At 32.2% G+C, this 60,948-nt stretch overlaps 1 protein-coding gene and 1 pseudogene across 1 annotated transcript; one reads left to right on the forward strand and one right to left on the reverse strand.

Moving 5' to 3' along the window:
• Positions 1-37,906: 37,906 nt before the first annotated feature.
• On the reverse strand, positions 37,907-39,886 carry LOC102622548 (uncharacterized; annotated as a pseudogene).
• A 6,048-nt stretch (positions 39,887-45,934) lies between these two features.
• Positions 45,935-51,678, forward strand: LOC102618750 (actin-related protein 2/3 complex subunit 4). The gene is made up of 8 exons (XM_006489770.4): positions 45,935-46,102; positions 46,201-46,266; positions 46,355-46,407; positions 47,529-47,556; positions 48,172-48,246; positions 48,795-48,899; positions 49,649-49,738; positions 51,442-51,678. The coding sequence occupies exons 1-8, from the start codon at positions 46,100-46,102 to the stop codon at positions 51,529-51,531; spliced, it is 510 nt and encodes a 169-aa protein (XP_006489833.1). The 5' UTR covers positions 45,935-46,099; the 3' UTR covers positions 51,532-51,678.
• The last annotated feature ends 9,270 nt before the right edge of the window (positions 51,679-60,948 follow it).

Below are 60,948 nucleotides of genomic sequence, written 5' to 3' on the forward strand. Positions count from 1 at the left end.
TCCAACAGAAAACATTATATAAACATCACAAACACAATAAAAAATAAGTGTCACAACAAACTATATGAAATGAGTAATGTTTGTGCGAAAAAAATAGGGGCAGAAAAACTAAGACGGGGCTATGAAGTAACTGAGAATGTGGCGCTGACCAGCAAGTAACTCTATCTGCTGATATGAAATTTACTGCCGAAAGGTCGCAAAATCAGATTGAAGCTGCTGCTGTTGCTGGGACAAAACATCCAGTTTGTCAAACAGTTGCTGAAAGCGATCCACAGGAACAGTCGATGCTGCAGGAGGGACGGCGGGCTCTGCTGGCTCGTCATCCTAAGAGGCAGCTGCTGCTGCTGATGCAGCTGCTGGTGCTGCTAATGCTGCTGCGGCTTTGCGAGGGACACGCGGTCTAGCCCCAAGGCGGAAATCAGGTAACTCATCCTCGGAATAGACGTCATTTAACATATGATCATCCTCAGGTGCAAGCAGTGTATCTTCATTCTTAGAGGATGTTGTCTTTTCTCACTTCCCACGCTTCTTAAAAAATCTGATCGCAGAAATAATCTCTCGACCGAGCTTTCGGGTCTCGAGATAAACGGGCTCAGTGATAGGGACTCGAAAGTATTTCAAGATACTAGTAATGATGCTGCCATAAGGAAGGGATCGGTTGGAGACTCTAGGAGTGGACAACATATGACAAAGGATAGTGTAGGATAAGCTCACATGCCGTCTACAGATGAAGGAATCTAATAAACCAACATCAAGTCTAGTTACCTCATCGGTGTGACCCTGTCCAGGAGTGACCATGTGTTGGAGAATGATATGAAGTATTCGAACCTGGAAAGGGAGGAGTTGAGACTTAAAGGACAAAGAACAGACGTCATCGGAAAGTTCTCGACGCCTACAAATGTTCCGTACGCCATCCACATGATGGAAATCACTAAAATCAAGCTCTTTCCTAGAGGTGTAAATGTCTAAGCCTCTATAAGAAATTCCCAGAATACTACATAATTCTGACTCATTAAAAGCAATGCGAATTCCTCCTACATAAGTATACAGTTCAACACGATGATTAGAGGAGAGTTCCATATTTGAATAAAAGACACGGACTAGATTTTCATAGATGAGCTCTTCTATACTTAAGGCTTCCTTCCAATGTCTAAGCAATTGAGAAATAGTACGACCACAAATGGTAATATCTGAAAACTTTAAAATGTTAAGAGAAAATGAGGGGGTTACCGGTTTGCCCATGAATTTGTCACGAAATCGCTGAGCAGAGGTGTCATTGGAAAAATGGAGGCTCTCGAAGTCTTGAGAGGGAGGCCTAGAGGGACTGGAACGACGCGGAGAAGTGTGCTTGGTTCGAGCACGCCTCTGTAGTCATTCTGCTATTGATGAGTTTGAAAAAAAAATTGAATTGGTAGAAATAAATTTTGAGTGATGAGAGAGTAATGACAAGTTGAAATATGATGGATAATGGAAGAAATTTACTTCAAATTTGGCGAGAGAAGTGCAACTGGTTCTAGGGTTTGAAATTTGGGATTTTTTAATTTTTGAAGAGAAAACCGGTTTTAATCGGTTAAAAAAGTGCTAAAGATGATAAGGATGATTTTTAATGCTTCAATTTGGTGAAAAATGACAAGAGAAATGATGGATTTGAGAGAGAAATGAAGTTGCAGTCGCGGTTTGGGAGAGAGAGAGAAAGAGAGCATGAACGAAATGGAAAGAAAGACGAATGACTGTTCACTTATCGTGAGATAACGGCGAGCCGTTATAGATATATCGATGAGCTGACAGAGTCCAAAGAGCTCCCCAAAATTTATCATCAGGATGGCGAGCCGTTTAGAGACATAGCGGCGATCCGACAGCGTCCAGAGAGCTACTCAAGAGTTTTTCATCAGGACGGCGAGCCGTTAATGTGGTATTGGCGAACCGATAGACTCCAGAATGCTTCCCATTGTTTCTGCCCTAAAACGGTTAGCCGTTTATTTGAAATAACGGCAATCCGTTTTCTACAACGTATGATTTCGCACATGTATGTTAATATTTGACCAACAATTAATACATTTCAAGATCATTTTATTGATCCAAAATGATTTAAATGCCAATTCAATGCATAATTCATGAACATGTATATATTTCAACAATTTATTCATACATTTAAAAAAAATACACACTTCACATGTATATTGATCATTCCATCAAATCAATAGACTCAATAACATGAATCAAGATATTAAAGCGAAAATTTCATCATCCCAAGTTCATGCTGAATTTTTGAAAATTATTCTTCGCAAAGTGGTTTTGTAAAAATATCGGCAAGTTATTTTTCCGTAGAAAAAAACTCTAATGCAATATCTCTCTTTTGAACATGATATCTCAAGAAATGATGTCGTATTTCTATATGTTTGGTTCGAGAGTGTTGAATGAGATTCTTTGAAAGATTTATAGCACTAGTATTATCATACTTAATAAGAATTTGTTTTAGGTTAATACCATAGTCTCTAAGTGTTTGTTTTATCCAAAGAGCTTATGCATAACAGCTTCCTGCAGCTATATATCCAGCCTCGATAGTTGAGAGTGCAACAGAATTTTGTTTCTTACTAAACCATGAAACAAGTGAGTGACCTAGGATATGGCAAGTTCTATTAGTGCTTTTCCTATAAATTTTATAACCAGCAAAGTCCGTATTCGAATAGCATGTTAAATCTATATGAGTTCCTCTAGGATACCAAAGGCCAATATCTATGGTTCCTTAACGGAAAATTCTTTTAACAGCAAGCAAATGGGATTCCTTGGGACATGATTGAAATCTTGCACACAAATATACACTAAACATGATATCGGGTCTACTTGCAGTCAAATAAAGTAAAGACCGATGATACCTCGATACATTTTGATATCCACTTCTTTGCCTTTTTCATCTTTGTCAAGCTTGGTTGTTGTGCTCATTGGTGTATTTTTAGTCTTTGAGTCATGAATGCAGAATCGTTTGAGTAGATCTCTTACATACTTGGCTTGATTTATGAATATTCCTTCCTTATTTTGTTTTATTTGCAGTCCAAGGAAGTACTTCAACTCTCCCATCATACTCATTTCAAATTCATTACTCATACATGATGAAAATTCTTTACACAACAATTCATTAGTAGAACAAAAAATAATATCATCAACATAAATTTGAACAACAAGTATGTCTTTGTTTTTATGTTTAACAAAGAGAATAGTATCCGCTTTACCCATGGAAAAATCATTTTCTAACAAGAAATTCTTAAGCCTATCATACCATGCTCTAGGTGCTTGTGTTAATACATATGAAGCTTTAAACAACTTATAAACATGAATTGGAAATTTTTCATTTTCAAAACTAGGTGGTTGTTTTACATACACTTCTTCCATAATATAACTATTTAAGAAAGCACTTTTCACATCCATTTGAAATAAAATGAAATCTTTATGACAAGCAAATGCCAACAACATTCTAATTAATTCTAGTCTAGCTACGGGTGTAAAAGTTTCATCAAAATCAATTCCTTCTTCTTGGTTGTAACCTTGAGCCACTAATCGAGCTTTATTTCTTACAACCACACCGGATTCATCCATTTTATTTCTAAATACCTATTTAGTACCTATGACGGATTGATGTTCCGGTTTAGGAACTAATTCCCACACATTGTTTCTTTCAAATTGATTTAACTCCTCTTGCATTGCCATAATCCAAGATTCATCATTTTTCGCATCCGCAAAGGATTTGGGTTCAATTTGAGAAATAAATGCATTATGCTCACAAGTATTCTTAAGTGATGATCTAATTGTAACACCTCGTGAGGGATCTTCTAAAATCACATCCTTAGGGTGAGAAGAAATATACCTCCACTCTTTGGGGAGTGATTGAGAATCACCTTCATTTTGCTCTACATTCATTTCTTCATGTTGATCATCTTGATTCCCATGAGACGCATCCTTTTGGTTATCTTTTGATGATTCTTTTTGTAAGTCTTCATCTACATCATTATCAATAACAATTTTCCCCGTAGAGGAGGGGTTAGATTCATCAAAAGTAACATGCATCGATTCTTCTACAACTAGAGTTCTTTTGTTATAAACTCTATAAGTTTTGCTTGAGTTTGAATATCCAAGAAAAATACCAAATCGGATTTTGGATCAAATTTGCCAAGATTATTTTTTGTGTTCAAAATAAAACATTTGCATCCAAAAAATTTGAAATAACCAATATTGGGTTTTCTATCTTTCCAAAGCTCATATGGAGTTTTATTAAGATTAGGTCTAATCAATACACGATTTAAAATATAACAAGCAGTGTTGACGGCCTCAGCCTAAAAATACTTAGGCAATAAATTTTTATTCAACATAGTCCTAGCCATTTTTTGAATTGACCTATTCTTTCTCTCAAGAACTCCATTTTATTGTGAAGTTCTAAGTGATGAAAATTGATGCACAATGCCTAGATTATTGCAAAAGGTTTCAAATGCATAGTTTTCAAATTCTCCTCCATGATCACTTCTAATGCATGCAATACCATACTCTTTTTCATTTTGAATTTTCTTACAAAGTACTTTAAAAGCATCAAGAGCATCATCCTTATTAGATAAGAATAATACCCATGTGTATCTTGAAAAATCATCAACAATTACAAAAGCATAATATTTTCCATTCAAGCTAGCATACCTTGAAGGTCCAAATAAATCTATATGAAGTAATTGAAGCGGTTTTGAAGTAGAAATATGATTTTTATTTTTTTGAAAACCAATTTTTGGAAGACCTTTAACTAAATTATTTTTGGAAATCTTTGAAATTAAATCCATGCTTGCATGTCCTAACCTTCTATGCCATAACCAACTATCATCATACAATGCCGAAAAGCATTTATCAAGAGTATATGCACATTCTATGTCAATGATATAAACATTACCACATCTATTCTCAACAAATAAGATCTTGCCATCACATGAATTCTCAATAACACAACTAAATTTATCAAAGATAACTTTATAACCTTTGTCATATAATTGACTAATACTAATTAAGTTGTGTTTCAAGTTCTCAACCAAACATACATTATCAATTAGAGTTGAGGAAACTTTACCAATATTTCCAATTTCAAGAATGTTTCCTTTTGAGTTGTCTCCAAAAGATACGTCTCCACCATTTTCAATTTTGGTGAAGCTTGAGAACCATGCATAGTTTCTGGTCATGTGCCTTGAACAACCACTGTCCAAGTACTATTTATTTTTCTTCTTCTTTAAGCCCTACAAAGAAAATCTCAAGTTTTAGGTACCCAAAGCTTTTTGGGTCCTTGAGAGTTAGCAACGATTCCTTTTGGAACCCAAATGCATTTGACACCATAATATGCATTCTTTTTCATGGGACATCTATATTTTATGTGACTATTTTGATTACAATAATGACAAACAATCTTATGATCACTTATGGAGGTAGCTTGAACAAATTAATTCTTATAATACTTTTGCTTCAAGTTAGGCTTATACCCAAGTCCTCATTTATCAAAAACACATTTTTGTGAGTTAAGCATATTATCCAACATCTTTTGCCCATTTGTAAATTTCAAAACAATCTCATTCAACTCAATGCACTTTTTCTTAAGCATTTTGTTTTTATTTTTCAAATCATCTATGTGTGATTCTAAATTCTCATGTGAGATGCTAGGTTTCTCATTTGATAATGCAATTTCATCATGCAATGTTTTGTTCTCTACTTCTAGGCATGCAAATCTTGCATTTAGAGATTTATTTTCATTTTTAAGCTTTGCCATTTTCTTTTTAAGACATACATTCTTTTTACCAATCTTCATCAACTCATTATGTAGTTCTTTAAAAGTATAATACAATTCATCATAGGTGGGATCACTTACCTCATTGAGATCATCATCCCCTCCTATTGCCATAAGGGCTAGATTTAATACTTCTTGCGACCCTTCTTCATCACTTGAATCTTCATCGCTATCATCCCAAGTTGCAACCATGGCTTTCTTCTTGAGTTTGTTGATAAGTGGGCACTCCGATTTTATATGGCTAGGTTTTTTGCATTCATAGTACGTGATTACTTCTTTCTTCTTCCTTTAGTTCTTAAAATTTCTGAAATTTCTTCGCTCCCCGGTTTTCTTGAAGAATTTTCTGAACCTCCTTGCTAGCATGGCCAACTCTTCATCATCCGGTTCACTCTCCCCATCACTGTCATATTTTAAAGCTTTGAGAGCAATGTTTTTCTTCTTCTCCCCATGCCCTTTTTCTGCTGCCAAGTCTTCTTCATATGAAATGAGAGAACCAATTAAATCATCAAGAGGTAAAGTATTTAAATCTTTGGCCTCTTCAATAGCAGTTCTTTTAGGTCTCCATTCTTTTAGAAGTGACCTAATGATTTTCTTAACTTTCTCGCTATTTGAGAAGGTCTTTCCCAAAGCTCCTAGGGTGTTCACTATATCCGTAAATCTAGTATACATAGAATACACATTTTCATTTTGTTCCATTTGGAACAATTTATATTGACGAGTGTATCTACTAATTTTAGACTCTTTAACTTGATTTGTCCCTTCATAGACAACTTCAAGTTTATTCTATATTTCTTGTGCACTTTCACAACTAGATACTCCATGAAATTCTTTCTTATCAAGAGCACAAAACAAAGCATTCATTGCCTTGGAATTTAGGGAGATTTTTCTCTTTTCTAACTCACTCCATTGACTCGATGGTTTAGGAATATCATCTCCTACTTCATCTTGAAACATAGGCATGAATAGACCATCACAAACAACTTCCCAAATTTCATAATCTAAGCCTCGCAAATAGATTCTCATTCTAGTTTTCCAATAAGCATAGTCATTACCGTCAAAGAACGGTGGTCTAGTTGTGGATTGCCCTTCTTTAAAGGTTGAGTCATTTAGGGTTCTCATAAATCTTTACTCTAGACGATTAAGTCCTAACAAGAGAACAAGGCTCTGATACCAAATGAAATTCTAGTTATGCAACCCAAGAGGGGGGGTGAATTGAGATTCTAAAAATTATTTTAATTTTAAAAGAAAATATTATGCAAATCTAAAACGAATTTAAAGCAGTAACAATTAAATCAATCACAATATAAAAAGATAAGGGAATAGAGATTCAAACACCAAGATTTTTATGTGGTTCGACCAACCTCGCCTACGTCCATGCCTCCAAGCTTTCCAGGCTTGAGGATTTCACTAAGCAAGTCTCCAAGGCTTCAAATGCTTACACTTGACTTCCAAGGTGTCAATGAACCTCTACAACAAGAGATTATCCCCAATCTCTTAACCCAAGTGTATCCCAACACTTACAATCACTCAAAGTAAAAGATTACAAATTATTTTTCTCTCACACAATACTTAAGATTACAAATCAATGCCCAATGTGTGAATATATGAAGCAAGAATGTGTTTAAAACTCTATGAAGATTGTGTTCTCGAATATAAGCTTAATGGTCGTATTGTGATAAAAATGTTTGAATTTGAATGAACTTATTTATAGTTGGAGCTGAAAATTAGCCGTTATTGATTTTCTGTACGCTGTCGGATCACTGTTAACTAGATATCGGATCGCCGTTTGACTAGTCAATATGACCGTTGTGCTATTTTCAAATTGTCAGATCGCCATTATCTAGATGTCGGATCACCGTTTAGGTTCAGAGGCTAATCTTCAGTTCTGTTCAATATCGGTGAGCCGTTTATCAATATTGGTGGATCGCCATTTAGGTCCAGAGACTAATCTTCAGTTCTGTTTGATATCGGCGAGTCGTTTATCAAACTTGTCGGATCGCCCTTTTCCACAGAAACTGCTGCAGTGAACTATTTTGCAAGATAACAATTTGTCTTCAAATCTTTATAAAAACACTTTATAAAACTTGTCAAAATAGATCCATTTACAAGATTTGAAACAATATTTTGTTATTATCAAAATTCTCAAATGCTTTTTAATTTAAAACCATTAACATGAAAATAACCAAAAAACATTTTCATAGAATAAAAGTGAGAATGATGATTTAAAAAGTATATGAAAATTATTTTGAGCTTTTAAAAGATTAATCAATCTTAATCAAGTTTGATATCATCAAAATCAATAATAAAGAAATATTTATGTTAACAGAATCTTGTATTGGTTAAGTGTCAATTACAATGAAATCAACAGGAAAATAAAACTTGTCTACCTGGATAAGCACGTCCTCCACAATACCGCGAGGTATTTTCGTGGACTGATCTGCAAGTTGTAACATCACTGGAGTTGGATGTAATTCTCCTAGTCTAAATTTGACAAATACTGAATAAGGCAATATATTTACACTAGCTCCTAAATCCAACAAAGCATTCTCAATTGTGTGGTTCCCTATACTACATGAGATAGTGGGAGAGCTTGGGTCTTTGCATTTTATAGGAATTTTGTGTTGGAGTATAGAACTAACATTTTATATTAAAAATGCCTTCTTTTGAACATGATTATTTCTCTTTTTAGTACAAAGGTCTTTAAGAAACTTAGCATAAGATGGAACTTGTTTTATAGCATCAAGTAAAGGGATGTTAACACTTACCTATTTGAAGATTTCAAGAATCTCATCTGTGGATTTTTCCTTCCTTTCTTTAGCTAACATATGAGGAAATATAGTTTTGGGAACATATTCTCGTGGGTTAGTTTCTTCTTTCTCCTCCGGTGGTGAGTCCTCAACACTCACAGGTACAATTTAATTTTCTTTTGTCGCCGGCATCTCCACTTTGTTGTCGACTTCTTTTCTTTTTCGCAAGGTCATGACTGCTTTGACCTCTCCATGCTGTTGTGGTGAATTGATACTTGCTTCATGTACTCCTTTAGGATTAGGCACTGGTTGACTTAGAAACTTGCCTTTCTCAACAGTCATTACCAAGGTCTGAACTGAAGAAGCAAGTTATCCTACCATCTTCTCGAGGCTTGAACCTGATTGGACTTGTGAGTTGAAACCTGCTCTCAACTCATTTCGTAGTCCATCAATGGTGCGGTTTTGTTGCTCAACGTAGAGTGAGTAACATTCTTGAAATTCTGGAATGCATCCTCCCATGATCTGGGTTGAGAGTAGTTCTGGTTTTGATTATATGGTCTAAATGGTGCCTGAGAGGCTTGAGGAATTGGTTGTATTGGTGGAGCTGGAGCTACTGGTCCATTCTGTTGGAATCCTTGAGACCATGAAAAATTGGGGTGGTCTCTCCATCCAAGGTTATATGTGTTGGAGTATGGGTTGTAATTTGATGGTTTTCTCATTACACCTATGTCATTGGCTTGATCTGAGTATAAGTCATGGTCATGTGGTTTTGTTGATTTAGCAGTCGATAACGATGCTATTTGTCGAGAGAGACCTTCAATTATCGCTTTGACTTCTTTAATTTTTAAACTTGACTTGCCAATGTGAACCTCATTTACTCCCTTAATTCTTTTAGTGTTCCTGAGCGATCGACTCCATTGTTGGGAATTATCGCTTGTCGCTGGAAGAATTCCCAAATCTCTGATGCACTTTTTGACATTAGTTCTCCTCCACTTGTTGCCATTAGCCATTCTTGCACATTCAGCAATAATCCCTCCAAAAAATATTTGCATTGGTGCCATTTCTCGTACCCATGATATGGACACTTCAAGAGTAGCCCATTGAATTGCTCTCATATTTCGAAAAACTGCTCATCTTCTCTCTGGGTAAACTCTGAAATTTTCCTGCAAATAGCATTGGTTTTATGCACTGGGAAATATTTATTCAAAAATTTAATTACCATTTGTTCCCATGATGTGATGCTATTGGCAGGTAATGTATTGAGCCATGAACGAGCTCTGTCCTTTAAAGAAAATGGGAATAATCTAAGTTTAACATCATCATCTGAAAAATTCTCATATCTAAATGTTTGACAAACAGCATGAAGATCATTCAAATGATTATATGAGTCCTCATTTTCTAGGCCATAGAATGTTGAGAGACAATTTAGCACACTAGGTTTTAGTTCAAAACTCTTAGCAGCTACATTTGGGTATCTTATGCTTGATGTGCTCAAATTAGCTAAGGGACTAAAGTAGTCCTTAAATGGCCTCTGATGTGGTGGTGCTTATTGTTGCAAATCCATTTTATTTTTAATGTGTTTGTGTGTGCGCAGTGTTTTTTCTAATTCAAGATCTATAGGTTCAAGATTAGGTAATAATGACCTTTGACCATGCATGCAAAGAACATAAATAAATAGGAACAAAACAAATAAAAATAAAGAAGAAGAAGGAGAAATTACGGTACTAACCTTATTACGCTGTTACAATCTTTCTATAAAAAAAACACTTAAAAACATAAAAAAATATGTGAAATAAATTAACTAAAAATAAATTAATAAGCTAAACAAAAAAAATTGCAAAGAAAATTAAATTATAGAATTTTAAAGAAAAGAAATTCTTACCTCTAAATGTAGATTCACTTTTTTTTTCTTTTTTTTATAAAAAAATTACAAGAAAACAATTAAAAGAAATTATTCACAAAATTTAATTCTACGAATTAAAATAACTTACGTCCCCAGCAACAGCGCCAAAAACTTGTTGTGTAAATTTTATTGAACTCGCAAGTGCACGAATCTATTATAGAATAGATCAATGGTGATGAGTGTCGATCCCACGAGGAGGTGGATTTTAATTATATGTAGAATTAATTTTGTATGAGGGTGGTTGAATTTGTGGTAAAAGTGACTTTAGATTATCCTAAAATTAGATTTTAAATGGGGAGAATAAATTGAATAGAAATATATTGAAATGACGTACTTGGGTATCTGGATCCGTATCAACAAACACCATGGGCTAAATATTCCTTATTAATATCAATTAAATCATGAGGGGGGAATCCACACCTCATGAACCACACTCTAATCAATATGGTACTAAGGGCTTATCGTGTCAAATAATAATAACCTTGTATTAGGGAGCCGGTGAAACCAGGGCGGTATCTAGACAAGCTTATTATTATTTGTCGACGAGAAGTCAAAACATCTACAAAAGCTAGAGGGGAAGAGAAAATAAATTTACCAAATAAAGCCCATGACACATGTTGAGACTTCACCTTCAACCCAAGCTTGAAAGAATATTAGCTACTCATAATTGAATTAGGGGCAAAATAGAAATTTATTAAAATACGTAGCAAATACAAGATGGAGAAGGAATTACAGAAAATGGAGTCCAAAAATGGATTCAGAGATATCAAATTAGGGGGGGAGACCCCCTTTTTATAGATACATTGAGTAAATCATGGCCATCAGATTAAAAACAGTTTGGACGCTTTGGATTGCGCCACGTCATCAGTCAACAATATCCGGTTTGACCATGCAGTTTGAACAGTGAGACGGTTTGACCTAGCTTGAACAGTAACGCGGTTTGGTTGAAAATAATCTTGTGTATATGTATATACCATACGCGTAATTTTTGGTCCACTAACATACTGCCACGTCACTAATCAACAGTGCATAAGAATTTTAATCCAACAGGATCACAACACCTCATCAGTCAATGCCACATCATTGGTCAATGCCACGTCATCAATCTGTCTATGTGAACAGTGTCGTGAACAGTAACGTAGACAGTACCGTACATGTGAACAGTGCCATTTTTCCTTTTATGCTCTTCCTAAGGTTTTCGACCATCCTGAGTTCAAAAGTGATGTCCGTTTTGCCGTTTGATCTCTCGTTCATTGTGAAATGACCATAATGCCCCTAAAATATATAAAATACTTAATTAAAATAAAACACACATAATTAAATCACAAGAAACTTAAATAGATAAAAGTAAGGGTGTTAGTAAGACTTGAAGTGTAAAATGATAATTTTCTCCTTTATAAATATACATTTTCTAACACTCAACATCACACTACCCTCCCTTTCAGCCATATTTCAATGATTTTGGTCAAACATATGGTTCCCATAATGGAATCAAATCTTTATAGTCTCCATGATTATCGCCAACATATACGAATGATTATGGTCTCCCTAATTATTGGCTTTGACTTATTAATTTCTAGCTTTTATATTGATCATTATTACGTAAATAGCTCCTGCAATATAGCTTGTCTACAGTCAAACTTTCCTTTTTTAATTTATTTCACTCGTGTATATATAATGATGAAAAACCATTAAATAAAGTTGAAGCTTTTCATTATTCCTTTATAGTCAAACATATGGTCCCCATGATGGAATCAAATCATTATAGTCTCCATGATTATGGCCATCACATTCCAATGATTATGGTCTCCATAATTATTGGCTTTGACTTTTTAATTTTCAACTTGTATATTGATCATTATTACGTAAATAGGTCTTAGAATATAGCTTGTCTATAGTCAAACCGTAAATAGGTCTTTGAATATAGCTTGTCTATAGTCAAACTTTCATTTTTTAATTTACTTCACTCATGTATATATAATGGTGAAAAATCATTGAATAAAGTTGAAGTTTTTTCATTATTCCTTTATCTTTTACACTTTCTACAACATCAACAAGGTCATCAATTTGTCGTGATAGCTTTATAGCTCTTCCCATTTTCCTCCTTTCTGTAACTGCTCTTTTACCATTTTTTCCCCTTTAATAGCTTTAGTGGAAACAAACTCATCGGAATTACCAGTACATTCTTCGACTTAAATATGATTGGTAGTAGATGTTTTAGTACTCTCATACGATCCCCAAGTATGGTTTACCCATGGTTGTGGTATTTAAGAACATTTTATTTAATTTTTTCCCTAGCTCTGGATCAATACCTTCCACTCCTATTCTACTTGATTTAGGAAATTCCTTCGCATGTCGATATTATATTCAAGTGAATTCAAGATCCTAATGAAGGAAAATATTCTAAACTATCAAATAATATGCACACCTTTAGTGTAGTACTCCACCTTTTGTTTTAGTTTCCTTCAGATTTTCCACTCATTTTTTAGGTTATACCACTTATTTTTCAATTTAACTTTAGTACGTGATCTTCCAACATTACTGTGTTCAGGAAGGATGAATCGCTCCCAAAAAGAAATACATTGATTCTCTCCTAATTGGGTGGACCGTACGTGCGATTATTTACTTTTACTAAAGTTTATAGTCAATTTAGTTCATCCAACTTTAGAAAAATGAGTCCCTAGATGATTTCCAACTTCCACCTTCTTTATACACATCTTAATAAATGTATCTTGAGACTTAGTATCCCAAATGGCTTTTGTATGGTCATAATTTCTCCTTTTCATCTCTATGTAAAAATGCAATAAACAATATCAACACATCGAAATTACTATAAACATAAAGTGTTCATTCTATTTATAACTAAAATTTGGTGTTAATAGGACATACTGAATTTGGCTTGAGATAGACCAAAACAAAACAAGCATTTCATTTAAATCTGATTTTGAATCTTAGATGTGAAAGTCAATTCAGCTTATTAAATCTGACAGATTATGAGATCTCACATAGTACAATATACTACTATATACAATGAATCTGACTAATTTTGCTTATGAAAACTGAAAACTAGAATACCCCTAATCCTAAATACAACTTATATAAAAAATAAGATAGTACTACATATACTTAAAAAGTAAATAACATTATTTTTATCACTTTCTATGATTTTTTAATTTATTGATTACAAAGTTTTTTTCAAGATTTCAAGTTACTATATAAGTTGTTGTCCATAGGCAAATCTTCCAAAGAGAAGATGACAGTAACAAAAAATCCTGATCAAGAAAAGAAAAATCTGAGGTTTGTAAAAGTCATGTTGGAGAAATTGTTAGCGACATTTGTGATTAACTTTTTAGATTATGTTAATTATATAATTAACAAATGGAAAGTAAGAAGACAAAGCGTGGTGGTGATATTTGTAGGTTACAATGATGGAAGAAGACTTTAATAAAAATAAATATTCTCCTAGCAAGGAAAATAAATATTCAAATAATGGTAGTAAGATAACCCCTTTTACATTAATGACTATTTAGTTGTTTCACTTTGTTGTCACATTGTTATTTCACTCATTGTCAAATATAAAAATTGTATACGATATTATAGATTCTGACCACATAACTCTAAAGAATATACTTATACATCATGTAAAATTAGATTTGATTCTCAACTCTTTCACAAAATTCCTTGTATCACATCCTAAATTAGTGCATAAATCTCAATTAGCTCCATTTATTTATCATAAGTAAAGATGCTATTTGAAAAGATGTATTGTTCTAGGAGAGTTTAATAATATTCTGAGGATTGCTCTTCACTTTACTTTCTACACCAACTTTAGTCAAAATTTCGTATTCAAGCTAAATTAATTGTATTTGCCCTTGAACACTTTTTGAATATATACCACTCTTTATTTATTCTAAAAGCATACTAGAAAGAAAAAAGCAAGGTTTGTCCAAATAATCCCAAAATTAGAAACATAATCCAGCTATTACTAAATACATACAGCCTATTGAAGCAAAAACCAAAAGGCATGATCCAAAAGACAACCACACATAGAAGGTGCAGTAGCAGTGATCAGGTGAACTGAATAGAACCCAAAAACTAAGTAGTCAACCACTAAATTGCAAAATCTTCAAAACTACAGACTTGAACCCGTTAAGCTAAATAAGATTGTAAATTAAATCCAAAACAAGGCAAGATTGGATTTAAAATCATATTCGCTAACCAATTTCTACTTATCAAACTTTTGATAATAAATTACAGGTAGGCCATTAAAACCATAAAAACTATACAACCTAAAGCAATGATAGTGAGAAATATTAGAAAACTAACCTAAATTAATGCACAAGTGACTTGAATTACGTGCATGATGTCCATAAGAAAGATCATTAGCATACTTTATTCAAGCTTCACAAATAAAAGATTTATCAAAAGTGTAATGGTGCTTCATCCTTATACAAGCTTGGTGATATTAAAGAAGATTTCACAAACAGTTTGGATATTATATAAGTTATTAAAAACATGAAAAATAAGAAAATATGCATTGGAAAAATTTGTTGGACTTTTAATTCAATACTATTGAATCCTTAATTAAACTTTGGGCTAATATGTGAATAATTATGTGTTGCGGACTGTCATAAAAGATTAAACCCAATTCAAAGTGATCTATTAAGGTTTACGATAATATAGGCTTTAATATATCTATTAGGGTGTTGGTGTTTAGTGTGTGGAGACTTAAGGGTAATTTCTATTTATATGATGGGTTGAAATATGAGTAAATAAGTGGTTATGGTCTCCCAGTCACACACGTTGTTCTATTCTTTTTGACATCCCATCATCAGAGAGAGCATAGAGAAACATAAAAAATTCTTTAGGAAAATGTGTAGATCTGGAAGGCCAACCACAGGACTCTAGAGAGTAATTGCACATTATGGGTTCAGATATGCTTCCACATATTCGTTTATTCATTCTTGGTGATATAACATGAATGTTTCTGGATTATAGATTATTGTTCTAACAAGTGGTATCAGAGGCTCTTCATGTTGAATTATTAAGAATCAAATTTCTTTTCAATTAATGATTAAATTTTTTAGTGTTCTTGAATCTAATAATTATAATATTATTGAGTTTGAGAACAATAATGGCTGTTCTTTTTTAATTAATTAAAAAAATAAAACAAAAAAAATTAGTTTTATATGATTTAAGGGCCGGTCGCAATTACTGCCACCATCAACAAAACCACTAGGCTGGCAATGGTGAGAAAGGACAACCAACCTGATGGCCATCGACCTCCACTAGCAACTAAGGAAGCTGGAGCCAGATTAGTAAAAGTGGTGGCCATGAAAAAAAAAAAGAAAAATTATGGTTTTTAAAGATTTTATGAGGTAAGTTCAATATCTGATTTAGGTCAACTAGAACCGGTGTCAACATTTTAACCGGTCAATAGTTTACTAGTCAAACTGTTGATTGTTGACTTTAATTTTGGCTTTGCCCTGAATTGTTTTAGGTAATTTTGGTACAATTTTGAATTCAGATATTGGTATAGTAATATATATATTTTGAAATGAATTAATTGAAGCAACATGTCACCAAAGTTATCTCTCTTGTGGAAATTAATTGGTTTTGAAATATGAACAGATATGTGTATGTAATTTATGTGAATATCGATCAGCCTAAAGAAAAGTCAATATTTGTTAGAATTGCATGTGCAACTGTGGTGATGATTATTCAGTATTACTTGCAAATAGATCAACCCAAAGGAAGATTTATTATTTGACATGTTATTATTATCAGTCTTTAATTACTACACAAGATATCATTTACAAGTTAATATTTTTTTAGAGATAAAATATTAATGAAGTGCCTGATATCTTGAGATGGGGTTTACTTTATTTGAATTTATTTTTTGTTTTAAGACTTATATGAGCTTGTATTGATTATTTTTTTTTCTCTGTTCAATTATGACTTCTGTTAATAGTACGACCAATATCAATTTTATTCTTATTCTAAATAGCTCTAACTTCAAGTTATGGCAAGAGAACCTCTTAATTGCAGTCATAGATCTTAACCTTGTGTTAAAGTTTGATTCTCACCCACCTATTACTGATGAGAGTACCTTGATGATAAAAGGGAAATAGAAAGGTAGGAAAGTTTAAATTGCATGTGTATCATGATCATGAAAAAAACCATTCTGGAAGCATCAATGGCTTAATGTCTAAAAAGACAATTATGACTAAGAAGTTCCTTGCAAACATTTAAACAAGATTTGCTAAGAACGAAAAGTTAGAAACATGTACTCTTTTGGCAAATCTAATTTTAATAAGGTATAAAGGAAAGCGCGAAGGCAAAAAAGGGAAGAAGGATAAGAAAGCTGCATATATAGCACCTCAAAAGAAACAACAACAAAAATTAGATGATCTGAAAGGTACTAGTTGTTTCTTTTCCGAAGATAAAGGGCATGGTTTCATTTGGTTTGCGGTTAACTTAATTTCAGTACCAAGACACACATGGTGGATAGATTCTAATGTAACAACTCACATTAGTGTATTTATTTAGGGTTGCCTAAATTACTAAAAGCCCAATGATGGTGAAGATACATCTATGTGGGCAATGGCGAAAAGGTTGAAGTTAAAGTAATTGAAAATTTTGTATTATTATTAATGACCGAATTTTATTTGGATTGGATTTTATTTTAATCTTGATAAAACATTTATTGTTTCATCTTTTAGACGAAATTTGATTTCTATTTCTGCTTTGGTTAAATTTGGTTATTTTTGTTCATTTGAAAATGAAAAGTTTAGTTTGTTTCATGATTCAAAATCAGTTGCTTCTGGTTCTTTGTCAAGTGATGATAATCTTTATATGTTTGATACAATTACTTCATTTAATGAATCCCTATAATTCAACACACAAGGTTTAAGAAGAAGATTAACCAATGAGAATTAGATTGCATTATGGCACAAGAGATTGAGTCATATATTCAAATGGAAAATAGAGAAACTTGTGTCAAACGAAATTCTCGACCTCTTAGATTTTACATATTTTAATATTTATGCTAACTGTATAAAGGGAAAATAAACTAGTAAAAGGAGATTTGAGACCAACAAGACTTTAGACGGATATTTGTAGGGAATAGTCAACAATATTTTATGACATTCATAAACAATTTTTCTAGATATGATTACATGTATCTCCTCTATGAAAAGTCATAGTTCTTGGAGATGTTCAAAAATTTTAAGGCTGAAGTTGAGAACCAACTTAGCAAAAGAATTAAAAGCATCAAATTTGATTGTAATGGTGAATACTATGGCAAATACGACAATTAAAGTGAACAACGTCTAGGACCATTTATTAAGCTCCTAGAGGAATGTAGTATCATCCCAGAACACACTATGTCGGCTTCTCCCACTATGAATGGTGTTACTAGAAGATAAAATAAGATGCTTAAAGACATAATGAGTAGTATGATATGTCATTCTACCTTACTATAGTCAATGTAAGAAGAAGCACTTAAGATTACAACATATATTCTTAATCGGGTTCTAATTAAAACAACTGTCAAAATCGCTTACGAGCTTTGGATAGGCAAGAAGTCTTGTCTAAAGCACTTACATATTTGAGGGTGTCCAGCAGAGGCAAGGCCTTATTGGCCTAATAAGAAGAAATTGGATTTAAGAACGGTGAGTTGCTATTTTATTGGATAACCTAAACGATCCAGGGGGTCTAGGTTTTATGATCTCATGACTAAGTTGATTTTTGAGTAAGAAAATGTTCAGTTATTTGAGGATGTCGAGCTTGCAGGGAAGATACAATGACTTTGTCCTTGAAGATGAATATGTTGATATTTCCATAAATGTTATTAACATTGATCTAGGTCTCATTCTTGACTTTGTTCAAGACATAATAGATCAAGACAATGTTGAAAAACCCCTATACAATAATTTTTTTAGAAGAGCAAACTATACCATCTTAAGAACCTATGCCACTTAGATTCACTAGAGAAAGGAAAAGTATAGTGCCAAATGACTACATTGCATTTCTCCAAGAATGTAAGGTAGACAATGAAGAAATAGAAAATGATCCAATCAATTTCCATCAATCTATGGAAAGTTCTAACTCTTAGAAGTAAATTGTTGCCATGAATTAGGAGATGAAATCCATGAAGGACAATGATGTATGAGATCTTGTCTCATTGCTAGATGATGCAAAACCTATTAGTTGCAAGTAAATATTTAAGACAAACAGGGGTTTAAAAGGCAATGCGGAAAGGTGCAAAACATGTCTTGTCACAAAGGACTTTACACAAAAGAAGGCATCGACTATGAAGAGACTTTATTTGTGGTTTCTTCAAAAGGCTCTTTCAGGATCATAATTGCATTAATAGTGCATTTCAATATTAACTTACATCATATGGATGTGAACACAATGTTTCTCAATAGTGACATTAATGAGATTATCTATATGGTATAATAAGAAAACCTTATGTCAGGAGATTAAAAAATATGGTCTAAAAATTTAAGAAATTCATTTATGGGCTCAAACAAACATCTCGACAATGGTATTTTAAGTTTCTCTAGGTGATCATCTCATTCAGTTTCAAGATACATTTGGTTGATGATTACATATACCATAAGTTCTATGGGAGCAAGTATATTTTTCTCATTTTATATGTCGATAACATTTTGCTTGCCAGCAATGATATAGGCTTATTGCATGATACTAAGAGATTCCTATCTAAGAATTTTGAGATGAAAGATCTTAGTGATGCCTCTTTTTTATTAGGCATGCAGATACATTGGAATCGTTCTTGGGGTATTCTTAAATTATCACAAAAGAGATTTATCAAAACAATTTTGAAGAGATATGGCATGCAAAATTGCAAATAAGGTTGGCAAAATCCGGATCCAAATTTACATTTAGGCATTCGGATCCGAATGCGGGTAATATCCACAACAAATAGGGGCGGATATTCCGAATATCCGAATCTGTAAAACTTAAAATTTAATAATTTAATAGATAATTTAAAACTCTAACAATTTACCTAATAATTTTAAATAAAATTCAATCATAATTCAATAGCATATAATAACATATAAATCCACAAATAAAAATACTACAATATAATTAAAAAATAACAAATAACATAAATTCAAGCACACCGCCATTAAAATCCACAAATAAAAACACTACAAATCTATGGAAATTGCAAGCTTCGAGTCGAACACATTATGCCAATATATTGTCAATCATTAGGATCTTCTACTCCATCATTCATAATTTTTTCTGCAAACCGTTTAAGCAGCTCACGATCTAACAATGAAAACATAAAATAAAAAAATTCATTAAGTGCTTTGTTAGTGCAAAAATATAAAAATATTTAATTATATGAATAAATGAAATTAGTGTTTTTACCTTTGATTTTAGTCCAATACCAAATTTGAGTACAAATTAATGCTTCCACAGTGTTTTGATGAAATCTATTATGATGAGTACTCAAAAGCCTACGTCCGCAATTGAAAGCAGACTTAGAACCAGCAGTAGACAGAATAATGACCAAGAAATCTTTAGCAACCTAAGCAAGTATCGGATATTTGTCCTTATTATTCTTCCATCAGGATAAAATATCGAAATTGCTAGTAGTAGTCAAAACTCCCTCATCTAGGTAGGTCTCCAATTCAGACTTAGCTTGTTTATAGTTAATTTCTTTGAAACAAATGAGTCTCATTCACCGGCCATACTTGAATCCTTAAAAATAGGAGCTTGTGACATACCTTGAGAAGAACTTTCCATCTCAAAATCTCCTCCATCTTCATTTTCTTTGATTCATATTCTTTCACCACTTCACTAAGAAGGTTAAATACCCTTTCGGCTTGATAAGTAGCTTCATTTCCATAAATCTTAGGAAAAAAGAAGTGAATTATCATCTTTTTAAACCTAGGATTTAATATATTTCTTATGGCTAATACTCCATGAATAACATCCTAATATTTTCAAATATGGCAATCATATTTTCGGCCATTTACCTAATCCCCACATTAGGTGACGTCTTCCATGAATTTATTGACAATCTCATCTCACAAATTTTAGGAAAAAATAAATTAGAGGTGGGATATCGAGATCTAGAAAAAATTTCTGTCAACATACAAAAAAATCCAAATGGCACACAAAACCTTTGTCAAATCCCACTCCGACTCATTAGGCAAATCGTTATATTGTTTATCAAGCCTACTTAACCGAACAAATGCATCTTTATACAACAAAGCAGTAGTGAGCATTAAGTAAGTTGAATTCCATCAAATTTTACAATCAAGAACCAAATGTTTGGTCTCTTTAATACATATTTAGCGCACTGCAACCTCAAAATTTTCAACCCTTTCGGATGTAGCAGTCTAATAACTAACACTCTCTCTTATATTTTCAACACTTTTATCCATCGCATACATCTTTTCCCTCACAATCAAACTTAAGATATGAGCACAACAACTCATGTGAAAAAGTCTCCCCCCTAAAATCAATGAACTTGGCAAAAATTTATCCAACAATATATTAATCATCACATTATTAGCAGCATAATTATCCATAGTCACAGTTGACACTCTCCTATCAATATTCCAATCAATCAAACAATCATACAGAACATTATATATTACTTTACCACTTTGGGAGCTTGCACATATATAGACCTAATAATACAAAAAGCCAATAATAATGTAACAAAGATACTTACAATGTATTAATATTGAAATAAACATAATATAAATATTAAAAGTGTTACCTTATAATACGACACCCTAACACCCATAGGTTGTCAATATAATGTGTCATAATAACCATATAACCCTTTTTTGGTTATTGACTGTCCACATGTCTGTAGTTGATTGACACTAAAAAGTGTACATTTAATAAGGATAAAATTATTAGTTTTCACTTATTGTGTCGATTAATGCGTTCATTATTTCTAAATAATTTTAATACTCCCCAAATATATTTTATGTTAAATTAATTCACAATTTGTTAATTTTTATCTTGTAAATATTTTTCAGGAATAAAAATGGAATTGAAGTTGAAAGCAGGAACAAAGAAGGACAGCTGGAGTAATTTGGAATTCATCAATCGAGGAGATATTATTAAAAATAAAAAAAATGAAAAAATAAACTTTCTCAACATTCATTTAATTTATTAAATAATAATTTAATAATAAATTAAATAAGAATTTAAAAAATGAAGAGGAGGCAATTGTTGCCTATAAAAGCCGATGAATGGAGAGGCCATGGAAAAGCTTAAGCCGAGAGAGAGAGAGTTGTAGCCAAAAGGGAACTGAAGAATTTCTATTTTTCTTTCTTTTCTTTTCTTGTTTCCGTCTGTATCAATTTTCTTTGTAACATATTTCAAAAATTTATCAATTAAAAAGAGTGTTGTGTTTTCTCTTAATATGAGTAGCTAATTTTACTAAGCTGAGGTGAAGGGAGAAGCTCAATGTTTCAAACTATTAAATTTATTATTTTCTCAAATGAGTTTTAAAGTTTGTTTTATTCTTTTCTAGTTATTTTTTATGTCATGTTAATTTATAAATTTCTTTAGGATCTGTATGGTATTTTGACACAATGTCGACACATTAATATAGTGTAGCACATTAGGTACTTTATTCCATATTTATCCAAACACATAAAATTAAATGATATAATAATTAACTAGTAAAAGTGAGACAAAATATAAATGAGAGAGTATTAAAATTATAGTTTGAATACAGAGAGTGGATCCCTTAACCTTAGCCTATTTTTAAATTAATTTCAAATAGTTTCTTTTCCCCCACAATTAATTTTCTTTTTTTAAAAAAATTGACTACTGGATTTAAAATTCCCTGTGGTTCGACCCCGGACTTACGGGGTTATATTATAACTAAACACTTTTATACTTAGGAGTAATACACTTTTGAATCGTGTCAAGCTTTTGGCGCCGTTATCAGGGAGTTTTCTAAATTTGGTGTTAGTTTGTCTTTGCTTTATTTTTATTTTATTTTATTTTATTTTATTTTTGTCGTCACTATCTTTTCGTGATGCTATTTTATTCTCTTTTTGCAAAACTTCAGTTAGCACCCCTCCTCTTTTCAAACTTTAATATTATCCATAAAATTTATGAGAAACTTTATTTTAGCCCAGAAACCTTTGCAAATCAGTCCCCAAATCGAATTTATTTCTTTAAATTTCTGCAATTTACTTTACACATTTATTTTAAATGGTCGGTTCTATCGGCTGACTGTTATTTAAATTTTATTAATTTATATATTTTTGTTTATATGGTCGGTTCTACCGCCTAGCATTTTAATTTCAGTTTATTATTTTTTTGCATTAATTTATTTAATTTTATGTTTTATTACATGGCAGGTTTTAAAATACCGCCTAAACTGTTTCATTTAATTTCTTTGTTTATGGCTGGTTTCACCGCCTTATTTATTTATTTTTTTTATTTTTAAGTTTGTTTATTTTTATTTTGCATTTTTGCTTATTTTATTTCCAGTTTATTTTGATTTTCTGTAATTTTCATTTAGCGTTTTATGCATGATTGGTTTAGCACACATCGTTAGCATTGCATACGTCTTTGGTCTCGTACAAATAGTGGCAGACTAATTAGAAGATCACCTTCACCACTCTTAGATATGGCTAACATAGAAGCTGAAAATTTTTCGGAGCACGAAAATAACCAAGCCTTGCAAAATCTTCATGAACAACCTAGGAGCCTTAGAGACTTCTTCCCACTTTTCATGGTTTTGAGTCTGAAAATCAATATTTGCATTTAAGGTAATTTGAGGAAGTCTGTAACACATGTACTGATCAAAATTGTAGCATGAATATAATCAGGCTTAAGTTTTTTCCTTTCTCACTAAAGGATAAAGCTAAAACTTGGCTACAAAATCTTAGGTCAGAATCCATCAGAACTTGGGATGAAATGCAAGCATAATTTTTGAAAAAATTCTTCCCATCCCACATAACTAATTCTTTCAAAAGACAAATCACCACATTCACTCAAAAACCAGGAGAAACACTCTACCAATGTTGGGATAGGTTTAAAGAATTACTTAACATTTGCCCACACCTGAAGAATTGAAGAGACGGTACAACCTGAAGAACCAAACGAAGAGGAAGCACTAGAGCTCGAATTAAAGCCCTTACCAGAAGAATTGAAGTATGCTTATCTTGGAAAGCAGCAGACATATCCGGTGGTGATTTCTTCCTAGCTCACGCATGATGAAGAAGGTAAGTTGTTATCTATATTAAAAAGGCATAAAACTGCATTTGGTTGGACCTTAAAAGACATAAAAGGCATTAATCCTTTAATTTGCACACATCGAATACACTTAGAGGAAAATGCCAAAACAACACGTCAACCACAAAGAAGACTAAACTCTTATATGAAAGAAGTGATAAAGAATGAGGTCCTTAAACTACTAGATGTAGGAATTATCTACCCTATCTCTTATAGTAAATGTGTAAGTCCAACACAAGTAGTACTAAAGAAATCTGGAATAACTGTTGTAAAAAATGAAAAAGGTGAACAAATCCCAACACGAATTCCATCTAGTTGGCGCATGTGTATTGATTACAGAAAATTAAATGATGCCACTAGAAAATATCATTTTCCCCTTTCATTTCTAGACCAAATTCTCGAAAGAATAGCTGGACATCCCTACTACTGCTTTCTTGATGGCTACTCTGGTTGTTATCAAATCCCTATAGCCTTAGAAGACCAGGAAAATACCATATTCACATGCTCATTTCAAAGGTGCATGCTAAGTATTTTTAGTGACATGGTTGAAAATTGTCTAGAGGTTTTTATGGATGATTTAAATATATTTGGTAATTCTTTTGATACATGTCTTGATAATCTAGTAAAAGTTTTGGAAAGGTGCAAAGAAAAAGGACTAGTTTTAAATTGGGAAAAATGCCATTTCATGACCACTTCTGGAATTGTTTTGGGCCATGTTGTGTCTTCAAAAGGAATTGAAGTTGATAAAGTCAAAGTTGAAGTCATTTCAAAATTACTTTCACCAAAGACAATTAGAGAAGTCTATTCCTTTTTAGGACATGCAAGATTTTATAGGAGGTTTATAAAAGACTTTAGTGTCATTTCTAGACCACTTTGTAACCTCCTAATAAAAGATACACCTTTTAAATGGACTAAAGATTGTCAACAAGCTTTTGAAAAAATGACTACTCTTTTGACATCAGCTCCAATAATGCAACCCCTTGATTGGTCTTTACCTTTTAAGCTAATGTGTGATGTTAGTGATTATGCCGTTGGCGCTGTTCTGTGTCAAAGAAAGGAATGTAAGCCCTTTGTCATCTATTATACAAGTACAACTTTGAATAGTGCTCAAATGACTTACACTACAATAGAGAAAGAACTACTTGCTGTAATATTTGCATTGGATAAATTTCGTTTGTATTTAATTGGTTCATCCACTATTGTTTATTCTAATCATGCTGCTGTGAGATATTTAATGTCAAAACAGGATGCCAAACCAAGGTTTATACGATGGATTTTGCTACTTCAAGAATTTAACTTGACAATCAAGGACAAAAAGAGTGCTGAAAATGTTGATGCAGATCATCTTTCAAGACTTATGAATGAGTCTTCAATTGAAACAACACCTATCAATGATTCTTTCCCTGATGAATTTTTATTTTCTATAAACAAAATGCATTGGTATGCTAATATTGTTAATTATCTTGCAACAGGTGAAATGCCATGTGACTGGAGTTCCCAGGACAAGAAGAAATTCTTAACAGAAGTGAGAAGGTTTTACTGGGATGATCCATACCTGTTCAAATACTACTCTGATCAAATTTTTCAAAGATGCATACCAGATGACGAGGTAAGTAGGGTAATTCAATTTTGTCATTCTGAAGTATGCGGTAGCCATTCTTTTTTCAAAAAAGACAACTGCAAAATTATTGCATTGTGAATTTTATTGGCCTATATTATTTAAAGATTCACATGCATTCTGCAGAGTGTGTAAGAATTATCAAATGGCAGGGTCTATTTTAAATCGAAACATGATGCCTTTAAACCCCATCATTGTCATTGAAATATTTGATTGTTAGGGAATTAATTTTATGGGTCCTTTTCCATCATCATTTGGATTTGTATAAATTTTTGTTGTTGTTGATTATGTTTCAAAAAGGATCGAGGCAATTCCTTATCGGCACAATGATCACAAAATTTTGATCCGCTTTTTAAAAGAAAATCTTTTGAGCAAATTTGCAATACCTCGAGCCATTATTAGTGATGGAGGTAAGAATTTTTGTAATAAGCCATTTGAGTCCTTAATGAAGAAATATGAAATTACACATAAAGTTGCTACCCCTTATCACCCTCAAACAAGTGGTGAAGTTGAATTAGCAAATAAGGAGATAAAATAAATTTTAGAAAAGACTGTTAATCCAAACCGTAAAGATTGATCTCTTCGACTAACTAATGCACTTTGGGCATATCGTACTGCTTTTAAAACATCTTTAGGAATGTCACCCTGTTGGCTTGTTTAAGGAAAATCTTACCACTTACCAGTTGAATTTGAACATAAATCATTTTGGGCTATTAAAGATTTTAATTCAAATCTTGATGATGCTGGTAATGTACGTAAATTGTAATTAAATGAACTTGAGGAATTAAGGAATGATGCATATGAGAATTCCAGAATAATTAAGGCAAGAACCAAATTTTTTCATGACAAAAGAATTTTTCGGAAAACATTTGAAATTGGTTAAAAAGCGTTGCTTTATAATTCTCATCTTCATTTATTTCCAGGGAAGTTAAAGTCAAAGTGGAATGGTCCATTTATTGTAAAAAATGTATATCCATATAGAGCCGTAGAAATTTAGAACCCAAAGGATGGTGTCACATTTAAAGTTAATGGTCAAAGATTGAAACCATATCTGGAATACCAACCACGTGAAGCAGATACCAAAATCAATTTGAGTGACCCACCAAATTTTGACTAAGCATTTTCATTTTAACTTTTTGTGAATTTGATTTACTGTTACTTTATCGTTTGAATTGTTTGATTTTTTTTCCTTTTCCCTATGTCTTGAATGGAGTGCATTGCATTGTCTTTAATTGTGTGTTATTTGACAATTGTGTTTTAACTCACCAAATTTTTATACTTGTCATGAGTACCTCAATGAGAAGTTTCATTTTCGATCATCTTAAAGATCTTTTACATATAAAATTTCACTTGAGGAAATTGCTCAGATTTTGTAATTCACATCGTATTTGGGATCTACAACCGCCAGAGTTAGTATCTCATGTGAAAGATCTAGAAAGACAACTCAAGGAAATAGATGATGATATTTATAATTTGCAATTGCAACTGGAGGTAAATTCAATAAAAAGAAGAAGGTGAGTTATATTCCTTGTGTGTTTTTGTTTTATTTTGTTGTTTTTCTTCACTTTTAATTTGATTTTACAGATTTGATTCGTTTTGTTTTAATTCACTCTCCCGTATAAATGGTGGATAATAGTACTTCGTGACTTTTTAAGTCGGCATTCTCAGTTTCCACAATAACTGAAACCTCAATGTCAAGCATGGAAGAAATATAACGAAATTTGCATCAACGTTTTCCTTCTCTCCCTCAAAATGCTCTTAAGAAGATTTACAAAGCTCGTTGTGAATGACTACGTTTGTTAATGATCAATAGGATTCCTGCTGAGATTCGCTGGTTAATTGAAGCAAAGGTCCGATTGGCAGGTGAGTTTTCTGATCCCTTCATTTCCTACGTGTATAGTTTTGGTAAAAGTACATTTGCTAAGAACAGAAGAGCTAAGCGACTTGGCTCTGAATGTTCTCATTGTGTAAGACTTGCTTGCAAAAAGCCACGTTATAAAATTTTAGGAATGGTTTATGTAAATCGTGAAGATAAAATCAAATTCATTAAGGATGACATGAGTCAAGAATCGTTAGATGATATCTTACGATCTCTTGAGACGCATCCGAGCGGATATGTTAAACGTGAAATTCAAAATTTGTGGAAGCTGTTCCAAAAGTAAAGTGCACAGTTTAGTCTTGAGAATCTGACTCTAAAAGACCTTATTTGCTAGTTTATAAGAAAACTGGATGGGAAGCCTATCCTCGACCCATAGAGGGCGTTCAAATCGTTACTGGACGTAAAATCAGAGGAAGATGTGAGCCACAATCACAACTACCAGTAAATATCTTTTTATTTTACTATTCTTTTATCTTTTGCATTATTATTATTATTGTGTTTTTTTAATCTAATCACTGTTTGCTTTTTCTTTTCACTATTTGCCTTTGAATTATTAAGTTAAAAGATTCACGCGTCATTTGACAAACACACCACCCCATTTACAGATGTATATCATTATGTCTGTTACCAAGATCCTTAAATAGGAACTCATTTTCAAGCACTCACAAATTGTTTCTTTTTAGAATTTTTCTAATGGCAACAACCTCAAGCAGACAACTAAAGAACATTTGTATGCTTTCTGAATTTTGCTATGGAAATTATAAAGAGTTCGTTCAGGCAGCTATAGATCTTGGTCGTGCTATAGCAAAGAGGAAACTACATCTTGTATATGGAGGAAGTGGCCGAGGGTTATCAAAGCTTGTCTCTGAAGCTGCTTTCATTCGAGGAAGCCAAGTGCTAGGCATCATTCCGAAAACCTTAAAACCTTTAGGATGTCTACCAGACCCACCAACTGGAGAAGAGTTAGTTGTCTCAGGTATGTAAGAAAGAATATCTGAAACATTAAATCATGCTGATGCTTTCATTTTCTTGCCAGGAGATCTTGCAACTTTAGAGGCGCTAATTACATTTGCTTTCTGGGCCCATTTGAATATCCATAAAAAACCCATTGGTTTGTTAAATGTTAATAATTTTTATGATGGCTGAATAACATTTCTTAATCATGCAATTAAAAATTATTTCATTCCATCTTCAGGGAAAAAACTCTTCATTTGTGCTCTTACTGCTAATGAGTTACTTGATCTTTTATAAGCTTACAAACCAGAGTCAGATCCCATGAAATTGGCGTTGGATTGGGCAACTGATGACGATGGCAATAACTCTCATAAAAAGTGTAAATTAGATTTAACTCTCCATTTGTAAATATTTCCAGCAATGGACATGTGATATCTTCTAAACACTACTTCTTTTTTTAGACATTGAGGACAATATCTCATTCAGGTTGGGGGGAAGGGAATAGTTGATGATTATGGAATGTCTCAGTCCTAGTGATGTTTTTACTAATTTTTGTTGTAAAGACTAACTTTGGATAAAAATTTGAGTCGAAGATGGCAGAATATAGAATGTAGTGTCTCTAGAAACACATCTTCTTAAATTTAGTTTTTTGTTTTCCCCGAAAAAAAATGTTTTCTAACTTTTTTTCTTCTTTCTTTCTCTTTCTCTCTTAATTATCTCCCTTAAGTTTATGCAATCAGTCCCAATTTTTTAGTGTTTCTTTAAGCAAAAAAAAAAAAGGAGTTTTCTTTTTCGATGTGATCTTTTAACATTGGATAACATGATGATTTTCAAATTTTGATATTTGTATTATCTTTGGCCTTTAGTTATGTTACACTATGTTTTTCCCTTTGCATGTTGAAACGTAAATTGAGAAATTTGATGAGTAAAATTAATCAAGTCATTTGGAGGAATGTACATGTTATGAAAAGTCCAAGCGAATTTTTGAACCTATTATCCTTGGAGAGTAACCATGTTTGCCTATACAGCTTCACAATTTACTGTACAAGATCTCAATATTTTCTTAAAAAGAGTAAAAGTAAAAAAAAAAAAAGTTTGTGCAGCCGCATCTAAAAGTCCATTGAGCTAGTGGACATGAAAGATTATTTAAAGCTCTAAAAAATGACAGAAGGCCATCTTTGATCCGTTTGAGCTTTTCTAGCCAACCCTATAATAAAGAATCCATAATTAACCCCTTTGAGCATTTGGAAAAAAAAAAGAAAAAAACTTTTTTCTGTGGTAACCTATCATCTTTTCCTACTCCAATGTGGAGTATCACCTTATATTTTATGTTTTCCATCACCCAATTATGTTTGAAAATATGGATAGTTATGTATTTCTAATAATGGTGCTATGAAAAAAAAAGAGCAATACAAATAAATAAATAAAATAACATAAAATAAAAAGAGCAACAAAAAAAATCCAAGCGAAAAAAAAAACACCTTGATACATCCAAACAGTCCCATATTTTTCAAAACATATGTTTTTGTTTTTTCTATTACCCTTTTTTGTTAGCCATGACCCTACCTTACATTACGTCCTAATAAAATTCTTTCTTGATTTTAGGGAACTATAGTCTGAAGTAAAGTTGGTGATATGGACTAACAGATGTGGTGATGCATAAAAATAAAAATAAATTTTGCTAGTAATTTCTTGGACTTGAGATCATTTTATTTCTAAACTGTAGGCATTATTTTTTTTTATCTTGGTGAGAGAGTGTGATATTGTTTTATTATTCTCTCAAATTTACCATTTTTTTAGAGTGACAATTTAATTTGGGGTATATTTTCTTTTGAGAGAGTCACTCTTAATCGTGAGATTTTGGAGTTTGATGTATCATTCTTAAAAGTGTCTTGATTAATGTAGCTCTGATAATTGATCATTTTATAGGATTTTACTGAACTATTTTGTGTGGGTGTGATTTTCTTTAGGCTATAATGCTTATACTTTTATTTAATTGTTGTCATTAATCTGATGGAAGAAGTAAATGCAATTTTAAAAAAAAAGATTTTCAATTTGAGTTTGAAACTTTACTAAACTTTTATCGCTTAAATTGCTAGGGCCTAGCAATAAGCTGGTTTGGGGGTGTGATTGACACTAAAAAGTGTACATTTAATAAGGATAAAATTATTAGTTTTTCACTTATTGTGTCGATTAATGCGTTCATTATTTCTAAATAATTTTAATATTCCCCAAATATATTTTATGTTAAATTAATTCACAATTTATTAATTTTTATCTTGTAAATATTTTTCAGGAATAAAAATGGAATTGAAGTTGAAAGCGGGAACAAATAAGGACAGCTGGAGCAATTTGGAATTCATCAATCGAGGAGATATTATTAAAAATTAAAAAAAAAAAGAAAAAAAAAGATTGGCAAGCATGTTGGTGATAATCAGAAGGCCATCACGCCTCTTGGCCATCACACTTCTCAACATTCATTTAATTTATAAAATAATAAAATTATAATATAATAATAAATTAAATAAGAATAAAAAAAATGAAGAGGTGACAGTTGTTGCCTATAAAAGCCGATGAATGGAGAGGCCATGGAGAAGCTTAAGCCGAGAGAGAAAGTTGTAGCCAAAAGGGAACTGAAGAATTTCTGTCTTTCTTTCTTTTCTTTTCTTGTTTCCATCTGTATCAATTTTTTTTGTAACATATTTCAAAAGTTTATCAATTAAAAAGGCTGTTGTGTTTTCTCTTAATATGAGTGGCTAATTTTACTAAGCTGAGGTGAAGGGAAACTATTAAATTTATTATTTTCTCAAATGAGTTTTAAAGTTTGTTTTATTCTTTTCTAGTTATTTTTTTATGTCATGTTAATTTATAAATTTCTTTAGTATCTGTATGGTATTTTGACACAATGTCGACACATTAATATAGTGTGGCACATTAGGTACTTTATTCCATATTTATCCACACACACAAAATTAAATGATATAATAATTAACTGGTAAAAGTGAGGCAAAATATAAATGAGAGAGTATTAAATTTATAGTTTGAATACAGAGAGTGGATCCCGTAACCTTAGCTTATTTTTAAATTAATTTCAAATAATTTATTTTCCCCCACAATTAATTTTTTTTTTAACAAATTGACTACTGGATTTAAAATTCCTTGTGATTCGACCCTGAACTCACCAGATTATATTATAACTAGACACTCTTATACTTGGGAGTAATACACTTTTGAGTCGTGTCAGTAGTAATTGCAATTCTACTCTCACAAGCATCTAAAAAATTCATTTTCTTCGACCTCTCAACATCATGAAGTTTCAAAATTTCATTCTTGATGGTGTTTCTACTTATTGTATCAAGTGACGGTTGAACCAATTTCATCAAATCGCGAAACCGTTGATATTCAACAAATGAAAGTGGAAGCTTGTGCAAAATGATCGTCTTTGCAACAACAATCCTCACCATCGCCATATCACATTTTACTTTAGAACAACTCTCAACTGTAATGGATCCGTCATTTTTCTTGGCAAAAAGCATTTGGCCAGCATGCTTGAAATGCTCGCTTAAACAACTATTAAAATGATTTTGTAACTATGTAGTCCCCTTAGAATAATGTCCTATCAATAATTTACTACAATAATTGCAAATTGCCAGATACTCCCCATACACGTCTTTGTACCTCTTAAAATGATTCCATATATGAGAAGTTAGCCTATCACCGCTAGATTGTGTTGATGTAGACCCTTTTGCTACACCTCCACTATCATTACCTCCTCTTTGTTTAACACCACACGTATAGCCACGACCATGACTACCACGGCCATGGCTACAACGACCACGACCACTGACACTTCCTACATCCAGTACAACTTCAACAACATTGTCATTTTCAAGTTCACAGACATCCTCCAATCTAATATCGGCATTATTAACACTATTTGAGAGAATAAAAAATTATTTCCTTATTCCTCTTCGGCCATGTTTAACTAATCCTAAAGCATAACTAAAGTAATTCATAAAGTGAGTTAGCATATGTGAAGAAAAAATGAGATTAAGCATTTACATTATATTGAAAGTTAATGCATTTAATTAAAATAATTAAACAAATCAGCAAAGACAATTAATCAAAATTAAATTAAATTAAATCAACAAAGAAATTAAATTAAGCTAGCAACATTTTCAAGTTTAAACAAATTTACAATAGATTAAACTCGATAAATACAATCAAACAATTAACCACAATACCAAATTATTAATGAGAAAAAAAATTTTAAATCAGTAAGGAAATTAAATTAAGCCAGCAACATTTTCAAGTTTAAGCATATTTACATTAGATTAAACTCATTAAATACAATCAAACAATTAACCACAACACCAAAAAGAAATTGAATCAACAAGGAAATTAAATTAAGCCAGCAACATTTTCAAGTTTAAAGAGATTTACATTAGATTAAACTTATTAACTACAATCAAACAATTAACCACAATACCAAATTATTAACTAGAAAAAAACATGTAATTAATAAAAAGAACAGAAAATTAATAGAAACAAGAGAGCAATTTATCGGCGAAAAGAAGCCAATCAAGTGAGGCCTGGACGATGGCGACGCATGCATCAATAGCAGCGTGGTGACATTTCAACAATGACAAGGCTTTAAAGACCGCAAGGAGTGTAGTGTGCAGGGACAACAACATGCTTAGGCGAGCTTCAATGCAAGTCTCCGGCGTGCTGCGAAGAGGATGACGACCAGTTGACAACATTACAAGCCCTTCGGATTTAGGCGTTAGGGATTTGACTATTTAAGGGTTACAACTGCTTCCTGGTGAAATGAGTGTAGTGCGTGTGAAAGTTGAATGCGATATTAATTGTTGATTTAGAGATTGGATTTTTTTAATTTAAGTTAGTATATATATTTTAATTAATTTTTAATTTAAAACAAAAATCAATCAAATCCAGATATCTAATTTTTCGGATGCAAATGCATCCGGATCAGGATCCAGATCCATGCTGATTTTGTTTTTTCAAATCTTAATCCGAATTTTCTGGATCCTTACGGATGCGGCTAGATCTGGATTTTATTGCCATTCGTAATTACAAACCAGATGATACCCTATAGCTAAATGAGGTCTTACGTGTTCTCCGATCGCGTACATTACTAGATATCGGGCAGATTTTTAAGTAATCCAGGAGTAGACTATTGGAAAGTAGCCAAATAAGTCTTGTGATACTTATAGAGAACAAAAGATTATATGCTTACATATCAGAGGTCAGATCGACTTGAGATCGTTGGGTATATCAACTCTAATTTTGCTAGATGCCAAGATAGTATGAAGTCCACGTCAGGCTACATCTATCTACCATTTGGGGTTGTTGTCTCCTGCAAGAGTGTTAAACAATCTCTTATAGCCTTTTGTATGAAGGCAGTAAAGTTTATAGCATGTTATAAGGCATCTAATCATAGAGTATGACTATGGAATTTTATCACGGAGCTGTCTATAGTTGATGGCATTGATAGACCTCTCAAATTATTTTGTAACAATAAGTTAGCAATGCTATATTCTAATAACAATAGGAGCTCGACGAAGTCAAAGTATATAGACATCAAGTTCTTAGTTGTTAAATAAAAAGTTCAAAGTCAACAATTGTCTGTAAAGTACATCGGCACAAACTCCATGATTGTGGATCCGCTTACTAAGGGATTGACATCTAAGATGTTTCATGAGCACACTGCTCATATGAATGTCGTGTTATTAAAATATATTCAATTTTTAGCGGAAAGTTTTTATTTTATATGCTTTTATATTATAGACTTTTTCAGTTATTTCAATTTATGGATATTTAAGGTTATTTTTTGCAGAAATAAAGTTTTGGTTTATTCACACTCTGATTTTGGTATGGTTTGATCTAACTAAGGTCTAAGAGTGGACTAGTTAAAAATAGACATGTTAAGATCACATATTATATACCTATAATGTCTGTTGATACTACTACATATTCACAAGTTAATTGATCAAGTTAAAAATCCCAACGACTACATGTCAAGTTAAAATTCCTAACAACTATATGTCTTTTTAATAATGTTGACTTGACTATCATCTTCATTATCTTTAACAATAAACTCATGTATATTTAGTCCAACACTTCATATGTACGAGATTTATCTAATCTTTGGAACAACTTCTTTTCAGCCTATTTTATGAGTTGAACGTGACAATTAACTACCTCTTCTCGCCTATCAAAAACCCACTCCTGTAACTTAATTATCAATAATTGAATCTAATGACTTGTGAATAGATAATTCCTGGGAATTTTTAAGGATAAAATTAATGGATTCTGTTGTGATAGTTTTCATAATACTATACCACAACCAGTCAAAATGAGAACAAACCCCTTTATCATACCTTAGATGATAAAGTAATTAAATTGCTATAGTCAGTAAGCCTTTATGACTAGTTTAACAATTGCACCTACCTCAATTTCTTTAAACTTAGCATGAAAATTTTGCTTCAAGTGGGATTTCTAAATACATATCTAGAATCTCGGGAATGTAATGATAACGTTTTTCTTTATACCATGTCATTTAGTTGTATTGGCATAGTGACTAGTGATAGGTTGAGATACAATAATTGTATCAAAAACTACTTTGATCTCGTGTTGATATGATTGATGAACTAGATTGGTTATAGATACATTTTAGTAATGATAGTAAGGTTGAGCTTATATAGTTATTTTTGGTATAATTCTAAGGTTACAATATAGCCCAAGTGGGAGATTATTGGATCTTTAATCTAACATTAGGCTTATATGTGAATAATCATATGTCGCGGATTGTAATATAAGGTTAAACCCAATTAAAAGTGGTCTATTAAGGTTTACGATAATATGGGCTTTAATGTGTCTAATACGGTGTAAACCTCTAATGTATAAAGACTTAAGGATAATTTCTATTTCTATAATAGACTCAAATAGGACTAACTAAAGACAATAGAAAAAGTTGTCTATATAAGTGGTTATGGTCCTTAGTTCACAAATGTTGTTCTATTTTTTCTAGCATCCCATCATCAGAGAGAATGCACAGAGAAACTTAAAGGATTCTCCAGGAGAATATGTTGATCTAGAAGGCAACTATATGACTTTCGAGAGTGATTGCACATTATGGGTTTAGGTATGCTTTCGCATTTTCATTTATTAATTCTTGGTGATACAATATTAATGTTCCTAGATTATAGGTGATAGTTTTTACCAAATGATTATTGTTCTATCAAAAGTTAGAGGCATGCATGAGGATTCATTTAAATTACTCCTTTCATATAATGTAATGCTAAAGAATAATTCAGTCACCCATACATCTCTTGAAGTTGAAATTGCAAATAACTGTAAATATTTATGGCAATTGGAAGCTATATAAAAGGATTCACTTTATCAATAAGGCCTATCATTACAATTGATGGCACATTCTTGACTTGATGGTAGCAATCAACTTTACTCTATTGCATTCAGTATTAGTGACAATAAGAATGATGACTTATGAAAGTAGTTTATAATTAAGTTAAATGAAGAAATATGTGAAGTTCAAAATTTGGTTTTCATTACTGACCGTCACTCATTACTATCCCAATAAAGCATGGATTGTAGCATATGTAAAAACAATCTATCCTATTGGTGCACAAAAGTAATGAGAGGTTTCAGAGTAAGTGCATAATAACGAGACTTTGCCACATGTTGGAAAAGCAAAAAAAAAAAAAAAAGGTTAGCTACAAAAAATTAGGATAATGTCATAAGATGAAGAGAAGTTACATTGTAAGTATGGTAAGTACAGATCGATAAGACATAATCAACCAGCTTGTTGTGCACTAATTCCACTATCTGATAATGAGCCGATAGTTGGACTAAATAAAAAAGAAACAAGCATTTTCAATATACTTAGGTGGTGTTTAATCTGAAGAAAAGTAAGGAAATGAGAGCAGAGGAAAGTGGAATAAAGAATAAGGAAATACATTGAAATTCTTTTCTAATGTTTAATTTATTATAAAATTATACAATGAAAGGAAATGCCTTATTTTTTATTTGGATAATTTCACCATTTACCATTAAACTTTCAATATTTATCATAAATATAATTTAAAAAATTAAACAATAAATTTATATAATCTACTATCTAAATAACTAATAAAATTATTTTAAATAATATAATTATATTTATAATTAAATACAATATAAAAAGTCTATTAACATAATTTAATTTGTTTCTAAATAAATTATGGCATAATAGAAATAATTTCTTAATTCATATATTATAATTTTAAAATTTTTTACTTGAAAAACTAAAAAAGTTGCCTCCATTAGAGCCACCGCATGTCACCGCTGGCCACCCTTGTACCATGTCATTGCAACTAAAAAATTATACAAAAATTATCAGAAATTGACGATCTATAAATTGAAGCAACTTATTTGCCGAAATACTTAATGTTTGTCCGAATATGAGAAAGTTAGAAAGTTATCGAAATTTTTAACTAGATTTGAAGAAAATAAATTCATTTTTTCATCTATATGTAGGACTGTATTAGAGCTACGTTGTTTTGACATAAAGAAGTTTTTGTTGTTTGATGCATTAAAGTTTGATGTGATAAGGCTTATGTTGATTGTGTTATTATTCTAATGAGTGTTTTTGGTAGTTTTTGTTCTCTATCTACTTGACTATAGTTGTATATTTATGAAGTTATTTGATCACAATTATGTATTCATAAATTTTGCTCAGCTATAGTTGTGTATTAAGTTACTCGACTACAATTGTGTATTTTAGACTGAATGTTGTTTTATCAAATGTTGGTTTGTCTTTACTTGCCTACTGCAGTTTATTTGTCAAGACATTCAACATAGTCATGTATATATCAAGATACTCGAATGTAGTCATTTAATTGAGCTGAAAGTTGCTTCAATGATTACATTTCTTGTTACATTATATATATAATCCAAAACTATCTCTTATTCATTTAATTTTACATTTAAATAAAAAATAAATATATATGATGCAAAATTATCTTCAATTACATCAAATGTCAACTATATCTCTATTACAGCTGCTGCATCATATTATAACTTATCCAAAATACTTGCAAAATTCATAGTAATGAAGTCATAGAGTCTACATAGTTGGTTTCCAAGATCTGTAAAAATAATTCACTACTAGAAAAATGGTCTTTACTGACTTTAGAATAGTGTCAGAAATTACTTTTACTGACACTTGTTAATTGTGTCAGTAATCTGGGAGTCAGAAAAATAGTGATACTTGTAAGTGGTGTCAGTGATTACTATTACTATAGTATCACTAAAATAATAACACCATGATATCAAAAATATTACAATACTATATTAGTATTTGTGATTAGTGTTACTATAGTATCACTACTTTATTTATTATTTAAAAAAATAATTATATAAAATGACATGTTGCCCATTGATTTGTTGATAGAATTAAAAGGCTGTGAGAAATAAAAACAAAAATCAATTTATATATCAAAACCTTTCATAACATTTAAATATTATCAATATATATTACACAATCCAAATACTTCAATACACAAAGATGTCTTATTACAAGTCATCTTATTCTTATAATTGAATAATCTTAACTGCTATTATCCAATCAAATTCCTTCTACAATCCAAATCAATTTATATATCAATTCCTTCTACCCAGTAAAAACTTAACTCCAAGCAAAAATCTAGATTTGCATCTCAATATCTTAGAGTCGTGCATGTAAGTCTGATGAGTTGGTAGCCTGGGCAGAAACAGAGTTTCTGTCACCTCCCACCTCAGTGGTGTTTGCAACTCTACTGGTATCCTGAGAACATAGGTAAGACAATGATTGCAGCCACGAAACTAAAGTGGGCTTGCATGTAACATCATCAGATTCAGCAACCAATGAGAATAACTCATTAAGGACCAAATTCTGTCCATCTTTTGGCAACTTCATGATCAGCTGTGCCAACAACTTCATCAAGTTTGATAGTACCTAAAATAGCAAGTAAATGCTAATTTTAGAAAAATCATACAATGGTTTAAGTAATTAGTGCATTAATTTTAACATTTGTATATTTAAATGGACGTGGAGAGAAATTTACACATTTATTTTTTCTTTGATTTTTTTCCTTTGATTCCAAGAAAACCAACTTCTATATCCAAAACATTGTGGCAAGCAATGGAACAAACTATGTAAGCAAGCAAATATTCCACATGGAGAATGAAATGTAGGTAGGAGTGGTGGGGGAGGGGGTGCAGCATGGGGTGGGTAGGAAAAGGAGGGCACTATTTAACAAGATACATTAAAGTGTGTAAAGTGATATTATTAGATAATTACTTGCCTGTATATCAACTAGAGAAATGAGCCGTAAAAGCAACTCTATGATTTCCTTACAAGGTTCTGATCACTCTCCTTGCCAGTTCTTCCATTTATCAGCCTTGTAAGCAAACACTTCACCACAGAGCCTATCAGCTTTTACAACAAGATTGTTGATACAATAAAATATGGCTGGACTTCCAGCAAGAAGATGTCGAACCAAGGCCATAACCTTAGAAGCCATACCTTTAAACGGAGTAGTGCCAGGATATTCCTGTATTTAAATCCACACAAAAAAAAGAGAAAAAAAGGTGTTAATACCTATAATGTGATTATAAAACCTCAGATTTCACCAATACAGTTTTCAGCTACTTCAAATACTGCTAAAGATCTCTCCATGTAATAGAAAACAAGTTGCTCCTTCAATGAGACTCTTTCATCTTGGTTAGAATCCTTCCCTGAAGAGATGAATCCCACAAACATAGAATGTGAAGCTCAAGCTACCTTTTTATTTGGATGTCCCATATACCTAATTTCAAATTGTAAGGAACCAAAACTTTCATACATGCATACATGATTTTACATAAATATTAGCTTCCTGATAAACTTAGTCTACCAGAGGATACAAGAACATAGTAGGCGCTAACACCTGTCTGAAAATAGGAGCAGTTACACGTTCAATGCAAGTTGGAATAACCTGTAAATAAAACAAGATGCGAGCAGTTTGTACCTCATCCTTGTACCAAATGTATTCCATCTTCTGCAGGACGGAAAAGTCTACAAGAAAATAATTTCAGTATAATAAAAAATAACAATCTAATGAGTGAAATCAACCAAAAAAAGGGAACTCATTTTACATGCATAATCAGCACTTGATAAAATATCAAGCATAACAAGAAGATGATAACCAAATACAGCTCAATCGATTACCTTGCCAATTTCTCAAGTCAGCATAAGAGGGCATGGATTCTACAAAAGAGACACACGCAGATTCGTTCTCCTGAACACTCACAACAACTCCTCGAATCGTGTCCATGTATTCTGAAAGACGCATCCGACGGAAGTACTCTACACAAGAAAATGAAAAGGCTCGCTTGGATTCGAAGAGGCTCGCTTTCCGTTGCTGATGCTCTCGCTCACGTGTTGGGTTTGAAGAGGCTCGCTGGTTGCTGATGCTGCTGCTCGCGCTCGCGTGCTGGGTTCGCAGAGGCTTACTGGCCGCTGATGCTGCTCGCGCTCGCGTGCAGGGTTCACAGAGGCTTACTGGCCGCTGATGCCGCTCGCGCTCTCGTGTTAGGTTCGCGGAGGCTTACTGGCCGCTGATGCCGCTCGCGCTCTAGTGTTAGGTTCCCCGCTATTGCTGTATGGTTCTCGTGGCTGCTGCATCACTAGCTGGTGGTGATAGCTGATGGGTTTGATTGGCATTCAACAATGGTTGGATTGATCGGTGATGGCTGCGATTTAAGTTGTATGGGTGTCAGCCGACGGTTGTTGGCTTTTGATTCTTGCTTGTGTTTAATTTAGGGATTGGTAATTGAGCACTTTTTGACAATTTAGATGTTAGGGATTTTTCAGATCTGAGGAGCTTAGGAGGGAACCAAATACTTTGGTAGAGGGAGTTGAAAAGTTGTATTTTGGATAAGATAAGATTTGTCTATTTGTTTTGTTTTTACCCACTCAAAAAGCACAACTCTAAAAAAATTAAAAATCGTAACCTAGTGGTCTTTTGATTCAATGTAGAAGCTCTAGGTTTAAGAGGTCTTGGGTTCGAATTCAGACTAAAAAAAAATTAAAATGATAATTTTTAATTGCTGATACCTAAGCGTCATTGATCGCTATTACTAAAGCTATTGATACTTCAGTATTAGTAATTACTGATACATATCTGTTAAACGCGGAAAATGATCCAAATATATGTATATACTGATACTTTTAAATAAAGTGTCAGAACACAAGTATCAGTAAAGACCATTTTTCTAGTAGTGATTTGATGGCTAATGTTATTTGATATTATGTAACATCATCACGTTGGCAACACTCGTTGGTGTTATGGCCATGAGTTAGGACCTCCAAGTACTTGAGCAAAAATGCTCTACAATCACCAATAATGAAGTTTATATATATCAATAATAAAATCATCATTCTTAATAAAAATAACCAACATATAAGATAAATAATTGCATACCTTGATTTCTATTGCGGGCTGTTTCATCCTCACATGGTAGGCCAAAGGACATTTAATACGACATAAGTAGTGGAGGTATAACGTCTGAAACATGTATTAACTATTTGGCAAAATCTAAATCGTTCATGTAGTCTATTAGGGAGTCATAAACATAAACCTTGGCTGTAGGTAAATATGACCATCTCGAGAATCTGATACTCACCGATGAGCATCGGCTAATATACCTATGCAATTTGGATGATGTTTTTAACAACAAAATGCCACATTATATAACAACGAGCCTAGCAATGAAAAACTCACTCTCAAAATAGTTTTCCAAAGAGAGGCATAGTCTAATTTCTCCCCATTAACATAATCAATGCAATAGCTACCCTTTTTTAATACCTTATCTAAGTCTAGGTCTTGCGTATACACCTCCTGCCTCATAGAGATTATTCTATAAATTTTAATGTGAATATATTATCTTTCTTATCTTTTTTATTAGAGGTTAAGGAAAGTTTAACTTCAAATTAACCATACTTGAAAATTGTTTGATTTTGCTAAAGTTGGTGACTTTATAGTCCTTGATTTAAATGAAGATGCTGATAAAATAAATATCGAGTTTGTTGTTGAAGTATCAGTTAAAGAGTAGTAACATGTTGAAAATTCTAATGGCAGAGCTAAGGAATCCACTAGAAGTTGATAGTGTTGAAGTGGAAGATGACATTGAAGTGAGCGATAGTGAATTTTCCTACTAATTATGATACTGGTGATGAATGAGATGTTGATCTTGATAATTATGAGTCAAGGTATGGTAGTGTAGTTGATTCTGATGAGGATACTAGTGAAGGGGCACAGGAGGCTTGTAACAGATAAGAGGCAAATTCTAGGAGGTTTGTATTCAGTGGAAATGGTTCGAAAATTAGCATAATACCTAGGCACTTGTACAAGAGTACTAATTAGTTCAGAAATGTGGTAAAGGTGTTTATAATTAAAAATGGTTTCAAACTTTAGAGGGAAAATAATAAGAAGGTAAGAGTACTCACCCTTAAATAAGCAATTTTATGTTTCACATAGAGGATACATGCCAACCCTAACTAGAATAAAAGACACTTTAAGTGAAGGCTCATTATCCTTAACACACATGTGACAGAAACAATGACACAATCATGGAGCTAACTCAATATAAATTGTTGTCATATAATTTATCTATTCAAGACCAACCTTGAAATCAGCATTGATAGGTGCTGAGCTACACATGAATTGTGGGTCACGTGTTGTAGATTAGGCTATAAAGGGTAAAGGACAAGATTCTTGAATTATTGGAGCAAGATCCTAAGGCAAGCTACTCCAAACTCTTCTGATATATGCATGCAATCTTAAACTCCAATTCTGGTGTAATTGTATCATCAAAAAGAGATCTACTAGGCGGTGCTTCCTCATTTTAAGAGACCTTTTGTGATGTTTGATTAGAGCTAGCAAAATTTGACATAATTAGATTACTCGACTCGAACAAGACATGAATAAATGTGTATGAGTTGTCAAATTTAACATGATTATTAAATAAGTTGGGTCTTAGTTGACACAATTTTTTTTGTTGGGTTAAGGTTAGAGGACTTGATCTATTTATCCGATCAATGACATGACTATATTTATTATTCTAAATTAATTTGTATATTCTTGTCATCAAAACTTAATTATATGATATGATTCCTTTTTTTATTTTTTTGAAACGATGAATATATATTAAAAAAATTTATATGGATTTAGATTTTTAATAGCGTAAATATGTAAAATAATATATATATATATATATAGAGACACATACGTACATGCATATATACATACATATATATAATAGTGTGCAAATGTTTAATGTAAATTTTATTAAATATATAGATATTAAGTAGGTTATTAGATAACTCGTTTATTTTCTACCTCAGGTTAGGGTCTCATTATTTTGATATGATTATTGAATGGGTCATGTTTAGGTCGACCTAAATTTGATACAATACAAAGTTAACATGACATGAACACGACTAGGTGACTCGTTTTCCTAGCTTTATATTTGATGCTAATAGAAGAGGGTTCTTTGAAGGCTATACATAATTTGTAGAAGTTGATAAATGCCAACTTAAGGGCCTATACAAGGTTGTGTTGTTATTTACTATCAGTATTGGTGCTAACTATAGTATTTATCCACTTGTCATGTACTGTAGCGAATGAAAACACAGAGTCGTGGGTCTACTTTATCGAGAAGTTATATAAACAGATAGGTTGTGATGATGGGGAAGGATTGTACTTTATGAGTGATAGACAAAAAGGGATTTTGAATGCTTTCGAAAGGGTGTTTCCAACTTCATTGAACGTGTATTATTGTAAGCATAATTATGCCAATTTTAAGGGAAAATTCCTATTTTACTACAAAAGTTCTAATGCAGTTGAGTTTAAGAATCATACAGCTAAATTGTACAGTATCATTTTTGCAACTAAGATATGGCTGCTGCAGATTCTAGTTATGCGTTGGGCTAAGCACAAGTTTATACTCATATGAAGATAGTACGATAGAATCCTTCAGCAATTGTTTTAACAACTGTAGAGGAATGTCAATTATGAAGGTGCTTGAGGAAATAAAAAGAAAGATCATGATTCTAATTTACAAGAGGTATGAGCAAGCTGTTACTTCGTAAGATGATTTGCCTCCATTTGTTAGAAGGAAAGTACTTACAGGGAGGGAAGAGTCTAGGACGTTGTTTATCATTTTAAGCCAAAATGATACCTTTGAAGTAATGGAAGATGTCTCCCAAAGAACAGTTGTTGATTTGAGGGCTAACCACTGTGACGGTAGGGAGTGTGATGTCTTTGGTGTGCTTGTCCATATGCATTGTGATGCATTAATACAATGAGGTACAATGTTAGTGACTTGTGCATCCTTTGCTAAATAAGGAAGCTTTTAAGAATAATTACAAACATCACTATTATCCAGTTCTTGATGAAAATAAAACCCCTCTAGTTGCACATGATAACTCCCAGGCACATGTTGTCATTATAGCTAATGGCAGGCCTCAAACAAATAGAAAGAGAGAGGCTAGTGAGGGAAAGTCATTCCAGAAAAGCTTCTGTGTTATAAGGAGGACACAATGTGAGGACATGCAAAACTAAAAAGGTTTAAACAAAAAAAAATAAAAAAAAGAGAACATTTAAGGGTTTAATATAGGTTATTTAGTTGACTTTCATTATAAATAATGTAAACACTAATAAATTAGCCTCATTTTACATACTTGAATGAATAGTAATCAAAATGATATGTATTTGTATATAGCATATGGGAGACAGCTCAAGTACTAAGAATCAAAAGCCAAAAAGCTCAAACACTAAGAAGCAAATGAGAGCAAGCTCAAGCACTAAGAATGCATATGTTGATATTGCTATAGCAACACAAACATCTATCATGATGCTACTTTGAAACTACTTTCTTTTTTATTTCCATAATCGTATAGACTTATCTAATTTGAGCAATGAAATGCATACTAATCTTTATAGATTTGTTATTCAAGTAGGGCAATTAAATTAAGCCCAATTAGTTAACATAGTAGCAACATAGGAGACAGAATGTGCATTTAACGATCAATAGCAACAAAGCCAAAACTAATGCTATATAATACATTTTTTTGAAGGATCAGATGATACATCTCCTTTCAACTATATTCACTAAAATGATGGAGATTTTGTGTCATCTTTTATTACTTAGCCATATATAGGTTGAGTTTTTGTATAATTTGTGCATAACATGATACTATTAAACTTACACCATTAATAGTTGCCTTTTGTTAATCCTAACAATGGCAAACTTTTAATAATTGCTTATAAGTGAATAAAGGCCTCTGTTGATCTATATGGGTTGTTTAGAAGACTGTCTACACTTCTAATTTGCAGCTAGAATACTTAAGTATTTAACACATAAATGACATATTTCTGTTTTCATTTTAGCTAATATGGTTTTATTGTATTGCTATTTACTCATAGTTGCTGTGCTGATAATGGTATTTGATAGCTTTACTAATTTATTAGCTTTAGTTGCCTTTATGTTCAAATATGAAATTATTTAGCATAATATTGTATTTGCTAAGTAATATAATAAGCATGTTAACATTGGATTAGATTATGAAATCTGCATTCTTTTTAAATAGTGCATGAAACTAGACTTAGCTATATTCTTCCAAGATAAGGCTACATAAGCATACTTCAACAAAAGGATTACATACGTAGCTAACACTTAGAATGCAATACTTTTTTCAACTCTTAAAAAATTGGATCTAGAGGTATTGGATTAAGTACAATAAACAATTGAATGTAAAAAAATTGTAAATTCACAATCTACATTATAGCTAAACCCTTTCTAAGTTATTGAGACACCTCTAAGATAGCTTTCACATCTTTCACCTCACTGTCAATGACACTTAGGAGCTCATTATCCATAACTGTCGCTAAAACCCCTTAAAAAATAGCTCCATAGGTGAAGTTATCCCTCTCTGGAACCGATCATTTGAAGTGTCCACACCCATTTTTGTTAGGTCATTGATAATAAAGTTTTTGTGGATTATCATCAGAGTCTAGAATCTTCAAATTAGCCATTATGCTGCACTTTCATATTTTGTTAGAAAATCTAATGAGCTTGCCCCTAACTATACTTCTCTAAGTTGGCTAAAAAAATGTTTGATTTGCTTGATGTGTTTGAGCTTTAGGAATCCATAGACATTCAAGTGTGTCTAGAGTTGAGTTGGTGGAATGAGTGATGAAATGTTGTGTGAATCTTAAGTTAAAAATGAAAGGAAATGGCAATGAATGTATATGTTGTGAATGAACGTTGTTTTAACTTGTGTTTGACTTGAAACGAAGATGAGAAGCTAAATGAAAGTTAAATATGCTTTAAGTGACAATGTTACAGTTTAGCTTTAACGATAACATTATCAGAATTACTTTAATTTTCACAATCTTCTTTTTTATTTGTATTACCGATTCACCAAAGTCAATATGTTCTGTTGAAAGAGCATTATGATCTAACCTTTTGATTGATTGAAATCCAAAAATAACCTTGTAGAAAAAAACCAGCTCCGAATCCGGGAAGGCCAAACCCGGATCCGGATATTTACTTGCGTAGACCCCAGTCCTTTGACTGATTCGATTCGAATCCGGCGGTTCAGATTTCCCTTTCCCAAAAATATTAAGTTATGATTGAGGCGGCGCATTGTAGAAAACTTATTCTTAAAATATACATCACATGCGCACATTAGCAACAACTCCGCACTTGAAAGTCACTGCCTCTCTCAACTCTCTTCACCGCACTCCCTGTCTCACAAATAACACAACACAGACAGACGACGACGGCGTCTGATGCTATTCTAGGATCATTTCAAATCGCTACACGCAGAAACATGGTATGATGACTGATCTCAAACTCTTTTGTTTATTTTGATCTCACCTTTTTCAATTCGATGAATAATTTTGTGTTCGAATGTTGAGAATCAAAATTCAGTCAAACACATTGCGATTGTATTTGGCTTGCATAAGGAACACGCTAGACGCCGCCCTGTGTTTGCAGGTCCACACTGTACTTTCATCATCTGTCTAAATCGATTGCGTTGTTTTTGTTCATTTGATATTTTGACATTTTAATTTAATTTTGTCAGAATTTTCCTTGTCAAGAAGTTGAAAGGCATAATAAACCAGAGGTTGAACTAAAGTAAGTTTCTGGCGTCTATTACAGCTTTTATTTTTTGCAAAATAGTTTGGTGAATCTGTTCTAATCTTATGCTGTTGTTTCGTGGTAGTTTTTGAATTTAGTCATGATTTATAGAAATAGATCCTTTCATTGCTTTAAATTCAAGTGAATGTCATTGCTATTGGAAACTTCCCTGTTTATTAAATGATTCCTCTTAAGCTGATAAATTAGACCACAATTAGCAAACTCTAACACTAAAAAGCTTGATATAGTTGATCCTCAAAAGCGACTGGGAGGTAATAGGGAGAATGCCTCCATATTGTTGTATAAATGGTGAATAAAAGATATAGTGTAAGCATAGGCAATAATATGTATGCTTAATTTCCAATTTGTAGTTTTATTATGTAGATGGTCAAGTACAAAAATGCACGCATAAAAGTAGATTTTTTTTCATGTGAGGTAGCTTGAAGTTATAACCATTCAAATATAAGGAAGAAAATGGCTTTACAACCAAATTTTCATGTGCTCTAGTGGCTCAGCTACTCATTTTTTCTCAGTCTTAGGTTCTAATCACAAGCGTTTCTCTTTCATGACATTATTAAGGAAGTTAATTATGACACGTTACGGTACATGGAAATTCTCAGTTTTGGTTTTTGAATTATCAGGAATTTGATGCCAACAGGGGAATCTAAAGTCTGGGGGTGATTTGTAGGCCTTCACGCAAAATTGTGTATGTAGAAACTAAATTAGGAAAGTCTGGGTGTCACTAATTGTAGCCTAGTAGTCATATTTTGGTAAAAAGTTTTACTTCCTATTTTACTCTGTTTCTGTGTCTATAGCCTATATATTTCTTGTTTTTCTTATTAAAAATACACTCAATAATAGTATGGTCTCTAGATTTCTCTTTGCCCATCTGACTTTTTCTCTCTGTTGACATTGTATTTTGAAGCACAACATCAGATTGTGTGAAGTTTGTTTGTTATTAGATGCTACCCTCTTTGATAGCAAGCATAAAGTTTCTTGTGCTGTTTAGTCAACTTGACAATTTTCTCATTAACATGCCGCATTTGTGTTCTGATTTTCTTCCTGCATACATCATATGCTCCAGCTAGATGATTTTTTTTTTTTTCCGCTTTTTGCAGGACCAGCCCAGAACTTCTACTGAATCCTGTAAGAATTATCCTATGGACCTTAAATATAGGCATATAGCTTGTGTCCTGTTCTTGTTAACTGCTGATTTTAGTTTTCAGAGTTCTTGAATTCTGTACACCGCAACTAGTTGAATTTTATCTTGGGAGGTCTATGTATGACCTTGTAGGCCTGTGTTATTGATTTCTTCGAACTTGTAGTCTTGAAAACCTGTATACTCACTAGAGTTTACCATTAATCGATATTGTTAGAGCCAGGGAATTTACCTCCACGCTTAACATGTCTTACCTCTTTCAATGAAATTTGCTTTACATTTTTTTCTAATGATTTGTTGATACAAAATATTAATGGTTTTAACTGTTGGTTACCATATTTTCCTAAAGTGAAAATAATCTAGCTAGTTGGACTAATAGTTAACATATCTTCTCGGTCTTTTGTGATTTCATAGCATTAGTATTGATAGTTTCCTCTTGGGACTTCTCCATGCCTTACACAACATCTAGGCAGTTACAGATGGGATGACTAGTTTGTTGCCTTCTCATACAAAATAATGTGGAAAAGGTTTTATTTGCAGGCATTTTTTGTGTATGTTTGATTATTGATGGCTGTATTTTCATATGGGCAATTGCCATGCAGATTTTGATATGTCGAAACGAGGCTGAAAAATGCTTAATAGAGACATCTATCAACTCACTTCGAATAAGCCTTAAGGTGAATGTTAATCATATTTCTTGTTTTTCTTTGATGGAACAAAATACTAGAAAAAGAAATTTTTTGATTTTTTATGTTTTTTCTTGCTTATACAGCAAATAAACAAAAGCAAAAAAATTAAAGTTTAAATTCATGGCGGCAACATACAATTCTTTAAAATAAACCTGCTGCTTTAACTTCATAGCATACTGTTATGACTTTCAAAGATTGTAGGCACTGTTCCATGATAAGCAAATGACGGCTGGTTTAAAATAATTTTAGTTTGCATGTGGTTCAGCCAAATGAAATAACTTATCACTTTGCCTAAGAGAAGTTTGTTATTCAATATGAGAACGATTTTATTGGTAAATGGCTTCTTGGTTTTCACTGTCATGTCAATTAAATTTGAGTCATACAAATTGCGTACACAACAAAGCATGTGGTCAATTCACCATCCATAATATTTAAAACACGGATGCCACCTGGTATAATTTTTTGAACTTTAAATAGAATTGCACGGTCTTCCAATTTTTTTTTTTCCTCATACGCATGTGTTTTTCTTTGTGTAGGTAAAGCAGGCAGATGAACTTGAAAACATACTAACTAAAAAATTTCTTAGATTTTTGTCAATGAGAGCAGAAGCATTTCAAGTTTTGAGGAGAAAACCAGTGCAGGTATGTGTTTATCTTGGTGGGTCAACATTAGACTTTCCGTCAAAAATCATGATGCTCTGCCTTGATGCGCCATGCTTAGCAATTAAGGGTACAAGAACCTTTCCATGAGATTCAAAGGATCTCTTTGGGATTGAACGCCCTTTGATAGTTATTTATTGTATAACATGATGGTCAATAAACATTCATGACCATGAGAATTTGGTGACAATTAGCTATGAAAATTTCAAGTATCATTGCTGTGATATATATATCACCTTGGTATTTTTCTTGTATCTTGTATACCTCCTCCAGTGCAAGTGCCCGGATCTTCTTTTTAATATATAAATGAGCAATAAATATAAAGTCTATCTACAATTGAAAGCTTTTATATTTGTGATACGACAAAATTATTCCTTTTGTGCTTGGTTTTAATACTACTTAACTAAACTTAATACATGCATTGCTTAATTTTGTTTGTTGATTAAATGTATTCTGTGCTTAATGTGGTGTAATAATGAGAATTTGTATTTATGAATAGTAATTGGATACTGTCAGAGTTCTGTGAACCATTTCTACGTTAGCACTTGGCGACAGATCTCTGAACTTCTGCATGATCAGATAAATTTTTCAGTACTCATTTTGGTTTCTTTAGATTTCTTGATTAATAAATCTATAAAGTATATTCCCAGACTATAGGTTCAACAGATATTCTCTTTCGCTTTAGAATTGGAGACATTGACATATTTGCTTCATTGGCCTTTCTTTTGCAGGGTTATGATATCAGCTTTCTTATCACTAACTACCATTGTGAGGAGATGCAGAAACACAAGCTCATAGATTTTATTGTGCAGTTCATGGAGGTAAGAATTCTGTTGAATCTTATCAGTTGCTTTTCCCTTGTCCGCATGATTGTCTGATAGAAAAACTTTAAATTTTTTTCTGGCTCCACCATATTATTATTCACTTGAACTGTGCCACACTTAAATTCTGTTGAAATTTAATATCTATTTGACACTTAAAAAAGTCCTATGGGCATAATGACCAAGTGCATACTGTGCATTGGCGATGTTTGACCAAATTAGTTAGTAAACTTGCTGTTATGTTAGAGTGCAGAGACATCTCCTGCCTTAATCATGAATCTGCTCAAAGGATTGGAAAAGACTGCTTCTCTGTGTAGGTTGCTAAAACTGAAGGGGATTAGGTACATTGATTGTCTTCTAGATTTAGTGATTTAGTTTGTTCTCAGTGTTTGTTACCACCCCAAGAAATCTGACCAGTTGGCTTGTTCTCAGAACTTTGGTTGAACTGTCAGTTGTAATTCTTGACCTTCTTAGGGTGCTTTTGGTATTGAGGTTAGGCAGCCGTAGCTTAGAAGATACAGCACTAAAGTGTTTGGTAAACACTAGCTGTTGTAACTTAGAAGTTATGTTGATATGATTTTTCACTTGTATGATAAAAAATCTATTATATCTTAGGAATTTTGTCAAAATTATTATTTAAAATTTATATTTATTATATATTATTAACTTTTGTTTTATAAATATAGCTTTTTTTCCATAGCAGCTATAACTTAAAAGTTACAGCACCTTAATCCTAAACAGGACTTTATACTATTTCCCAATGATTCTCTAGTTCTTCTCTACTGCTATGGCAAAAAGTTTTCAGTTTTCTGTTTGTTGTCTGCTTTTTGTGTCACATAAAATATTCTGAAATATGTTTGTCTTCCAATATATTTTTACTCAATTAGTGCTCAAAAAATTCTTAGTGCTGTGTAGGATAGCTTCGTATATTAGTTTGGACATTCAACCCCATTTGGGGCCGTATATTGCTAATAACTCTTTAGAGATTGATTCTATGTAACCGATGGCTTAAAATGGCTGAGGCATGTAAATGCTACCGACTTTTTGTTGCTTCCGCTGCCTGGGATCTGATATTCAAGGCTGCCTTTTATCTTTTTTCTCTAACTGCTATCAAATTTCTATGATTCTATAGCTTTCTTCCTTCTTTTATTTCCATCTGCTGCTTGATATTTGTTATACAAATTACCACAAAATCTCCATTACCATTTGAAATTGGTGCCAACTAATGCTTGTTGTAAAAGATTCAAGCCACGGATTTGACGACTGCCATTCTTAAACCAATTTATCAACTTGCTTCAGTTTAGAACGGGCTTCGCCCCTTTATGTTATTGTTGCAAAAAGAACTCGATGTCAGGACAGTATGATATATAATGTTCGAATCTCAGTAAATTTTTTGCCAACAAAATTGTGGACACAGTTGGAACGATAGGGGACATAAGCCTAGCTCGCCCTCTTCTCTAACCCATCAAAACACAAACCAAAAGAAAGAATAGTTTACTGTGCACACCTGAGTAGGAAATGAAATAAACTAAATAACAGCATTGGATGATTTTAACCATCGACGTCAAGCACAAGTCATATTCTATAATTTAAGACTTAAAGTAGGCATCATCTGTCTGTATCCATTGTGCTTTTGTTCTTTCAATTTGTATGTTTCTTTTTTTTCCTTTCCCCCCAGTCTGTAGACCAATCTTGAATTGCAGGATATCGATAAAGAGATAAGTGAATTGAAAATGTCTGTGAACACGCGTGGGAGGTTGGTGGCTACTGAGTTTCTGAAGCAATTTGTATGAATTTTTGTGCTTTTTTTGCATCATTGTTGCTGGTTACTTGTTTTCCTCTAGGGATCGCTGTTGTCAATTGTGTTGTTTATCTACCCATCAAGATGCAACAATTCACTGTATTATTATTATGATTATGATTTTCGTTTTCATTTTTAAGTCTTACTTGAAATGAATAATATGTATAAATTATGACTAACTAAATGTTAAAAAATTGATTTAGGTGAGCATGCTTTCCCCTTTACTCTTTGAAAAATAAAAATATAGAAAAATGTCTACATTTCTCAAGGAAGTTTGAAAAATAAAATGAATTGTCAAGATATACAAGAAAATTTAGAATTTAAGGTGTGTTTACTTTCTAAATTAGAAAATCAGGATTTAAAATTAGAATTATTAGCACTGCTTACTTCACAAAATAAGAGTGTGAATCGAAATCGAACTCCTACAGGACTTAAAAATTTGGGAATCATTCCCATTGATTTCATTCTCGGGAGGGTTGGTAAATAGACTTTAATTTCCAGAACTACTTATTTTACCCTCATTAAATTTTTATAATTTTCAAATTGTCCTTAATAAAGTTATTGTTGCATTTTAGTTTCCTACAGAATTTATGAAAATACTAGAAGTTTTATATTATTTACAAAGAGGTCCATTATTATTTAATAATGATAACAACAACAACAACAATAATAATGTTGTCATTATTATTATTGTTGTTGTTATTTTTATTGTTATTAAAATTTATTATTTTAATTATTATTATTATTATTAATGACATTAATAATAATAATAATAATAATAATAAATAATAATAAATAAAAAACAACCACAAGGTTAGTAAATCTTATTGATTCCACAAAATGGTGAAAAATAACAAATTATCGAAATGAAAATGAAGAGTTTGAAATTGAAAATTTTTCTGCTTCAAATACTACAAAACTGAAATTGAAAATTTTCTACTTCAAACATTACAAAACGTCTGCCAAACAATTTAAAAAATAGATGGTAAGATAATCTTGCAACTAATAAAATCAACCAAAAGATAATAATAGTAAAATATTCTTGAAATTAATAAAGTCTAAAATATATTTGTATTAGATGATATAGTATCCTGCCTTTTGCTTGAATTTTCTTCAATCTTATTTTCAATTTTGAAATCATATCAAATAATCTTCTCTACTGGTTAACTCTTAGAGCATCTCCAAAAGACTTTTTAGATTTTACTCTTCAAATATCAATTTGCTTACTGATGTGGGAAATAAGTGAATGGAAAAATACAATCTCCTTTAAAAGACTCATCAAATAATAATAAGTTAACATTATTTTAATCAAATATTTCCACTATTAAATTGAATTGTTGTTATATTTTTTAAAGGAAACATAAATAATAATTATTGCAGTCTTATTTTTTCAATAAATAATAATATAATATTAATAGAAAATGGAGAAACTCACTCGGCAATATTGAAGAGTGAGAAACAAATCTTATTTGAAGAATTTAAATTAACATATTTTTTTAAGTGTTTAATATTGATATGACTTATCAAATAAGAAGTATAATTTTATTTGAAAAATCTTTTGGAGATGCTCTTATAGTCTCCTCCAATATATCAAATGAATTTTTTTTCCCCTCATGATGATGATGTTCTGCTTTCAAAATTTTAGCATTTACAAAGATATAAAAAAGAAAAATTATCTAAGAGTAAAAACTTTTAAATAAGAAAAAAGGCTGTTTTAGCAGCCACCATCACATTTTTATTTTGATTAATGCTTTGTAGCTTTAAGCCTTTAACATGTCAGTAAATGGATATGGAAAACTCAACTAAACAAAACCAAGATGAAAATTGCATTTTTTTTTTGGGGGGGGACAAAACCCCTTTTATCATGAAATTACCAACGACCACAAGAAATCTTCCATAATACACCCCACCCAATATCCTTTTGTAGCATAACGCTTAACTTGCTTCCTGGGAATGATATAGAAGGAAAGAAATGATGAAATCAAATTTCATTACTTTTTGTTGATGTTGTATGTTGCTCGACGATGAAAGATGTGAAAAATCTTAACTCAAGAAACTGGCTTTCTTATCTGCATTTCGCGCAAAAAATAGCAAAATAATAAAAAATAAAAATGTTAGCTTGATCGTTCCTCAAGCACTCTGTTTTGGTGGCTTGAAATCAAAGATAGAACCGAGTACGACTTGTAAGAGCCGTTATGGCATACTAATAGCAGAAAATTGATGAGGTTATTTTTAGATAGCAATGATATGCTTATAAAGATGACGTAAATAATGGTATACTAATAGCAACATGTAAATACAAGAAAATATTTCAAAACGACAGCGGAATGGGCATTGAACTATTGATTTTACAATTAATTGAAAAATAATGAAAAAATACATTAACATCATATAATATTATAGTCAATTGAAAAAATAATGAAAAATAATAAAAGAATATTTTAACATCATATGATTTTATAATTTTTCCATAACTATTATGTAACTATTATTGATAAATATCATTTTTTCTTAATACTTAATTTTGGGAAAGTAGTAATATATTTACAAAGTTGTGGTACAAAGCTAGCAAATGATCCATCACCTAGACACCAATCAACGGTAAAACAAAACTTCCATTTGTCGTTAATATTTAGTTAAAGTTCTAGAATCAAAATTTTAACAGTAGATGTATGATGAACTTTGGCTATAAACTGTAGATCTATGGCCAATGGAGATTCCATTGCTGGCAATATTAGTACTGTTTTGTAGAGCCCGTGATGATGATTCCGAATGGTACCAATTAGGACGTCAACAAATAACATCTACAAAATGCCAACGGTTGTCAACGATTGCTCTGACAGTTGTTTTATTTTTAGTTAACAAATTAAAATAATATTACTTAAATATTAATTATAACATAAAATAATAATATATGTAACAAAGACCATACAACACCTAACATGATACTTCACCTGGTCTTTAAAATCAACTCTCATCTGTTCCTATGATCTTGTTTTGCCAATGTCTACGTGCATGTAAAAAAAATCAGCTTGAAATTCATCCTGTAGTTCGTTCAACTATATTAAATAAACCACACACTCATAATACACCATAATCTATTCTAATCCAGTACAATGCGGTGCACCAAATAGACTCATAAGAGTCCTAACTGATTAAGAGCACCTGATCACAATTCTCCAACCTATAACCTAATACAAAAAATGATTAATTTTGGCCTATCCCCTTGGTCAAGTGACAATCTTCAAATTACCCACCTTACTATTGAAAACATCAAGTTATCCTCTAGAACTCGTAATCTCTCTATTAATTTAAATGACAAAAAGGGTAAGATGGTACTTGTATAAATTTGTAACAATCGTTAGGCATAGAGCCACGTGGATGACAACAGTATTTGCAAACATGTAATCACTTAGTGTTTTTACCTAATCCTCATTTGCTTATCCAAGTAAATGTGTGTTGTTGATGTAAAAAAAAAAGTGGTATAAAAAGCGGATGCTTAAGACTTCTCTAAGACAAAAAAATAGAGTATCATTGAAGACACTTTGAATACGAATTTGGAATGAGCAAGATAAACTCAAGTGGTTGAAATAGAGAATCTAAATTTGAACAGCCTCCTCCAACAGCTGAGGTAAGAAAAATGGATTTTTTATTAACATTTTACTATCATTTTTTTTATTGTGGGCTATATGTAGTATTTATGTAATTTCTAGGCTTAATAATATTACGTTAATCACACTACATTAGTGTGTTAAACCATTGATTTTGAAATATTGTTGGAAACCCTAGGTTTCTATGAATTTGGGAGGTTTTTGCTTGTAGTAAAAAATATAAGAAACTTTTGCTTGTTTTTGCACTTTGAAGATTGAAAACACATAAGAAAACTAGAAATTGTGTTATTTTTGTATGTTTTTATGATCATGGCAAGTTATTATTGTTGGTTATGTCTGTGAAGCTTAGTCTAGGTGATGATTTTGAAATTTTGAGTGGGTAGTTGTTGTTCAACATTGTTTCTATTCCATTGTGCTTATTGTTTAATTACCATAACACTTCTACTTTTGTTGCGAAATGAAGGTGTATATGCTTATTATGTGGGCATAATTTTACATAAACATGTTTAACTTGTTCACAAAATTTGTTGTTTGCTTTTCTTATGTGTTACAATTATTAGTTTGTTGCAAATTATTTGAGTGGTACTAGTATGTATCTAGACTATAGATTTTAAAGCTTGTCAGTTTGTCGTGATATACAGGAAACAAGATTTAAGATGTCAGCTTTCATTAACTTTATGAGAGTAAAGAGGGATGTTGGCCTAATAAAGCCAGATTTTTTAAGTAGAGTGGTTTTGATCAATAGTGCAATAAGACAAGCTTTTGGAAGAAATAGTTAACCTCTTGAAAGGTTTGTGAGTAAGGTTACATTGCCTTGAAATGAAAAAAATAGGGCAATAGAGAATGACAATAAAGTATATCAAGTGTGACATTTGTTTAATGAGAAGAAATACACAAAAATTGACTTTCATATAGAGCTACTACCACTAAAGTTGATGAATGTGAACAGAAAGAGATTATTTGAAGATGACATTCAAACTACTGCTGCAAAAGCACCATAGTCTTTTAAACCGATACCTACTGAGAAGAGTGGTAGAAAGATTAAGAGTGTTCCAAGAAAGAGAAAAAAAAGGCAAGACACCTACCCTTGCCCTGCACCTAAAACTATCGTTCTATCACCCCCTGCACCTAAACCTGTCGTTCTATCACCCCGTGAACTTTAGCTTAAACATGAAACTAAAACTGAACCTCAACACAGAGCTCAACAAGTTATAATTGATCCTAAACTATTAATCATACATAAACCTAAGCTATCTACTATAGCAATAGTTAACCTATTAACCACACAACAACTTCTTGAGAAAATTAGACCACCAAAAGAAGCTAATCTGCAAAAGGATCAATCTTTGATACCTACAAAAGACATTGGCAGCGACTTTAATGACATACACAAAGCCTATGACCAAACCCATTACTTCCAATAGTTAACCCAAAAATTGGCCAAATAGTAGCTTTGCAACTACCCATATAGATCAACCAAATAAAAAAAAATTGATAATGGTGCTTCTGAATCCGTACACCTTTCACTTTACAGTGACCACTTCTGTGGCTTTAATGTTACTAACGACTTTTATGATTTTATGATGGAAGATGAAAATGATAATGATGACATTATGGTGGATGGTGATTACATAAGTCCACCATATCCCAATTTTATGAAGACAATACTTACAAAGAGGCCAATCAATCTCAAATCCTGTCACAGTACCCATGCTTCCTACAAAATCAACACCTTTGCAGCTAATCTCTGAACTTACACAGCAACACTAATTGTATCATAAGTAACTAGTCCCGATCATGAACTTGCATTACCTCCTTAATTTTCATCTTAAGTTGATCAATCTTAACCATCTCAGACAACTACAAAAAAGTCAAATAAGGCCAAGAGAAAAAATGGTAAAGTGCGGTCATCTCATATGCTTGCCAACAAAAGAAAAACTACTTCTATCAAGATAAAGGCTTCTTAAAGGATTGTATAATAGAGGTAGAAGAGACTAGTTGTTTCTGTTAAGTTTTTAAAGACCAGTGGAAAGAAAAGAAAAGTAAATTCTATATATTATTAGTTTGTTCAGACTAGGCCTAAGTCAACAAAGACAAGGTCAATTAGAAATTCCTCAACTGTTGGTCCTTTAACAAAGACAGTAACGGATGATTTGTGTCTTAATACTCAAGATGATTTTATATTTTTGGGTTGATTTAGAAAAGCAAGACATGAAAGTAATGATAAATTTGATGATAATGATGATGGCAATGATAGAGATAATGACTTGTTAGAGAGTTATAAAGGTGACAATGATTTAGTCCAATGCTATTATCAAATGATCAACATCAATTCAGTACAACGCCTCGTGTATTGTAGGGTTAAATGTTTGAGGATAGTACAGATCAGTGGAGTTTATGGATGAAACAATTTTGAAAAACATGAAGTCTTTTACAAGAGCTCTTCAAGATTTTTATATTCAAAGAGCTTTTCGAGATAGATGAGTGACGTTTGAGAGAAGAAAGATATTTTGTCATTGTTATGCATCCAAGTGTCCTTTTAAAGTATATGTTTCATTGTAGAAATATAGGGAATGCTTCTATATACGAAGTTTTCATAATACCTCTACATGTAAGGGGATTGTGAAAAATCCAGAGGGTTCCTTTACTTGGATTGTCAGGAAGTAGGAGAAGAAAATCATTGATGATCTTTCATTTTTTTGTGGATAACATGGTCATCGATATAAAAAAAAAATGTATTTGGTTAAGGTCACTTCATAAAAGGCTTATAAGGCTAAAAGAAAGGTTCTAGACTCAACAGGTGGTGGAAATCATATTCAGAGTTTTAAGAACCTTTGGGACAATGCTTTAGGGTGGGCAAATAATTCGATCCGATTCGACTTGACCCGATTAAAAAATCTGATTAAGTTTGGCTAAAAAAATAAAAAAATTAACAAATAATGAAATGAAAAACAAACAAATCGTGGTCCACACACAAATATATTAATACAATCATAATTCACACAACAATCAACACTCTTATTATTTTTTTATCCAGTCTTCAGTTTACTCTTCACAGCCTCACCTCACGCTCATCGGTCGTCTGTCTCGCTCATGGTTTGGATTTTTCACAAACATCGTAAAAGTAACTTGAAGCATGGACGCAACATACTACCAGTCCATCAATTCGATGTAGACACTAACACAATATAGCCACAACTGGTCATCATTTCTAATCAGATCTGTCAATCATCATTTGCATATGCAACCGCCAAATATATTGCCACCGGATCTACTGCTACAATGCCTCTAACCTTCCACCATCACCAAGTTCCTCTAAGCTCCACTCTTACCCAGCAACCTGAATTCTCTAAACTAGTAATCCAAATTGTGTCTTTGGAAATTTTGATGGTATGTACTAATTTTAATTTAAATTGCAATTGCTAAATTTTATGTTCGGTAGCTCTTAAGAAATATTTTGAAATAATATCTAAGCAACCCAAGAGGGAGGTGAAATGGGGTTTTTAAAAATTATGCAATTCTTAAAAAAAACTTAATGTTGTGCAAATTTTATTGAACTCGCAAGTGCACGAATCTATTGTAGAATAGATTAATGGTGACGAGTGTCGATCCCACGAAAAAGTGGATTTTAATTATGTGTAGAATTAATTTTCTACGTGGGTGGTTGGATTTATAGTGAAAATGATTTAGACTATCCTAAAATTTAAATTAGAATGGTGGGAATGAATTAAAGCGAAATCAATTGAAATGAAGCACTTGGGTATCTGGATCTATATCAACATGCACCATGGGCTAAATATTCCTTATTATTGTCAATTAAATCGTGAGGGGGGTTTCCACTCCTCATGAACCACACTCTAATCAATATGGTGCTAAGGGTTTATCGTGCCAAATAATAATAACCTTGTATTAGGGAGCTGGTTAAACCAGTGCAGTATCTCGACAAGATTATTATTATTTGTCGACAAAAAGTCAAAACATCCACAATAATTAGAGGGGTAGAGAAAGTAAATTTACCAAATAAAGTCCATGACACATGTTAAGATTTCACCTTCAACCCAAGCTTGAAAGAAAATTAGCTACTCATAATTGAACTAGAGGCAAAATGAAAATTTATTAAAATACGTAGAAAATACAAGATGGAGAAGGAATTATAGAAAATTGAACTAAAAAATGAATTCAGGGATATCAAATTTGGGGGGGAGCTCCCTTTTTATAGATATACTGAGTAAATCATGACCATCGGATTAAAAACATTTTAGACGCTCAGGATTGCGCTATGCCATCAGTCAACAGTACGCGGTTTGACCACGCGGGTTGAACAGTGAAACGGCTTGAATAGTGACACGATTTGGTTGTAAATGATCTCATGTATATGCATGTACCGTACGCACGATTTTTGATCCACTAACATGCTACCACATCACCGATCAACAATACATAAGAATTTTAGTCCAATGGAATCGTGACACCTCATCAGTCAATGCCACATCATCGTTCCATATATGTGAACATGGACAGTACCATACTTGTGAACAGTATCATTTTTCCTTTTATGCTCCTCCTAAGGTTTTCGACTGTCCTGAGTTCAAAAGTAATGTCCGTTTTGCTGTCTGATCTCTCGTTCATTGTGAAATGATCATGGATCTCCTAAAATACATAAAATACTTAATTATAATACAACACACATAATTAAATCACAAAAGACTTAAATAGATAAAAGTATGAATGTTAGTGAAACTTGAAGTGTAAAATGACGATTTTCTCCTTTATAAATATACACTTTCTAACACTCAACACTTAATGCAAATCTTAAAGTAATAATGAATAAATCAACCAAAATATAAAAAAAGATAAGGGAAGATAAATTCAAACACAGAGATTTTTAGGTGGTTCGGCCAATATTGCCTACGTCCACGCCTCCAAGCACACCAAGGTTGAAGATTCCATTGGTCAAGCCTTCAAGGCTTCAAGAACACTTACAATTGGCTTCTTAGGTATCAATCAATCTTTACATCCAGAGATTATCCCCAATCTCTTAACGCAAGTATATCCCAACACTTACAATCACTCAAAATAAAGATTACAAATTTATTTTTCTCTCAGACAATATATAAGATTACAAATCAATGCTTAATGTGTAAATAAATGAACAAGAATGAATTTGAAGCTCAATGAATATTGTATTCTCGATTATAAGCTCAATGATAACGTTGTGATCAACCCTTGTTTGAATTTGATTAAATTTATTTATAATTAGAGCTGAAAAATAGATGTTATTGCCTTTTTGCCTGAAATTGGATCGTCGTTAGCTGTTATCGGTTAACTGTTTTGACTTATCCACGTGACTGTTGAGTTGAATTTCAAATAAACAGTTGATCGTTTGCCACTATCGATTTGTCGTTAATTTCCAGAGACCTGCAAAATAAATTTCTTCTATCCGTTCTTGCTAAACGGTTGAAGATTAGCACGGAATGACATTCTGGAAATTATCGGTTAGCCATTTGAAGTTAACAATTCGCCGTTTAATTCCAGTAACCTACAAAACTCATTTGCCTTATCCGTTTTTGCTAACCAGTTCAAGCTTAAGGATTTATTCCTCTCTGGAAATTATTGGTTAACCATTTCAAAGTTACGGTTCACTATTTACTTGCAGAATCACAGTTTTAACCAAATTTCGCAGGGAATGATTTTCTGGTTAAAGTTAATGATTATCCATATTTCATGAACACATTTAGAAAGATTATACGGCTTTTGAGAAATTGTTTATTAATGAAAACTTTAACATTTTAATCAAA

This window comes from Citrus sinensis, chromosome 9 (assembly GCF_022201045.2).
Source record: "Citrus sinensis cultivar Valencia sweet orange chromosome 9, DVS_A1.0, whole genome shotgun sequence".
Taxonomy (NCBI): domain Eukaryota; kingdom Viridiplantae; phylum Streptophyta; class Magnoliopsida; order Sapindales; family Rutaceae; genus Citrus; species Citrus sinensis.

What these genes read in the sequence shown, in the direction of transcription:
- LOC102618750 (XM_006489770.4), top strand. An exon ending in ACGCCGCCCTGTGTTTGCAG is followed by an intron (nt 46,267 to 46,354) that starts GTCCACACTGTA and finishes TAATTTTGTCAG; the next exon opens with AATTTTCCTTGTCAAGAAGT. An exon ending in AAACCAGAGGTTGAACTAAA is followed by an intron (nt 46,408 to 47,528) that starts GTAAGTTTCTGG and finishes CGCTTTTTGCAG; the next exon opens with GACCAGCCCAGAACTTCTAC.